Source organism: Denticeps clupeoides, chromosome 5 (assembly GCF_900700375.1).
Source record: "Denticeps clupeoides chromosome 5, fDenClu1.1, whole genome shotgun sequence".
NCBI lineage: Eukaryota > Metazoa > Chordata > Actinopteri > Clupeiformes > Denticipitidae > Denticeps > Denticeps clupeoides.
The window spans coordinates 18,316,627-18,388,715 of record NC_041711.1 but is presented as its reverse complement, the minus strand read 5'-3'; the positions used below and the strand labels follow the sequence as shown (position 1 = coordinate 18,388,715).

Below are 72,089 nucleotides of genomic sequence, written 5' to 3'. Positions count from 1 at the left end.
ATTGTTCATAAGGACCGTGCGAATAGCTTTATCAAGGATTAGGTAATGTTCACATTCTGCCGGCTGCATAGGCTCTAAATACTACACAAAATGTCTACCAACATTGTGCATTACTACTGTGTCACCACCCTGCCTGTAATGCAGTAATATCACCATATTACCAGTGTATTACTGTGTAACTCTATAATCTCCATGATTTAAAGTTTCTAATCTACTGAATTCAGTAAGAAAATGTTCCGAATATATAATTTAAAAAAGCATGTGTTTATAGCATGTGTCCTTGTGAGCGTGTTTACTAAGTAATTCTAAGTAATTAGGGTCCCTATCTGTTTATTATTATTTTTTTGTGTAGATCTGTGATGTCTAATCAGCTTTTCTGTCTGAGTGGCACTTCTATTACATTAGTGCTTCTGTCAGGCCGCTTGCAGCAGCTCTCCATAATTACAACATGCTTTTTATCTGTTGCTCTCCACTGCTTAATTACCTATCGGTATGTAGTTAGCAGCTCCACATAATTCTGCTTATTTTGAGCTGCTGCATAATTAGTTGCGTTTGATTAGTCGATTTTGATTGGTTGCACATCCTGTTTGGGTTCTCAAGCGTTTGTTTTTTTTTTTTTTGTTTTTTTCTTCTAGCTGCTTTTTAGTTGTGGCTTCATGTCTGGTTCACTGCTCGCTCTGACCGGCTGCTCTACTAGCCACTCGCAACTCCTGATTGGTTATCTCAGACCAGCCAGACCTTCCTGGGCGTGCTCACCATGCAAGGACTGATGGGTCTCCATGGCAATCGATACTGGTGCACACACACACACACACACACACACACACACACGGGGTAAGGCAGAAAAGCACAAACACACACTGTCCCTGGAGCTCTGTAGGAAATTGCAGTGATGAGCAGTGTCTCACTCACACATTACTCAGCTCCATCGATTAGCCATTACTTTCCCCAAACTGACAAAGAGGCATCGTTGGTATCATCATCCACTCGCCTGCTGAGAGTAGCAGAGGAGGGGGACAGACTTCACAATTAGGCATTTGCCTGTTAAATGAATTCCACAATCAGAATGTAAAAAAAAAAGTGTAAACAGCAATAAATGACATTATGCAGCCGTGATTATGGAACATTGTGCCTTTTTGTCAATGAACAGACAGCGGTGAGCAGATTATGATGCCAAAAAAGCGGCCACGGCTCATGTGTTTCATCCTGTGGGATTTTTAAACCGAATGAAAACACAAATCAGAACAGAGGAAACAGTGCAATCAAATTGACACCATGTCACCGGTGAAGAATGGAATAAAAATGAACAGAATTTAAAAAATGACACAAAGACGTACATGTTGGCAGCAGAAAAGACTTCAAACATTTTATTTTCCCCCTTCTTCCAAAAAAAAAAAATAAATAAAAAGCCTTGACTGGAGTCTGGAAGTGTTCTGAACGCGGGGACAACTAAATGACAGAGCTCAGAATGAGAGGCACCACAAAGACTGCATTTTTCTTTTTGAAGCGAGAGTCTGGAGGAAGGTATATTTCACACACTGTTCGCTCATGGCCCTTTGAAAATAATGGGAACAAGGTTAGTTGCATATCTCCTTGAGTCAAAGCCCCACTGCTCATTTAACATCTCTTACCATATCTGTCCTTCACCCCCACCCACCGTTCGGCCTTTAATAACCTTTTCATCTTCTTTACTGTCTGGACCATAGACCTTGTGGTGCCAGTTTAGCACTCAAGACAATTACAGTTTTTTAGGATCGCTTAAGGACGATTTTCAATTAGCAAAACTCTATATAAAAAAATTCTACTCTTATGTTTAAAAACCACACTTTTTTACCGTAAGAAACACACGTTTCACATTTACCATACTCTGTTTGCACGGGTTACACTCTGCTGTGATAAATCTAAAACACTTTTAGCGCTTCTACTTCCCTATGATTACAGTAGGCTACCATCAACAAAGTACCAAACACTACACAAGACCAATGTTGCACACTCAATGTTGAAACTCATTTAAAAAAAACACTAGACATTGTCTCTTCGCCGAGCTGGATCTGGCCAGAGAATTTCATCAACATCACAGGCAATGTTGTCATTAGCAAGACACCTTGGAAAGAAACGTTTTGAATGACAAATCCATCCTTGTATTGCTGCTACCTCCATCTGGTCACTGGCCACCTCCATGGCTTGGATGAGGGGTACCTCAGCCTGGAGACGGAGATCATATGCCTTCCACCGCCATGCCGAGAAAAACTCTTCTATAGGATGGAGGAATGGAGAGTATGGTGGAGTATAGGACAGAGAAATGTGGATGTTGCTGAAACCAGTTCTGAACCAGAGCAGAGTGTTGGAAAGACACATTATCCCAGACAACAATGTATTGCATATGAAGGATTTGATTTGCTGCTGTTATGTTGTGCAATTGGTCCAAGAATGTAAGTATGAGTGCTGTGTTGTAAGGGCCCATATGGGCACGGCGGTGGAGGACCCCATTCTGTGTAATGGCTGCAAAGAGTGTTGTATTTCCCCCACATTGCCCTGGGACATTGACTATAGCCCTGTGGCCAATGATGTTTTTTTCCCCTCCTTCGTGTTCTGGTCAGGTTGAACCCTGCCTCATCGACGTCACTGAACTCATGCTGGATCTCCTCTCCATCCATTCGTAAACCTTCCTGAAGGATAGTTTCAGGCAAAATTGTGTAGTTCAGTGTAGATGTAGTATATATATTACAGTACAGTAAAAGATTATGAGACAGTATACAAGATCACACTGCTAAAGTCAATACATACCTCTGCATAATCATGCTGCAGTCCTTTCACCCTTTTGGAATTGCGCTCGAAAGGCACTCGATAAATTTGCTTCATTTGAAAATCGTTTTTTTTAAGGATGCGTACCAGTGTTGATATTGAGACGTGATGGATATTGTTGAAACTGGCATGGTTATTGACAGTGTTAGCTTGGAGCTGTTTGAGTGTTATAACATTGTTGGCCAAAGCCATGTTTACCATCTCCCTCTCTTGCTGTTCTGTGAACATAGGAGGCCTTCCCCCTTGTCGTTCCTGACCCTAATTCCTATGTAGAAAAAAAAAAAGCCAACAGCACAGTCATTTCAGAAGAGCTGATACTGCAGTACTATAAGCATTTACTGAAGCAGTGCAGATGTTGTTGATATGGAGATATTTTTGCAATATTTTCCAGCTGAAATGTTTTTATCACACGTGACACTGTGTATCATCTTAGATTTGGCTGTACTCGCAGTCCAGCCTCCCTCAGCATCAGGCCAAGGTTGACAACATGGTCAACCAGCGTTGCGCGGATCTCATTTGTCAGATTCGAGCTCCTTCTTGTCTTCGTCTTCCTCTTCTTCTAACACCAGCATGGCCTCCATCTCTTCCTCTGTTGATTCCTCTTCCTCCATTTCCTAATCCTCCTCCTTCTCGTCCTCCTCCTCGTCGTCTGACTCTTTCTCTGACTCTTTCCATTCTGCTTGAAGACCAATGAACTCACTAGCCGCTTTTTACGGTGCTTAAACACCCGACTGGTGTGTCTACAATTAAGCAAGCACGGTGCGGTAATTTGACAGTCAGTGCTTTGATATTGCAAGGAAGTGACTTCATGATAGATTTTTGTGTGTAATGTATGTTAAGTGTGTTTAGTGTTTTCATTTTAGTGTGTAAACAATCCAAAAAAACTGTAACTTATTATTCACTGGTGCTGAGAGCTCCATGCACATCATACACGTTGGTGGGGCAGTGGTGGGCTAGCGGGTATGGAAGCAGACCCAAATTCAGAAGGTTGCTAGTTTGTATCCCGATCCACCAAGGTGCCACTGAGGTGCCACTGAACAAAGCTGTCATGGCTGCCCACTGCTCACCAAGGGTGATGGTTAAAACCAGAGGACACATTTTGTTTTGTGCACCGTGTGCTGTGCTGTGCTTCACAATGACAATCACTTCACTTTCACTTTTTCGCTTCACTTTTTGTCTATGTCTTGTCTAAAAAGGTTCCATTTTTAAATAAACTCAAATGAATCATATGGATTCAACTTAATATTTGAGGGTTTCTGTCAGGGTTGACGGCACCTGGTCTTATTACCTGTGCCCAATCCGGACAGCCTATAAAGGACTGGAGCTCCGCCCCTTCTGGAGCGCCGCCATTTTCGTGGACTCGGTCATGAACTTGACTTCCGTTTTGAGTTCTGGCAATCGCCACACGCCTGCGGGCTCGTTTGTGTTTTTGTGTTCTGTTAGGGTCAACTGTTTTCGGCCACAGAGCCGCGTTTAATTTGTATTTATTTTTTATTTATAATAAAACCCCGTTCCCAGCATGTCCCGCCTCTGCGCTTCCTTCCCCCGTCAGCTCGCCAGCACGACAGTTTCCAACATAGCGCATCACAGTTAAAAGAAAATGATTTGATCATGTAAGAATAACATGTTTTAAAAAACAAGCTGAATTAACTTAATATGATTGACTTGAAATAATACAAAATAATTAAGACAACCTGAATCAATTAATCATGTGGAATCAATTTTTTTCTTCTTCTTCAGTGTAGCACATGCTTAACCCCCTGCTATTTATTGTGCAAACAAGTTCCTGGTGTTCCACCACTGTGCTGTGGCTTACCTACACAGCAGCAAGCAGATATTGTTTTTCATGTCTCCGTTTCTGAGGTGTCTCGCGTTCAAGGCTAGTCCACTGCTGGACACAAGAAAGTGGGTTTAAAGCCCCCACATTCCTATCTCTGCCCTTGCAGATAGAGAGGCGACTGCATCAGGACCTCGTTTGTGTACGAGGTACACCAGCAGTGTGCACACTGCCAGCAGTGGTCATTAGCACGCAGATCAGCTTCTTGTCATAGTCAGAAACACATTTCTGGCTGGTTCTTGCAGAGAAAGCGCATCATCCCAAACACAAGCCAACTGGACAACAGGGAAAGAAATGCCATGTAATTTCTACCTGTGCGCATGTAATCGACACTGTGGTTGGAATGTATGGCTTTGGGAGACCTTGGATCATTGAGCTGCGAAGCCACGAAGATATGAAGAGATGATGTCCTTCTGGCTACTTTTTCTATTGTTCTTTCTCAAGCAGAATTATGCTTTTGAGATCCTAAATAACGAGAAAGGTCATTTTTAGATGGTATATCAATACGATTAAAAGAAAGAAATGTGCAGCTGAAAGGTGCTGCTGATGGGCCTTAGTGCCAAACCACTGGAGAGCCTGGCCACGCCCTGTTGGACTGTCACGCTTCACCCTGGGAACTTTTTTTACCCTGACTGGGATCACCTGCTCCTTGCTGCCTGTTTCCCCCGTGTGAGAGCGCCCCACCCGTTTCCCCTTCACAGGGACCAGGTTTGACAAATCACCTCATTGGAATAAAAAGAAGCACCACTCCCCAAACCCCACATTACAATTGTTTGTTTTCTTACACAAGATTTTCCGGTTCTAATATCCTGCAAGAAGCAAGAAGAGGGGACAATGCATGGAGAAGCTTCAGAATATTATTTCATGAAGAACTTCTCCATGCATCGTCCCCTCTTCTTGCTCTGGCACCACGTGAGCCTGGCGTGTGTAACAATGTCGATTGGTCAGGTTCTGAAGTGAAGCAGAATGACTGTGTAAGACGGGTTCCGCAGTCCAACTGCATCAGAAGAGACAGAACGTTTGTTCCAACTCCTGCCTATAAGCGTTTACATTTACATTAAGGCACTTATCCAGAGTGACATGCAGCTCAGGGTTAAGTGTCTTCCTCAGGGACACAATGGTAGTCTATGGAGTTTGAACCTGTGACTTTGGTGGTCATCTGGTTCATAGGTGAGCCAGTAAGCGAGCTTTAGATGTTTCCTAGCCAGTGTTCTTTTATGATTATGAGCTAAATTAGAAGCAGTAGCACAGTCATGTTTGTGTTCTGTTTATTTATGCTTTTTGATTTGATTCACATAGCACCGTTAAAGTCTGTAGCAGCTCTTTACAGTAATGACTTCTATAAATAAAAAAACATGCCAGATCATCTGTTTCCGCAGTTCCCATTTCTGTCTGTTGTTGCTCCCCAAATCCACCTCTTAGCTTTGTCACTCCCACAGGAGTGCCCAAAATATCCTATTAATTTGGGTCCTCATCTAAAATTGCCAGTAAAGTGCATCACTTTTGTAAGAACAGTAAATCTCACTGCATCTGCTGCATCAGCTCCCATGTATGTATGTGTGTGTGTGTGTGTGTGTGTGTGTGTGTGTATATATATATATATTTTTTTTGCTGGTGTTAACAAATTAGCACATATTAAAATATTAGTTGGTCCTTAGCAAATCAATGCTGTGTCATTAATAAGAGCAACACCACAAAGATGCTGTGACTTGGCTTAAGTTTACAGTGACTCTCTAAATTAGTGTTTTGGTTTGTTCTTTCTATGCATTTCTCTCCACAGCCACCTATTCAGCACAAATTCAAGTCTATTTTTCGCCAGTAACGTGTCATGGTTTGCAGGGTCAGACCAGTTGCAATGCTGCTTGCAGTTATCTATAGGAACACGGTGTTTGTTGTTGACAGAGTTTTTTACCATTCCAGCCTTGAACATCTAGCCCCCCCTCGTAAGTCTGTTCAATGTCTCCTTTCATTCGACTGCAACAAACCTTCAAACATGCCACCTTCATTGTGAGCCTGAATCTACCTTTTCATCAGAACTCACACACACTTGAGCCCAGGGAGAGAGTGCAGAAAGCTTTTAACATCAAATTTCATTGCCTGATATTCATTCAGGGCCACAAACACAATGAAATAATAAAAATTAATGAAATTTTCAGAATGACTCAAAGTGAGAGTTCCCTCCTCACAAATGTTGAAGATGCTCAGGACAGTGAGCTTCTTCATGTGGTTATTCTTCACTAGTGTTAGTGCTGTACCAAATGTTGCTTTGCTTTACTTTCTCAATTCCCTTTACCACAGATTTTTTTTAATTCTTAAAAACAGTTTTAAAGAATTCTATGCTTTTCCCCTCAATTAAGTCTATCTGTCTGTCTGTCTATCTATCGTAATATGGGAGTGAAAAGGGTGAGCTTAATGTGTAATGATGGTAGGTTTTATTTGATATGATGGATATGATGCCATGTCCCCCTCATTAATTCCACCGATGTGAAGCTTGGACCTGCCTGCCTCAAGCAATTGTCAGTTTCCTGGAAAACTCAAAACCTTACAACATTGAAATTCTTTGCATTTCCACTTCATCTATAACTTATGCATTTCTCTAAGGAGCAGACGAAAGAATCTGCATGGAATGCTTAAAGATCTTGCCAGATAATGAACATTTAAATCCAGAGGTTTAAAAAATGTAATCACTTTAGGCTGAAAAGATTCTTACACTTTTGAAAGCTTAGCCATGAATCAGTTATTCTATTGCTGCAGTGAATTTAGATTTAAATGAATAAAACACTGCAATAATAGCAGAAATGCGTGCATTGCAATGAAAACTGGTCTTTGCTTTAGGCCTGTGAAATTGCAACTGATCTGCCCTGCTTACCTGCCAGATGCCATTTGTCTTATGAAAAACGTATCTGTTTGTTTTGAGTTGGAAGCCTGTGATTTTTAAAAAATGAAATAATTCCAGAAGGAATCCCAGAACACATACCCATTACTGACAGTGAGCTAAACAGCAATTGTTTACAGACTAGTATTTCACAATCTTCACAGTAAAGAGAGACTAAGCCATCATCTTCCTGGGCTATGATAAATAAGACTGGAAATAGATTGTCTGCCTCCAGGGCTGAAATCTGAAACCTGGCGCCTTGCCCCCCAGAATAAAAACTGTCCTTGGCTTACTTTAGACAAAGTGCTTCCTTTTAAACCATTTGTAGGCTAACTGTAAATTACTACCTTTACCGGATCATTCATCCTTACATTTCTGTTTTTGTCTAAAGGGAGGAACTGAACGTCTCTGGTAGCCTTGATTTAAAACCTGGCATAAAGTCTGTCATATTGAAAAGTTCAAATTTAATATATGCTCATGTATTTACACATTCATCTGATTTACATACATTACAAAGATAGCCATATAAAGGTAGCCATCTCAAAATCCCCAATAAATCCCTTCAAAACTATACACACCACTATGAGGGGTACATATTATTCAATTTTACTTTATTTGCAGTGTGCAATGTGTGTGTGTAACTGTGTGTGTTATTGTGTGTGTTTCTGTGCATCTGCACATTTCAACAGGTGTCAAGTTAACAGAAGGAAAGTTAAAATGTTCTTTCATCTGTGGGTCAGTTTGACATGGGATTTAGATATTTATCCATTGTTATGTCTAAACTTGATTTTTATATGGATATATATTGTTGAAATGCAAATAATCATACCACAGTAGAAAAAAAAATTAAATAGAGAAGAACCAAAGGAACCACAGGGGAGAACCATGGATCTGGCAAAACTGGCAAACAGATATATTTTCAGCAGCTCTACATTTCTCACAAATCTTGTGGAAAGTGCAGCTGAAATGACAACACACCCGCCAGTGGGGCGTCACATGAAATAACAGCTACTGACAGCTCTTAGGCATTTTATTTTAAGAATTTTCTTTTCAAATTGCCTGCCATTTGGGATTTAATTTGTCCTAAAAGACGACTAGAATTGTCACAAGAATAAAGTTTAACGTTGTCCTTGCTTATTCACACCAATAAAAGTGTTTCTTGGGTCTGTCACTGTATTTCAATCTCTAAGATAAGTAGGTATATCTGAAGAACACTGTGCTCCACATTATTGTTTTCCCACCCACTGGCCCATCTAAGAGATGTGCGGGAATAAACATGAAGCTCCTTTGTAGCATTTCCGTCTTTGATCTTAACCCCCCATGGTTTTATTTACAGTTAGGGTTACTTCTTGAGTTTGATTAACTTGAAATACCTGGAATCTGTCAGAGACAGGACTGCTTTATTTGTAGGTATCAGGCTGTCTGCTGAGAGGGATGCAGGTCAGGATGGACTTTGTTGACCCATGTTGCCAGATCTGCTTATTATAAACAACATTTTGTGGTTTGTTTTATATACTTTAGCTTTTGAGGTTTGTGAAATGACATCTTTGTGACAAGTAGATTTTATCAATTGATGCTCCTGAGATCTCTCCATTTCCTCCAAAATGGATACACACTACACTACACTACACACAATAAGTAGTTTAAAGCCTGAAATACAGTACAGGCCAAAAGTTTGGACACACCTTCTCATTCAATGTGTTTTCTTTATTTTCATGAACTTTTATGTTGGTAGATTCTCACTGAAGGCATCAAAACTATGAATGAACACATGTGGAGTTATGTACTTAACAAAAAGAGGTGAAATAACTGAAAACACTTTTTATATTCTAGTTTCTTCAAAATAGCCAACCTTTGCTCTGATTACTGCTTTGCACACTCTTGGCATTCTCTCAATGAGCTTCAAGAGGTCGTCACCTGAAATGGTTTTCCAACAGTCTAGAAGGAGTTCCCAGAGGTGTTTAGCACTTGTTGGCCCCTTTGCCTTCACTCTGCGGTCCAGCTCACCCCAAACCATCTCGATTGGGTTCAGGTCCGGTGACTGTGGAGGCCAGGTCTTTTTGTTAAGTACATAACTCCACATGTGTTCATTCATAGTTTGGCATCAGACACGTATATTGAAGGATTAAGCATAATATCCTTCATTTTCGGGTGAATCTTATATTTACAAAATGGCAGTTTATAAGCTGAATGGATTGGTTAGAATACACTAGTTACTTAAAATAACCAGGAATTCTAGATAAGGGATAACAATATTACGTACACTTAAAAGAAGATGCTTATTCTCCAACATGTTCGTAAAGGTAGGTCACTTACACGTTCCCTCCTTCGCTTAGCTGCTCGCGCACTTCTCTAGCGAGATCTGGCAACTAGTGTTGTGTCGTTCATGAACGAGCCTTATAAGGGAACGTACTGAACCGAATCACTTCCTCAAGTTATTTGTTCGTTTCTTGGTTCAGTGGTGCTGTCAGCAGCGTCGGGCAAACTGAATGAACAGATCACTCGGAGGCCTACACTCTCCTGAATCATTTTGCTCTGATGGTGACCTATGTTCTCTGTTGTTTTAACCAATTTAGTTTCCAGATAAACAAACATAAGATGTTGGACTTGCAGTAATGAGAAGAGAGCGAGACACAACAGCTGTAGCAAGAAATAGGCAGGAGCAAAGGAGGGAGATAAAGGGTTCGAGATTTTTATGTCACGTGCAGAGTTATTGCAGTACAACACACAGTGAAATACGTCCTGAACCGCTCTGTTTTGACTGTGCATTGTTCATACTGTGCATACAGTATTATTTATACAAATAAGTAAAATAAAATAAACCAGAAAATAAAATAGAAATATAGCCAACACCGGGTTACAAACAATAGCTTAATTCACTGTGGCACAGTCCACCAAATCAGACCAGAGCTGAGCACTTTGGCTCACAGGCCAATTCAAGCCAAGAAAGCCCAACATTTGGTCATTCTGTCTCACAGTTCAACCAAAAAAGTTACAACCAAAAAAGGCATGTTCAAGCTTGCATGCCTGCAAAATATAACCAACAAACCAACAGATGATGAACCATAAGCTCTAACCACAAATGTTAAGTGAAAGTGAAGTGATTGTCACTATGATACACTGCAGCACAGCACTCGGTGACACAACGAAATGTGTCCTCTGCTTTTAACCATCACCCTTGGTGAACAGTGGGCAGCCATGACAGGTGCCCGGTGACAGTGCTTTACTCAGTGGCACCTTGCCAGATCGGGATTCAAACCGGCAACCTTCTGATTACGGGGCAGCTTCCTTAACTGCTAGGCCACCACTGCCCACTAATGGTCAGTTTGATGAGGATCCATTTTTCAGCATTTTGCCATTTTTTATGCTTTCTTTGCACATATTGGCCATGTTTTGTGCAATAGAGTTTGATTATGGCAATGATATTTTAGTGTCTGCTTGAGGTTGTTAATGCACATTTTTTTAGCTGATTAGCTCAAAAATGCACATTGACGAACGAGCGGCAATGATGTGAAGTCTTGCTTTGAAGATGTGCTTTTTTATGTGCTATTATGTGGCCAATGGGGCTTCAATATGGCTAGCTTACTTAGAATTGCATTTCACATGTCAGTTCCAAGTTTGGTGGCCACAGTCCACATGGTTCATGAGTAATTACTGATTTTGTTAAAGTATGCAAATTTCACAACTTTAATTTGCTTTTAGCAACAATTGCATGTATAACATTACAGCTGTTTTGATAATTGAGCTGTCTTGCTCCTCAAATGACAGCAAATTTGTACACGTGTCAAAAAATCGACCAAATTAGCAACAAATCCAATATGGCGGACATTGGTGGGTGTGGTCTCATGAGTTGCAGCTTAAGCTAATGATCATTGCACCACAAAGTTTTCGAAAATCAAACCCACGGTTCAAAAGTTATTATGCAAAACTCAAAAGTGCTTGCAGGTACAGTGGGTGGGATACTGGACCTGTTTAAAAAATTATTAGAATTTCTCATTTACAATATTTATCAGACACACTTATCCAGAGCGACTGATAATGACCAGTAGTTACAGGGACAGTGTCTTGCTCAGGGACACAATGGTATTAAGTTGGGTTTGAACCCGTTTCTTTTGGTTCATAGGTGAGTGTCATAACGACTAGGCTACTACCACTGTCAATAATCATCATAATCATAATAAAAATCTGACCAAAAACAATAGGGTTTCTGCAGCTTCACTGCTTGGACCCCTAATAAAAGAAGAACAAGGCTAGTGAAAAAGTAAGCAAGCTATAATGACACATTTCGTTGTATGGGTGCATGGGTGGTAGTAGCCTAGTGGGTAACACACTCGCCTATGAACCAGAAGACCCGGGTTCGAATCCCACTTACTTCCATTGTGTCCCTGAGCAAGACACTTAACCCTGAGTTGCTCCAGGGGGACTGTCCCTGTAACTACTGATTGTAAGTCGCTCTGGATAAGGGCGTCTGATAAATGCTGTAAATGTGCTGTGTTTCACAATGACAAGACCTTCACTTTTAAATTTTTTTATCTCCCGCCAAGCACTGAATGATCCAGTGAATCTTTCGAATGAATCTTTTTCTGAACTGATTCTGAAGATTCAGTGCCCATCGCTACCGGCAAGGTGATTGACAGGCACGCGCATTAAGTGGCGCTTGTGCGGTGTCGCCTCTTTAACCCCGCTCATTAGTATTCCGCCGCTCAGAGCGTCCGGCCCGCTGCCGCTTCCCCCCCAGACACGGCGCTCGGCAGACGGACCCCGGAGAGCGCGGCGCGCGGCCTTGAATACAGATCCGCCACTGCGCCCCAATTAATAATCCGAGATAAGTTCATTTCCCCACGTCAGTCTGATGCTGCAGCGCAAGGCAGTTGTGGCGCGGAGAGGATCTCCTCGGTTCGTGTGACCCGGTGTCTTCTAGCAATATTTTGATCATGGGCCGCTTTGAAAGAGTCTCAGCACTCCGGAGCTCGGAGCCACGCGTGTTTACAGAAACAGGCCTAATGGGTAAATAAGACAGGGACAGACAGGCAGACAGACGGGGCATAAACACCGGCAGCAGGCCAGATGTTAGTGGGACAGTCGGTGCTGCTACTTCCCGCTTTGGATGGAGCATTGACTGATCAAAATGGCTTTGTGTCCCCTCCACAGAACTTGCATTTGTCTAAAAACGTGACCCCGTGTAAGGCCTATATTCCTGTTTCCTTCTGTCACACTACATTATGACTGTGTGGAAGCCTTAGCAGAGCTGGTGGGCCAAGTCCAGGGTCGGAATTAAATATTTGTGCTTGTCGTGATGAAAGCCGCTACATTGTTCTCCGTTTGATATCGTATTGCTTTTGTTATTTATTTTTTTCGCCGTTGTATTGTTCTCGCGTGCCGTTAATTGGACAAGTGCTGCAGTCAGAAATGAAGACCAAGCCGCTCTTGACGTGTTCATTTAAAGTTGCTAATCACATGTAAATATGCAAAGCAGGTCCCTGCGGACTTCCTTTTGAGATGCAAATGCGGAAGCGCTAATCAAGGTAGAAAGAGACGCAGACAAAGCCTTCTCCGGGCAATCTCTGAAGAATATTACACAGCCCACACTTCTCAGTCCCGCCTCAGTCCACGTCACGGTGTGTTTGGGGTTTAGTTTATTCTGTATTAATCTAATACTGGACAAGTTTATATGATTAGTATTACCATCTATATAGAGGGGGTAGACACACAAACCAGACCCATCATTTGACTAGAAAGCATTTGGTTGTGTAATATGAGACGCCTAGTGACACATTGCAGTCCTTGCTTAAGGCACAAGGCAACGTGCAAAGCTATTTTCATTGGTAATCGCAAGGTGTGCCAGTATTCTCCCCGCCATACAGAGCAAATCGTGGTGGGAGGCGTGGGTGGGGGGTGGAGATTTAAAAGTCAGCTCAAGGTGCCGCTCTGTATTTTTGTATCAGCAGGACATGCCGATGCAGCTTTTCAGAAGCATGCGCAAATATTTTTAATGAACATCATGCATCGATGTTAATACATATTGCTAAATAATTAAGCCTACGTTATTAAGCCTACACACCATTACTCAGACTCCCACAGCAAGTGCCATTAAAACAAAAAGTGTGGAAACCAGGACAATTGGGCACCCCTGGACACCTACTGTGTGGCGCTGACGCGTCCGTAGCGTGTTTCCTCCTAAATGTGTGCAGGTCTTTGACACTAGAAGAACCGAATGGGTGTCTTGTCGTGTCTGGGGACATTTCCCTGCACTTTTCACACATTTCAGCTTCAAGTCCGTGCCGTAAAATGCTGCAGGAACTGAAAACACACTGTTGTTGTCGCTTTACTTTTAAAAATGTGTCTCCTTAAGCTGCAAGGCTCCACGTGACGTCACCTGCACAGGTCGCCGTCCTCGCAGTGGCTTCACGCATGCGGCGACGAGCAGGCGCACGAAGAAATCTGACACCCGAGGGCCTCGCAGCAACGCGGCTCCCCGCGTATCGGAGGCAGGAGCGATACCGATCTCCTGTCAGGTTTCGGCCGGTGCCACTGCATGTAAACAAGCACTCCTTAATCCGTGGCGGCTCGCCACTTATCGCTTGATGGACTGGACTGCGAAGGTCGCTGCTTGTGTAATTTGTATTTTCGGTGAATGTAATCGCGGTGCCCGCAGCCATCCCGCCTTCCTTGTTCTCGGCTCAGATGGGCAGCGTTCTCCGCTTGGCCGGTAGTAAAACCCTACGCTTTTCGGCTTCGGCTTCTCTTGAGGTCAGCGTTTGTAATGAGGTGGATAGTTTGTTTCTTCTCCCTCGGGGCATCTTATAGAAATGACGAACACGGGAATCAGATGACAGCGCGGAATCTCGTACCAAAGCTCAAGTCCATTGCCTAAGAGACAAAAGAACAAAGTAGAGAATCCTGTACATGCGGCTACGAAGTGAAGTTAATGGCACTCATCTTGAGAAACGTGTGTGTGTGTGTGTGTGTCTACTGTCTGCTCTGTCCGTGGTCTGGGAGAGGTAACAGGCTTTATTGACATCAGGCCATCAGAATGAGAACCGTGGGAACAGCAATTTCCAATTTCGCTGTTCAGATTGCCGTTCCTCACTGCGCTCATGAGTGGCTCAGACACCATTTTCGGAATCTATGGGCCGGAAAACATCATTCAGTTCCCATTCAGTGGTCTGACTGTACAGCGGCCTCTGCAGAATAACTCTCGCGCGCACACACACCCTCTTTCCCTCATATTTTGTGCTTCATTGATCATCGTCTACAGTTGAGGAACGTGCGGGGAAACGACTGAACGTGGGCAATTAACCGCTGACTGCTGCGTGTGTAACGTGTGTATTCATTCACTGCCAAACGTTCACTGATTACATACATTTATTGGATTGGTTTCCATTATGGACTGTGTGTGTGTGTGTGTGTGTTCAGTTTTAAAATTCATTTTTCTAAATTCCCTGGTTTGTAAGAAGCATGCCATTTCTCAGTGAGAATGACATATACACACACAAAAAAAGAACTTCCTAAACTGTAGCATAGAGACAAAAGAAGAAGAAAAAAGGTTGATCAATGAAGGAATCATTAAGGTTCTTTATTGGGGTAATCGGAACTATTCCGGAACAGGCTCTGACGCTAGAACTGCGTTCCGCTGAGGTTCCCTCCACAAAAGAGCGCTGGCTGCTGTGCTGTGGTCATCTTCCATCTCCAGCGAATGGACTGTCGGCAGAGCATCATAATGTCGTTGAATTCATGTGTTACTATAGAAACCAACTGATGATTTAATTGGAGAAAAAGAGTGAGAGGGAGGGCGAGCAAGAGAAAGAAATAAAAAATGGTGAAAATTCGAAACGATGTGAAACCTCTCCTCAAGTTTGACGCTGGTGTCGTGCCACACACAAGATTTAGGAAATTATGGATAATTGGTAGCTGTAAACTGGGATGAAAATCACATGTTGTTCACAGGCAGTTCTGTTTATTGTTCTATTGGAAATGATATTTTTATATTGCGGAGTTCTCTGCACTTCTTTTTGTTTTCTGTCTCTTGAATTTCTCTAATTAATTTTGTGACTGTTTTTTGGCAACTGAAGGTATGTCTGACCTTTCTGACAGTCCTGAAAGGTCGTTCGAGGTTTGAGGCGCCACTGCTTCACTTGTATTTAACACGTGCCTTCACAGGCTGTGACATTTCTTCTGATGTGGCCACCGCATGTCCCCAGAATGCTTTGTGGCAGCATACAGACCCCTTACCGAATCTCTGAGTGATGAGTGGCCAGGCCTCTGAGAAGCATTGGAGGATATGATATGGAATAGTGAAAGATATGGAGGAAGAGGAGGGACCACTGAGAGGAGAGGAGAGTAGCAGCGAGAGAGCGAGAGAGAGAGAGATCGAGAGGAGAATGCTGACGAGGGGCCGGCAGAATTTGAAGGCTCTCTCCGGCTTGGGGTCAGAGCTGTTTATCTGTGATACAGAGCCACCCTCCCGAGGGCCGTCTGTGTGTGAGAAACGGCCCCCTGAAGAACCAGGAGAGGGATAGCATGCATCTGAGCTGGTGATTAACCAGGAGATCAAATAAAACAGTGCGCTAAAGAGCAGCACACGCAGGAATTCTTTTAGTGCGAATGCGTGTGTGTGTGTGTGTGTGTGTGTGTGTGTTTGAGAGAGAAGGAGTCCGCATGTCTGTTCGTGTGCACATAGGTCCACGTCCACGTCAGCGCTCGCCGTGATGAATTATGTATCTGTTTATTTAATTAGACGGCTAGATAAAGACCGCTGCTTTCGATCGTGTCCTGCGCTGATACCTGCCGGAGCCGCAGCGCTGGAGACAATGCCCCTGGGAGCAGGTGGTTGGGCACGGTGCCCAAATAATGCCAGCTGGAACTGCCAGAGTGTGCATGCTGTCACACCTTCGTGTTCTCATGTCTTCATTCATCCAGATTTCCCGTTTGCATTGTGGAAACGACCGGCAACAGATGAACTGAAGCTTTGCTAATTACCTATTAGTAATAAAACAATACATTTTCTGACAGGTTATTACTTTTTAATGACAAATGCCTTGATAGAAAAGCTTTTAATAGGTGTAATTAACATTGTCCATTATATTTCCTCCTTTACATTAGTTTTCATTTGTTACCAACACAATTCTATTGTGTAGATTAGATTATTTAGGAAATACACATTGCATGCTTTGGAACAGTTAATTAGCAAGCTAACAATTAAAAAAGCGTAAAGGACTAAATGTCGTTTTTTCCTTTCTTTCTGTGCAAAGAAAAGAAAGAGGGATAGAGAGAGAGCTTGTGCAATTTGAAATTGTTAAAAATGAGTCTACCATCAATGTCATTTTCCTTTTTTTTCACCAGCAAAGGACCATTTGCGGTCAATACGGAGAGGAGAGATATAATTAATTAATATCAAATAATTCTAAATGTCAAGAACAGATAACGGTTTAGCATTTTAATACCTCTCTCCCACTCGCCCCACCCTCGTCGGCTTTCTCCTCTTCTTCATTCCAATTGCCACATGACTCCAAGGTTACCCCCGTGTCACATTTTTTATGCCGAAAAAATCCAGGAATATTCATAATATATGCAAAACTTGAGTCTCCCATGCAAAGTGTTCATTAGAATTCAAGAGCATCTCTCAAACCTGGGACAAGTGGTGGCACAATTAGTGTGTAAAAACATGGAGAGTCTTCCAGAGGAATTATGGGAGCTTTTTTCACGCAGGCCACTGATCTAATGGGGCGGGATGAGAGGATGCACGCTCCTCACAGCACAGGCTGATGTGCGTTGATCAGATTACGGGCCCTGCTTTTGCCAGTCAAAATTTCACGAGTTAAACGGCCGTTTCCGACACACTCTGTTGTGTGTGTGTTTTTTTTTTTATTCGTATTTCATTGTTTCCGCTGATCTCATGATTAATAATTTAGGGGTGAGCGAGGCGAGTGTGTTGTGGTGCGTGTAGTGCAGCGGCTGGAGTGTGTTGTACATCGGCGAGGGTTATTGTTCGGCTGTCGGCGCGCGGGCTGTTGAATGCCGTTTTTCGGAGTCCGCTCGTGTGTGACAGCGCTGGCACAAACAGCTAATGAGAGGCAGTGGGCTGGAGACATGCCAAGGGCAGCGCGCAGCCTGCGCCGGTGCCAAGCGTATTAGCAAACACACACACACACACACACACAATATCTCTATTTCTCGCTCACCCTCTCTCACACACACACACACACACACACACACACGTTTACGGACACACGCAAGTGGCAGGCTTGCCAAACGTATTATCTCGCTTATTAGCGTGGTGAAGCTGTTATATGTTTACTAGGCCTGATTCATTTGTAATTAAAGACACACTGAAGTAATTACAATCCAAAGGACAAAAGGAGTGAGAGAACGGAGCACAAAAGGACAAGCAGAGGAAGAGAGGGGTGGCATGGTGTCGGAAAAAGAGAGAGACAAGTCTTTTCACGACCCAAGACCAGATCTGTACAAAGCCTTAATTACTACTTACGACAGGGCGTAATCAGAGTACGTGATTGATAATAATATCAGTGTGGAGGGAAATGTTCAAAACAGTCACAACTTTGCAGCGTTATGGATCTGTGATTAATTGCATAATAAATAAATCATTTAAACATTTATGTAAGGAATAGAAACAATCAATGTATATGAGATCTATTTTAAAATTATATGCGCATAAATGAAAAGAAGAAGATGTGTGTGAGCTTGGCATGAAGCGAACAGTCTATTGTTCTGTTCTTTGTCACATTTTATTTGCTATAATAAGCAAAAAAAAAAAAAAAAGCAAAAAGATTAAAGAGGAGAACTCTGAAACCAGTTTCTGTCCTTTTCTTAAATGCTTGAGACGGAACCCTCCTGTCATAGTTTACGAGCTCGAGTGTCCTCGTCCTTGCAACTGGAAGGACGCCTCTGACCCTTCTCCTCTCCTCATTATCTGTCTTTCATTTGTGCGCGTCCCGTTAACGTCGAAACAGAGGCGGGGAAAGAGGTTGGGGGGTCCATCCCAAAAATTCCTCTGCATTTTGTGAATGTGTCGATTCTTTCTTTCTGTCTCCTTTCTTAGGTTCCGTAGCAAACATGGTTCCATATTCCATGTCTAACACACACACACACACACACACACACACATTCTACACAGTCTGTTTGATTATTTTTTGAAGGAGTGACAGTTCAAGGGAATGCAGACCATTAACGTATTCAGAATGGACCACTGCAAGGTCAGTCTACCAAAGTCACATGCACACACACACACACACACACAAACATTGTTGTTGACCACAAAAACAAACCAAAAACACTGCTTTATTGTATCCTGAACACACAAAATTTCTGCATTTCATTTAAAGAGTCTGTTTCCAAAACTAATTAGAGACTCACCGGACACTCACACATCATGATTCACTGTCAGTGCCAGTTGCTATAGAGACAGATTGATAAGCTGGATGGTTCAAATCATCATGGTGTCCGGGGCTGACCACATGCAAGCACACACACACACACACACACACACACACATGGCATGAGATGAGAGGCTCTTAAACATATGCTCGCTTGTGCCTGCATCTGTGTGTGTCCTCCAGCCGATTTTTGACAGGGTCAAACCTGCGAAGGAGGAATATTTTCTCGTGCCTACATGACGGAGACCTCCACTGTATTGATTGCTCAGGTCTTGTGCTGTCCAGGATTTGCCAATCGATTGCTAAGGTCTACAGCACCTTTTTTTCCTCCTTTTGTACCGTTCTGATCAGCGGCCATCAGGCCAAAAACCCTGTAGGTAGAGCACTTTCTCTCCACTAAAGCCCAGAACAAACGGCACCCTGGGACCAGCCTTGCCTCAGCATCCTTGGAGATGCTCACCGGGATGATGTGGGCCCTGTGGGTCAGATGGAGCCACACACTCTTCTGCCTCATTACAGATGAGCTGGACTCCACGGCCTTTCAGACGTCAGTCTTTATTTATAAAATACTGAGAGCAAAAGTGTCTGCGGAGCAAAATAAAATTTTTGGAGTAACTGAGGCAAAAATTATATTTAAAGGGTTCATTTCACTGTTTGTGTGTGTGTGTGTGTGTGTGTGTGAGCACTCTGAAGCTTAAACCTTCTTCGATCTATGTCAGTCAAAAAGGTTTAATCTCATTTTGAAAATGTCGTGAAGAAGCACCCATGTTCTTCTAATCCACTTTAGTGCTTAATGTTCCCTGTGAATCACTCTCGGGAGTGTTCGTCCGAGCTGCGCCGGCCGCGGTGAAGACGTTGGGAAAGTGTCGGCCATTAGGATCCATCACTCCCGCGGGCAGGGAGCCCTCCTCTGCGATCACTGCCAATTTATCATTCCATTATAATGGAGACGTTACTTCATGTTTTCACTGATGTAAGTATTATTACAATTCATGTGATTTTAGCACTTCCAATGGGCTATTAGTTCAGCTCTGGGCATTGATTTAGTGCGCTGGGACCAAGGGGAGCATGAGTGTGTGTGTGTGTGTGTGTGTGTGTGTAAGAGAGCTGCTGGAGGCTGCTGTGGCCGTTCTGTTGTGTTGTTATCTTTCTCTGAAACACAGATCTCTGAATTTTACATGAGACAGACCCTCAGAGCTTACAGAGCTGTTTACTGACCCCTCTGCTGGAGGCAGAATGCACACACACACACACACACACACACACACACTCACATACACACACACACATACTGTACAGTATAGATGTCTGTGTGTGATGTTACTGATTTTGCTTTAATTACGATCTCATTACTCGCTGATTTGCTTAATACCTGAATTCCCTTGGGCGTGGAGAACATCTGTTCTGTCAATCACTCTTAACACGAAGACAGAAAAAAAAAAAAAAAACACCTGTCAATATGTCTGTCTGTCTGTCAGTAGATATTCAGAATGTATGGTGGGGGCTTTTCTGACAGTCCTTTTTGTTTTTTGTCTCTCTGCAGGACAATCCTGACAGATTCGCCTTCTGATTGTTGTTCTCTCCACGCCGAGAGCCAGAACCATTAAACTGCTGTGTGCGGGGCCTGTGGAACTTCTCTGCAGCCTGTGGTCAGCGTCTGACCAGCTCCCGTGGCTGGAGATGCACCGTCTCATTATATTCCTCTTCAGGAGTCTGTAGCCGCTGCGCCGCTTCCTGCTGTCTGTTGGCGGCCTGCCGCTAATGCGCCCGTGTGCTGCTCTGCTTCATGTTTATATTTATGTTCACATATATTCAAATATACGCCCACGCACACACACACACACACACACACTAAGCGCAGTCTTGTTAGCACCACTGATCAGCGGCATCATTAAAGTTTTCAGGCACTTGCCATAAACAACAAACATCAGCACACACTCACACTGTGTGTGTGTGTGTGTGTGTGCTGAGGCTTGTTGTATATGGCAAGTGACTGTGACTGGGTGTTATCCTATAGCTCACTGACTCTCGTTTACAGAAACACTGCAGGGAGAGAGGAGTGTGTGTGTGAGTGTGTGTGTGTGTGTGTGTGTAGCCCTGTTGAACTCATACCTCACTGCACTCAGCGGATTTGATTGAGTTCATCCAACTGAAGCACTATTGAATCCAGAGAGTAAACCTCAGGGATTTCATCTGGCCAAGTAATATCTAACCCTCCAACTGAGCGCTCTCTCACACACACACACACGCTTCCCCTGGCACACACTTTCACACCATCACTCTATAATTCCCTCACAGGGCAAGGTAGGATTCTGCAGTAGTGCTGAAAACAGTTTGTGTGTGTGTGTGTGTGTGTGTGTTTGCTTTTGTTTTCTTTGGATCTCTGTAGAGCCGACATGTATAGACTCAGTTACACTTCAGACTTAACATTCACCACTGTACAGTGCTTATGTATTTGTGTGTGTGTGTGTGTGTGTGTGTGTGTGTGTGTGTGTTTGTGTGTGAATGTGTGTAGTTGAATAAGGCTGGTTCATCATTATCATTCTCTGTACTAATGATGATCATTATGCACCAGCACTGATTGAATTCCATTTGTTTCCTCTGTAATTACATTTAAATCATTTAAGTGTCCCCTGAAAAACTCAACACACACAAACACACACATACACACACACTCTTCTGTATCGCAACTATTTTGTAATTTAAGAGTTAATAATAAAGGATTATTATTGTTATTCAACAAAATATCAATCTATAACACAGAACATTTCCATGCTTCATGTAAAATTCCACTCCAACTTTAGCTGTAATGGAGAATGCATTATTAATTAATTGCTGTTTAGCGTTTAAATCTAATTTCAACCTTTTGCTGTGATAGGATCTGCATTTGCTGAAGGTCTGCCGTGCATTAATTGCAGTGATGCATTATTTATAACCGGGATGTTGTCCTTGGACATTCCTGCCACTTTCCTTTACATGTAAACAGCACCGGCGCTAATGTTAGAATATGAAACGCAGAGCGGATCCGCCGTGCCAACAAAAGACTTGTTTTGTTCAGCTGCCTACGGCTTCGAGAACCAGTCAGAAGGGAAGCCTGCCGAGGAAACTGCCCGAGACCCCTAGACTGCAATCACTGAATTTGGCGAGAGAGACTGACGTGCGGGCGGCTGATGCAATGGCGCTCATGCTGAGCGGCGCGGGCTGTTTTACCGGCTAAACCCGCCGTTGTTCTCGTTGACTGACAGTTGTAGAAGATGTGAAAGACACTTCAGTCTGACTGGTTCTGTGTGCATGTGTCCCTGAGGTAGTGTTCCCGGAGTTCTCCATAGAAAAGCTCTCGCCATCCCTGCCTGGCTCCCAGAGGCACTTTTTCTGCTCACACTCTTGGCCAGAAGGCGAGGGTGGGTGTGTAAGGAGGTAGGCCTAATCAATCACTGCCAGATTACCTCTAAAGCCACTTCCATGGGCGTTAATGACGAAACGCACAACCAGCAGCGCTGCTTCCTGCATATTTGTTCAAGTCTTGGTGGGTGCACATGTAATTTTGCATATGCCTTAAATTGAAAAAAGACAACCTATGGAAATTGTTAACATCTCTAACATACTTTAACAAGCAAATATTTCAGTCTTAACTGGCATCATTTATGTGGCAAGACTATTCATAGGTCTTACCACACATTTGGAGCCTAGAGCCACACCTTAGTCCACCTATAGATCAAAGTCTATGTTTTGCATTGCTGTCCATCAGTGTCTGGAGCACTTTTTCCAATTAAGGATTTGTCTATAGGCCTTTCCATCATGCTCCATTCTTTGGTAGATTTGATGGCGCGCTTAGAATCATTATCCTACTGAAAGGTTCACCAACAGTTCATGCTGATGGTGTCATATTAACACAAAGCACCATTCAGAATTCTTATTTGAATCAATGAGGGCAAGCAGTGAAACTTCCCCAGCCCATACCATTTCCACCACCAACGTTTACTGAGGTTCTTCTCCTGAACAGTTGCATTTATTTAGCACACTTTAGATTTTGGCACGACACAACACCTCAGTACTGAAGACCTTTATCAGACCTAAAACATCATACAACAAGTTCCACCTGCAGGGTGTTCCACTCAAGGGCTCCACACGTGGTTCTACTTTTAGCCATATGACTTTAATTACTTTTTCTGTGTAACTGTGAAACTTGCTTATTTACCCATGTGCCATTTGTCACCATTTTACAGTATGAACTGTAGTCCTGAAAAAGGACAAGAAAATTACATTTTACTGAAAATGCAGAAAAATTCATCCCAAGAGGGGATTTTAACACATGACCAAGATTAGTATTAATTGTAATAAATGAATTACTATTTATTCTAAAATGTATCCTAAAGTACACAATATGATATATTTTTGCTTCTTAATTTTAAATTTATAATGGAATTTCTGCATGGATATCTTCATTGACCAGTCTGCATAAGTAATGCATAAATATAATTTTGTTCTCCATTATATTGACTTCATAGCTATGGCCTTGATACATAACTGTTTAAGATATATGTGCTCTATGTTTACTACCATGGTGAAACAAACAGATGTGTCTGTGTGAGTTAGACACTGTCAATAAAGCTTTCCGCTGAGGTGCTCAGCGTCTTCTGTGCGTTTGATGTGCAGTTCTTGCCCACTGCGCTGTTCAGAAGTAATTAATATATGACAGGATAACCTCTTCAATTCCTGTCATCATTAGCCTTATGTTATTGCACAAAGCTCCCACACACAATCCGCACAAATTAATATTCTTTCTTCTCCCAATGGATCTATCTTCCCCTATTGTGGATCATTCTTATCAAACTTTTTTGTCTTTCCTGTGATCGGTTATGCTTCTCTGAAAGGCTATTTTAATGAATAAACATGAGACAGTTTATATATAAAAAAAGAGAAAAATCAGCTTAACACCTACACACTGTATTTTAATTTCCTCTGAACTCTCTCTTATTTACATGATATCTTGCTAGGATTTTTACAACACAAATAGCATCTAAAAAAGACAAAAGTTGAAAACCGACATGATGTTCTACAAGGAAGAATATTGCACCAAAATAACTGGCGAACCCGATTCAGTCACTTGGGCTCAATCAATCAATTAATCAATACAATTCTCAATTCTTATAGAAAAGTCTTTTAGGAGTTAATACTGGGAAAATCTTTTCTGATCATTGGAGCAGATAAACGACAGATAATTGGCTGCTGCTAATGATTAGGCCGTGAAGACTGCTGCACGTCATAAATTCACCTTACACAATGAAATCAATAGCTGAAAAAGCATATCTTAAACATTTACTTTTCTCTTACTCTTAAGGTCAAGCGAATTAATTAAGCAGGTACCGTATTCACCAGTGGTACATGCTTGAGTAAAAGAGTTTAAAACTACAACTAAATTAGATTTTCACACTGTAATGAGATGCATAAATTATGTAATAAAACTAAGTGATGTGTGATTTGGGTATTTAAAGACTGCTTTTATTTAAAACAGCGAACTTGACAGCCATTCCAACTTTGATGTCTTCTTCAAATGGATTCTCCCTACTGTTCCTTTGATAATGTGTGTGCGTGTGTGTGTCTCTCTGTGTGTGTGTACCACTGTGTCCTTTGATAGTGTGTTAACTAGGACATCACTCCACTAATTAGCACCAAAATTATTAATTCCAGTCCAGTGATATAATTATCATTGTGGAGGACATCTCAGCAGAGCTTCAGAAGGGATCGCGAGCGTGTCTGTTTTAAATGGTGTCACACATTTTTTTTGTCACATCTTAATGTCTCTTTTCTATCTGACAGCTGCACAAGTAACGTTATATGCAGTTAATTGCTACGTAGTATGCACGTATTGTGTATTGTGTATTATCTACATATATTTTTTGTGTTGATCATTTTAATATTGTGACATATTGTGACACCCTGGGCTCTCTGGAGAATATAACAAAGTGCACACACACACCAAGTTTGCAGATTTATGCAACCGAGAGCGCGCGCCTCTGCCCGCTTTAAAGCAGGCTCCGCCGCTGGCGGGCGCGCATGCGCAGTCGGCGGCCAGGCTGGAGTCTGCACGGCAGCTGTTTTGAGGTCCGAGATTCCAACATGGCAGAAGCTGTGGTCAGTCCTGCCCGCACTAACTTGGAATGGTTTCAGGTCGCCATCGCCATCGCCTAACCCGCCCCGGTGGATCGATGGTCCCTTAACCCCCCGCGCCGCCCCGTCCGACCCTCAGGTGAGCCGTTTACTTCATTCTCACGCCGCCGTCCGGGCGAGCAGCGGCCGCGTCGGGCAGAAAACGCGCTTCGCCCCCCCGCGGGTCCACGGAATAACGCGCTGTCAGACCGCGGACGGGTTTTTTTTTTGAGGGGGGGGGGCGTGCTGGTTAAACTTGCGTGTTTTTTTCCCGCGGGGTAAAGTCGGGTTTTTTTTGCGCGGTGCCGGAATCCGTGCGCGGATAGAGTTGGAGCGGGGTGGGGTTCGAAACTTTCGTCCGCGATGCAAAACTCCGCGCACGTATCGTCGGAATCGGCGTGCGTGCGTGCGTGCGTGCGTGCGTGCGTGCGTGGATCTTCGGTTATCCGAGCGTGCATGCGCCCCGCATCTCTCCGTCTCCCACGCAGCAGAGCGGAATATTTCGGGGACCGCCACCCCCCGAAAACGTGCGTTTTTATGTAAAGGTATTTTAACGTACACATGTTTTCATCGGTTCTCTCTCCGGTAGCTGACTTCTCTCAGGTCCGCTCTCGCGCTAATTGCACGCACGCACGCACGCACGCACGCACGCACGCTGAAATGAGTACCTGAGACAAGGCAGGTAAAAAAAAGTCTCCTCTCTCCTCTTTCTCTCCCCAACACTGCAGCCCGAAATGCTCAGCAGCGGCAGCAGTGTGTATGGTACGTTACCGTTCTTTTTACCATCTATAAAGTGTCCAGTCCCTGCACCCCCCCTCTCTCTCTCTCTCTCTCTCTCTCTTTGTGTGTGTGTGTTTTGGATTTGCATCCATGCATGATCATGAAGTTAAATGTTAAATTTCAATCGCATGGGCTTCTGTTCTCGCGTCCTGCCGTTTAATACGGTCGTCAAAGTTGCATCTGCATGACTTGTCTGCAGGCACGCTGGTCCCCCGTCCTCTGTCCTCCTCTCGCGGTCGCAGGGACAGGAGACCCCTGTCCTGGCTTTCGCTGCAGCCCTGGCGCTTTATGACAGGGAAGGGAACGCAATCATGCAGTAATACCTTCACCTCCACTCTGCCGGTCACTCCTGTCCAAACTCCTAATAAAACCCCCCGTTTTGATGGGATTTTTCTGTCCCTCTCCTCTGAGTCCGGTGAAAGCTGAAGGCTGTTTGCTTCAGATGCGCATAATTTGGAAGCAGATGTGGCGTGGGAATGAGAGCGCAGCCCGCTCTGTCTTGTCTGCCGGGCCGAGGGATGTGATTACCCCTCTCCCTCCCTCTCGCCGTCCCCCTCCGTCCCCGTGTTAACACTCTAATATATATTCAGAGCAGATTGGCTCGATCGCAATTCTACATTGTAAACCGGGGAGAGGAGGCGGCGCGAAGTTGGAGGCGTGTTGTGGGAAATTGCCATCCTGCGTCCGGTGTTCATTACGAGCCGACAGCCGAAAACAGAGACGATGGGGCTTGATGGACGATTGGAATTCACGAGGAGATGGACAGTAAGGTCTCTCTCTCTCTCTTTCTCTCTCACCATCTCACCGTCTCCATCTCTCCTCCCCTCGCTCCGTCTCTCTGTCGCCGTTAGTCAGAAGTTTGGGATTAAATTGAATTTGAATTCCGATCAGCAGGAGCAAAAATGAAGGATTTGAAAGAAATGATTGTGTCATTTATCATATTTATTCCTATTGAATCCTTTTTAATGTATTGATCCGCATGCTGGACTAGACTTGCAATAAAGAGATATAAATTGTCTTTTAATGTAGGCTTTACTACCATTTTCAAAACCTGCCACAAAATAATGTCAAACATACAAAAGTTGTGGATTTATGAAATTGGAGCCACACGTGTAAAAGCTGCATGATTTGCTGCATGACGATTATATGAGAAACTGGAGATTGGTTTAGAATTTTGGATTTCGAATTGAACACCATTATCACGCGGTCTCCCCTGAAGCTGTGCGTGGATTTATTGTGGCATGAGTGAAAAACTCGTCCGTCCTCCGTTGCCGTGGCTCACTGGTGGCTTTTCTCCAGGGCCCGTACGTGACGGACCCTCCTGATGTCTTGGTGACAGTGCATACTCCCGCCCGGTTTATCCCCCCGCTTAGCCTTCTTCAGGACGCGCCGGGAGGACGCTGCACACACGTCCAACAGGCGGCGAACGGGTCGGCCCGTGGCCGACATCTATAAACAACGTGTCGGCGCTGCCCTCCGCGTCCTGTTCTTTCACGATCACGGGGACGATGGCGGGGACGCCGTGCTGATGGCGGTGTGTTTGTGTCCGCCCGAGGCCTCGTGATTGTAATTGTGTACTAAAGATCGCTATCGTCAGATCCCCTCTCTCTTTCTCTCTGACGCACCCGGTGACCCACACACACACACACACACACACACACACACACGGCCTGTCCTTTGTCAAGGCGTGTGGCCACTGCCTGTGTAATATGTGGTTTTATGTGTTAATCTGGTCGCCCGTAATGGCCGGGATAATGAAGGCAGTGATTAGCGGGGCAGACAGAGGGTGTTTTATGATCGGGCTGTGACATGAGCGTTAACAAACACTCTCTCTCTCTCTCTCTCTCTCTCTCTCTCTCTCCCCCTCTCCAGCGCAGGGCCTATTTATCTTCCCCACTGCACTTAAATAAGCGTATGGAGCGCTGCCTCTCCCTCTCTCTCCATCCCAGCGGGATCCTATAAGTAAATTAGCCTGACAGCTTCTATTATTGACTAATGTTTAGCATGAAAGCTCCGCGCTCCTGAACGCGCGGGCCGCCTTTAACCCCCGGGACGGGCGTGGTGACGATCCGGGCAGACGGCGCGTCCGATAGCATCTCCGCATCTGAGCGGTTTAGACGAGGCTGTCATCTTTAAACAAATATGTTAAGTGTCGCCTTTTGTACTGCGTGTTTCCAAAGAGGGAGCGGAACCCATGGGAGTCGCCGCCTCATGCAAATTCGATAAACTCCTGTCTCTCTCTCTCTCTCTCTCTCTCTCGCCCTGCGTGTGTGTCTCTCTCTCTCTCTCTCTCGGCGCGGTGCTTCTCGCCACGCTGACAGTCGCGCGCGTGTGATCTGCTTCGCAGCTCCGCCAGGCAGCTGTCTGTTTCTGCACACGCCGACGCCTCGCCTCGCCTCGCCTCGTAGGATCCTTCAATCCTTGACACCCCCCCCTCCCCTGCCACTCTTCGCAAATCGCACCGCGTTTAAAAGCAGGGATTGTCCTTCTTTCCCTTTCCTCGCCAGGCGCTGGGAACCGGGGGCCCATAAATGCTCGTACGAAAGGTGTCTCGCATGTGGAGACCGTCAGTCCCTTCATGACTTCACGCATCCCATAATTCTCCCAACAGGACTGTTTTGTGTGCAAAGCCTACAGGCCCTAGGACCCAATAAAACAACCGTGCATTTAAATGACTGCGATGTAGGGCGAAGGATCGAGAAAAGCGGCGGTTCTCTCCTTTCTTCTCCCAAAGAAGATGTAGGTATGCTGTAGTTTCGCATAAACGATTGACATGAACGTTTTTTCTTTTAATCATTCAATCAATTAATCAAATGGTTTTTCAAGAGATGAAGGAGAATGAACTACTGCTGGGTTTAAAGAGTGCGCCACTGCCATTAGACTTCCACGCACCAAAAATGATGACAACTCTTCTTGTGGCGCGACAATAAAACAATAGAAGAACAGGACACTGCTGCGGTAGACAATAAAACAGCAGGGCCGCTAATAAAGGTACAGCGCAGGTAATGCGCCGCACGTTCACTTCTTATGCAGAATGTGGAAATGATGCTCCCTTTTCCCTTTTTTCTGGCCATGGGTGCCGGAACCAATCCTGCAAACCAGTCATCAGCATGAACCCAATTATAGAACTTAAATGAAAGTTTCATCATTTGCGAAGTCAAATAAGGGGTCTGCCCATATGTGAGATACATGTGGAGGTCAAGTTATTCTCTTTCAATTTGGTGTTGAAATGGTTATAATTCTTATTATAGTTTGGTTATGATGGTTACAACAATTTTATTGTAATGGAGTATTTGGTGCCAGCTCAGTTGAATGGTCAGCTGTTTGATGGGGTGGTAGTAGCCTAGTGGGTAAGACACTCGCCTGTGAACCAGAAGACCCGGGTTCAAATCCCACTTACTACCACTTGTGTCCCTGAGCAAGACACTTAACCCTGAGTTGCTCCAGGGGGACTGTCCCTGTAACTACTGATTGTAAGTCGCTCTGGATAAGGGCGTCTGATAAAATGATGTAAATGTAAATTTTGGTCCACGGTGGTGAACCGTAAAGGGAGCAGCCAAAGGAGGAAGATGAAGTGTGGTTATGATTTTCACAATAGTATGGTATATTTTGGTTATGATTGTTTTAGTGTGAAGGTGGTGGCTGTAATAAAATGGATAGAATGGTACTGGGGTTATGATGGTTATAATAATTTTGTTATAATGGTATATTTTAGATATAAGGATCATCATGAGGTCATGGTTATGATGTTAAGCTGTGCTGCTTGAGAGCCACAGTACATGTATACATATCAATAAACATGATTCTGATTCTGGTGGCTAATTAAGGTTATGATGGTTATAATGACATTATTATAGGGGATTGAGGATTTGATGGCTCTAATAAATATTGTTATAATGCTATAAGATGGTTATCATAGTGCGATAATAGATGGTAAATAGATGGAGAAACCAGGACAGTGGGCCATTTGAAATATTTAATCTCTTTGGCTGTGAAAGCTTGGCTATAATTAACCTTTCAAAGCAACACAAGCTGTGGCCCAAACGTGGCTTGTGAAATACGAATGTTAATTGTGGATTCATTTGTTCGCTCATTTTCCTGTTTACACAGAGTGTGACGCAGGTTAACAGTCTTGCTGACTCAGGGTGGCGACCGTTCGCAAAAACGCATCAAACCTGAAGTGGCGGAGGTCCCCGCTCTGTAAACTGTTCCGTCACCCTCCCATATTGATGTGTTTCCTTTTGTGTTCCGTGAGCTGCCGGTCTCGTCGTTGTTACCCCGATTGTCTCATTATCTGCCGCTCCGTTACGCTCCAGGCACCGCGGCGATTTTAACAGCCAACGAGGGGCCGTTCTTTGACTAAACTGTTCCCTGTCTCCACCACCGCCGGCGTCAGTAATGAAGTGCTGCCTCCTCCCCGTCGCAGGGGGCCGGCCGCCTGGCAGGCTGGGCTGCAACGTGCTGAACTGATCTAGGATCAGCGCTGATGATTTTAATCGGAGTCAGTGGGAGCGTCCCGAGCGCTCGGAGATTCACTTCAGTGCCCAACATTCCCCAAGAGGGACTGGCGGGAGATTGAGGGAAAGGCAGATTGGAAGGGGGGGGGGGGGGGGGGGGGGTGCCGCATTGTCTGGAGCTCTGATGTCTTCATCACACTGTTTAGATTTTAATGGGACGCACTGATAGCTAACGGCTTTTATGAGAGACAACTTTTTGTCTCCTTTTCCCCGGGCTCGTCGGCGGAGGACGAATGTATTTGATTTTCTCGGTCCCACGGCAGCACCAGCACCAAGCGATGGCAAGTGTTTGTAGTGAAATGTTAATTTTCATGTAATATTTGAAAAGGATTCAGATAATTACTTGGCCCTCCCCTCTGGGGTGACCTTTCCTGGGAGATCGCGGCTGCTTTGGGAAGGATTCTCACACTTGAAGGGATGAACTAAATATACGGTATTCATGTAAGGCAGTGTACAGTACTGCTTCATGGGGGCACGCTTTTTAGAATTCGGGTGGAATCCTGCTTTGGTGTGTGCCTGTGCCTGTGTCTATGTCTAGATATCCTTCCTAACCTTCTGAGAGGGAAACAGAGAGTGTCTGTTTCCCAGCAGATAATGTGCAGTTTACCCATAAGGCATTGTATGAGCCCCGTGGAAATAGAAGTCCCCTGATCAGTACGTCCTCTCCACTTCCTCTAGACATACACACACTGTCACACACACACACACACCAGATCACACAGATATGTTTTCTGCACTGTCCATTTTGATCACCCCCCCCCCCCACCTTGCTGTCACTTTCCCTCCTTCTCTCTTAAGTCCGGACTCATTGTCGATTTTGAAGATGCTGTCACCCCCCCCCCCCCCCCCCCCCCTCGCCGCCTCTGCTGATTTCCTCTGTGTGTGATGCTTGTGCGTGCCTTCTGATGAGATTGGGGGAACGTGTTAAATATGCTAATGGTCTATTAAAGAGAGCGGTTGCTAAGGCCATGCATCGCCTCATGACACCACAATGGATGCAGTCCCAGCATGAACGCCATATTGTATTTGCAAATTAGGCTGCATGCTTCTAATTAAGACATCCAAGTGGCCGTCGGACTTGAATTGGGTATTGATATGCAAGACAGCTTTTCTTCATTTAGACAATTTTTTGCTAATATCCAGAGTGCAAAAATGTGCAAAAAGATTTTTTCCACGGTGTTGATCCTATTTAAATTATTTACATTTTGTATCACATATTGCGGTAATGTGTAGGGGTGTGTGGTGTGTGTGTGTGTGTGTGTGTGTGTTTCTCTAGCTGTTAATATGAGATATGAGTCCACAGCAGTCTCAGTGCCCTCTGGTCCTACAGCACGCTGTTCAGACGGCCCCTCTGCTCAGTGCCAGAGAAGGACACCAAGGACCTTGGCTTGCTGGCTTTATCCTGGACAGAACATGCTGAACTGCTGCTCTGAGATCAGTTTGGGGTTGTGTTGAGCTGGATTGTAGCGAAGACTTGGACTTTCATTGGCCATTGACAGTTCTGCCAGTTGTGAGGTTTTGTGACTAGTTGTCCATTTTGTTCATTTCACATTAGTCCAGTTTAAATTATGTAGTGTGTATATTACAAAAACATTGCATTATTGTGCCAATATTTACTGTTCTAATATATGTTGTGATAAACATAATATTGAGCATTTGGATACATTTTATATGATGTAATTCTGGGACGATGGATATCTACATGTGCTGAATAGTTAATGAAAAAATACATTGTGAAATATGTCCTCTGCATTTCACCCATCACCCTTTTGTGAGCAGTGGGCAGCCATGACAGGCGCCCAGGGAGCAGTGTGTGGGGACGGTGCTTTGCTCAGTGGCACCTCAGTGGCACCATGGCACATCGGGATTCGAACTGGCAACCTTCTGATTACGGGGCCACTTCCTTTACCGCTAGGCCACCACTGCGTGTGGTAATGATTTTGATAGCATGTGGTGCACAGTATTAGTACAAAGCTACTAGGTTAGCAGTGTTAGTACTCGGTGTAAGTGGAATCGTTATATAACAGCATTAGTGCTAGGCCCGGAGCGAGATGGTCTAAAATTTTTACTGTGATATTTTTAAGCTCATGACACACAGTATATCTCTTGATTCATTGAAATTTCTAAATCACCATAGAAATGTTAAATTTGGCTCTTTATTGCATAAAATGACTCCAATATATATAATTTAAGTTTAATTAAGCCAAACTTTTATGTTAAGTTTAAAATTTTTCTTTGGAACCAAGTTGTCTGCTTTCTTCTGCAATGAATGTCTCTGAAATCACATGGGCTTTCACTTCACCGATTAGCTCCTCTCTGCTGTTAAGCCGGTTACAGACTGAACGTTGCATTCTGAAACTGATTGTTTTCTGTGGATGCCTCTATGGACATCGTGGTCAAAGCTGAACTTTGACATCTGTGCGTTGTTACGCAGTGACTCGTGACCACTAGGAACAATGCAGTGGAGCTGGCCCTCAAGATTGTGAAAATGTTGATTATAGCAGTAATTATAAGTACGTATGCCTATACTTTTGGACCAATTCTAATTTTTGCCGATACTAATTATATTTTGGAGAACAGCAAATACAAATAAAAATGGATTTTCTTTAATGCAAAGTCTTATTTTCATAAAATATTGTTGAATGCTACAAATTAAAAAGAAAAAATGAATCAATAAATACACAAATAACACTACTAACAATTATTTTAATAATCAATTAATCTGTTGATTGTTTTTCTTTTATTAATCGGAGAATCAGATAAAAAAAAAGCATTAATTTCCAACCCTTTATTCAAAAACAGAACCAAAACAGAGCTGTCATAAAATAAAATAAAAATTGACAAACACAAAAAACACACATGTATGCTTTACATCTGCCAAATATATAGACTTTTAAAATAAAGTGCCATCTGACTTGCCGGAACAATAAGTTAAAAATTGTATAAAAAGAATACAATACAAATCAGAAAATTTTATTGGATTTGTTTGAATGTAAGAACTTGTTGCAGAAGAACACACTCACAAACTCTCACACTGACACACACACACATGCACACACACTTACTTTCTCTCACTCCTTTTGTTCAGGCACTTTTCACTGCAATGCAAAAATGGGAGTATGTTCACGTGCTCCTGGCTCAGGCTCGATCTTTGAGGCTATGTTGTCTGCTGCAGAAAACAGCCGCTCAGATGGTGTTGATGTGGCAGGGATGCAGATTGTCATGGTTGTGGTGTTATTGCATTTACGTGACGATGGGGAATGACGTCACAGGGAGAGGGGCCGGAAGTAGAGGTTATGTTCAGAGTGTTGAAATAAAAGTAAAGCGGTGTGTCCTCTGTATTTAACCATCACCCTTCGTGAGCAGTGGGCGGCCAGACAGGCACCCGGGGAGCAGTGTGTATCGCTATGAAAGGTTGAATCGCGGTTTGGGAGGTGTTGAGTTAGCATGCAAGAGGTTTAATACAACAGGTACACAAGAAACACTGAGAGACTGTAACATTGTACAGTAGTTGTGAAGGGTGGACGTGGGCTCAGGTCTAAAAAGATCATCTTTAAGCTGGACCACTCACATGCGGAGGCATAATCTTTCTAGCAATTTAATGGGACTCACCGTTTTTAAAGTCAATTAACTTGAATTGTTTTCCTACCTTTTCAGAAAAACAGGGTCTTTTTTCCAAATAAAATGCCTTTATATCGTGTCTCAAGACATTGCTTTTACATTTAAACCTTTATTGTACTTATTTTCCACAATTAATCCTCACACCAAATAATCTAAAGTTACCGTCTAACAGAAACCAACAGTCAGGAACGATAAAATGTTACAAGTGTCCTAGTTGGCTCCCAGTTTGGTACTGTCCACTGGGAATGGGTGTTAATCTTCTGCATGATCTAATGAGTCAAAACAGTTATATAATCAGTTATATTTTAATTGATTTACTTGGTTAGAATGTAAAAAAATAAAGATGCTGTGGGATTTTAAGCAACGTTTACGCGCTTTCGCCGGATGCAGACTGTACCCGTTGTTTCTATGGTTTTAGCGCCTGCAGAGTGATGTTTCGCTGCGGCCGGCAAAGCGGGTGCTCGGTGAGCCCCTTCGAACACCATGGCCAAAGATGAATTTTGTTGAGCTTTGACCTCTGCGCGCCACGACACATTGATGCGCGACCATCAATGTGTCCAGAGCACTGAAGCAGGCTCTGAAATTTGAAATGGAGGAGAGGTTTGACTATAGCCACTTAATTCAGCTGTATCATCTCACAGCGACAGGAAGGCGGAATGATGGAGGAACATGTCGGATGCTGTAGGTCTGTCAGGTGGGTTCTGACAGTGAACGTTGCTTATTGTTAGCACTGTAGAAATAGCTCATAATACCTACAGACCCACGTTTGTGATGGTTAAGTGAAACAACGAGATAAAGTTAGAATATGGTGGGATCGTGAGGGTGGTACACAGTGACGGTTAACCTTGCCTACTTGCCCGGTTTCTGACCTAAAGGGCGCCTCATAATTCTGTGATGTGTATCTGTGATGTGAGTCTGCATGCGGCTCTGCGCAGGATAAGTTTGGAATCGGAAATGCGGCAGACTGACTTGATCTGATCACTGATCTGTCTGATCAGACTGAAAATTGGCCAATTTTGATCCCATTGCCAATTGATGAATCTCTAATTATACGTTGATTGTACTAATTTAACCATATGTTTCTGTTTGCTTTTATGGGGCAGAGAAGTGAACCTCGAAAGCGAAGTACATGCTGTCTGTTTAACAATAATGCTAGAATGTACTGAAACGTTACGATAATTTGATGGTCACAATATAGTCGCTTACAACATCGCACATGAAACAAGACTGGAAACATTGAGAATTTTAGATATTGACCATAGATATTGGGATCGTTAGTACTCACAACGACCATGCAAATATTTTCTCTATCACAGTGCGGAGGATTTTTAACCTCATTCCTGGTTATCTTGCACCTGCTTTAATTTCACTCCTCCTTTAATTAGATGAACTTAATTAGTCTGAATGTTAATAGCCTAACAGCGTAAATGCAGATGGCTGGACTGGACTGAAAACCACTGATGCACAGGCAGTGATCCGAGTGTATTTTGAATATGACTTAAAATTAAGTGAACCGCTTGCCACCTTGAGGCTCACAGTGTCTGACTGCTTAGCCTTATATGTTAAGAGATATTTATGTCTTTTCTGCCCAGCATGTGTTTGCAGAGTCTCCAGCGGACTGCTGTGACGGCTCGGGCTCCGGCTCATTTACTTTCTCCTTTCGCTCCTCACCTGCCAGCTTTGAAAACCTGGTAGCATGTTTTGTGTCACAAAGCTGGCAAACGTTGCACTCTGTCAAGACAGGTACTGATCCTCACTGCTTTGTCCCCTGCCGCTGTAAAAATATCAAAATTTTCATGCCGCTTGCTGCCGACTGTCCTCCATTAAACTGTATTATTCTGCAATAAAAGGCATGAATGGCATTTAATTGTGTATGATACCCGTACAGTAAATCCATTAGTAATTATGCAAAATATAAAATATTATAATAATAATAATTAATGGCAGTATGATTCAAACAGATTTTAATGATACAACGTTTTATAACTTTTCTGAGTGTGGCTCAGTTAATATGATTTTTTTGTTATTACTGTAATTAACACACACACACACACACACACACAATCAGCCCTGTAATGTTTATTGAAAGACCAACATGCTCAACTGCTCAGTAAAAGTTAAAATATGGTGGCAATAATTGGATTTTAATGCATTGTTGTTAAATGTGCTAAACCCCGCAACCATTTGGCTCATTTACATTGCACTATTACTGTAAAATGATTTCCCTTACAAATGGAGCGAGACCATCTGATTGAATGGTCCTCTGCAAAACAAAGCAGACTAAAACCAAGAAAATTACTTTCATGCTATGCTAGTAGGTCCCAAAAGACCAAAGGAGCCAATGAAGTAAGTCAAAGAATCAGTTAGATATAATAGTGTATTAATAGTATAATAATAACCTTTTATTAGGATTGTCATTTTGTTGTTGTTGTCCATTTACTTAATGATAATACTATCAGCTCCAAATTGCTTATGCAGTGCTTAAGCACAAAAGTTATATGTGTAACATCTCCTACTCAACAGATAAGCATGATACCTTTAATTTTACTACAAGTTTGCCAAGTAAACACTGCAAATTTTACAGGAATATTGCACAGTAACTAATAAGAAGTTCATATGTAATCTGGTTGTTATCAGCGGGTACATGGTCTTAACATGGTCTTTTTCCCGAAAATACACTTTTGGGAGAGTCTTTGAAGAAGTTATTTTGCTTGAATTTATGTTTAAGACTTGTGTAGAGCTTTTAAACAGTCCCAAGCCTCTAAATCAGCGATGCCCTCTAAATCAACAGCAGCCTTGAGTTTTACGAAGCAGCTGCACTGGAGTGTGGAGAACAGCCTGCAAGAAAGGGTTCACTTTGGGAGTCACAAAGGTCGTGCCATACCTGCTGAGATGGAATTCTTACATGCTTACATGATTGTTACTGTTACTGTTGTTACTGAAGAGCATCATGCTGGTTTGTTTGCTTGAGTTCTCCATCAAAAAATTCCTCAAAACACGTCTTTAGGGTTTCTTTGATTTTCCATTTCTTTTTTCTTTAATTATGTTGATTGCATTAAATGTGTTGATTGTGGTTAAGTGTGTTGATTAGCGATACAAGGACCTAGGAGTAGCATTCATGATATCTACATTTGTAGCTATTGAGAGTCCCATCCATCCTGGGTCTTCTGTATGGGTGAGATGGTTCTCATAATAATTTCATATAGATTTCAGTTTTCTTTTTCCATCTGTCATTAGTTATATATTTGCTATTTTATTTATGAATTCTGTGAGGAGCCAGTGTTGAAGCTGTGAGGGAGAAGAGTGTGAGAAGGAAGCCTGTTGTTGGCTTTCTTTGCACCTCTTTCTGGCATGTTTCGATTCAGATGACTGTTTTGGTCACCACTTGCAACCTGTGTTGTCTGCCCTCTGTGTAGAGAGTGGCGTACAGTTGTATGACACTGCATTAAATAAAACAAATCTCCATTTTTTTTCGCCGTGTTTTTGTTTAACAAGATATGACTTTATTAGTAAAAAGTTTATTTTCATAATATAAGATTTTATTACAATATATCAATATTAAATTCTCAAAATATGTAATTATTTACCATTTTGAAATGGATGTGAAATGAGCAGCCTTTTGTTTTATTTTTTGCCAATCCAGTTTGGAAATGTGGGACTATTTCCTTGCTTTTGCCATGTTAAAAAATATTCCTGTACTGCAGGACGTCTATTGCCGTCTCTCCTCAGCGCTATATTTTAACTCTCGATTCTGTCTGAAAAGGGCCCAATTCCCCCTCGTTCATCCAATCCTCTTTATTTCTTTGAAAAGACAAACCAGACAAAATATATTCAATAAAATTGAGTAGCCGAAGAGCGAAAAGGGATCAAATATTGCAAGTGTTCATTGTGTGGACAGACATTGCGGTCTCATCTGTGTCATTTAATTGCCGCTGCTGTAATCTCAGAAAATGTACAGAATTTTCCAGTCACCCAGTCGCTTCTTCAATAAAGGTATTCATTGCTGTGTTGCTGATGAATTGATTTGTATTGTTTCGTAACTTTGGACTATGCGGTAAAAGCCGGATGCGCGCCATATTGAAGACAACTAACTTCGCTCAGGGCTATAATGGATAATCTGTAGCCACATAAGTCTTTCCATTCTGCCCAGCTGTTTGCTTTTTCTCTTTTTTCCCCTGTTGAAGGAAAGAGCAAGCGCTGCACTTTTCCAAAAACCTCCTGCCTTTGAAGCGCTGGGTGAGTGACGGCACTCGTTCGTTGTTTTTTTTTTTTTTTTCCCTCTCTCGCTCTTTCTGAGCCTCCCCACCCCCTTCTCTACCCGGGCTGGATATTGTTGTGTGACGGGAGAGGGGACTGAGAGGACGGGGTCCTTTCTGAGACGCTGAATGGCCCATTCATATTAAAGAGGAATTACAGAGATGCCACAATGTGCTCTTGACAAAGCTAAAGGCCATTGGACAAGGCTGCAATTGTGAGCAGTCGTATTTTGGTCAGACGTGCAAAATGTGACTTTTCGGTATCTCAGTTCAGACTTTGAGTCAGTAAGCATTTTGTCCAAATAATGTATCAAACTGAGGGAGGTAGACGGCAGTTTATTTATTGATTTTCAGTTTAAGGCCAGAAACGTCTGTGGAGAATATGAACCGTGCACCACTGGTTGCACTTTACATTTAGCCCTAACCTAAACCTAAAGCATTTTATCACTCAGAAAATTAAATAGAATAAAATTAAATAGAATAAAATACATTCGTTAAAGAATTACTGTTTTTTTTATGTTATGGAGGGTCTCTTTTTTTTGCAGGGAGAATGACAAAACAATTGTCCATTTGTGAAAGGCAATTATGTTTGAATCCCCCCTGATGAATACACACTGGGTTTTAATTCTGCTGCTCAGCAGTTTATACCCTTTAATGCACGTCTCTAGGGGCTGCTGTTTGGATGGTCCAAAACACACTCCACAGGTTTGCACCATTTTTAAAGGCATATATCTATAATTTTGTCATTTGTACCACATTACCTTTAAAATATTTAAATATTTAAGGGGTGTGTTTTAACGTCACATTAAGTACATCTGCTGTGTTTTCAGTAATAATAAGAAGAAACAACAGTTGCTGGGACAGGAAGAAATAATAGCTAGTTCGTGTTGGTGCTCACTTGCATTTATATTTGTTAATAAGGAATATATGCTATGGTGACATATTTGGTGAGACGTTGGTCAGTGTATCTTACACTGAATATCTAATATCATTATCACCATGTAAATAGCCCCAAGTGTAATTACAGCTTTTGAATTTTCAGCTTTCTAGTGCTACTACAGCTGTCTACTAAAACACTATCCCATTGCAGTATAGCGTGACTATTGCTTTACAGTTTAACTAGTGTTTCCTGAATGCTCCTGGATGCTCCTTGAAACCCACACAGTTTTGCCTGCACCTAGATCTGTGTATATGTGTTTGGTATCACGCTTATATGTGTGTGTGTGTGTGTGTGTGTGTGTGTGTGTGTGTGTGTGTGTGTGTGAGAGAGACACACTTATCCCTTCTGGCTCTCCCTGTAAAAGGCTTATCAAATTTATTGTTGTGCTGGCTGGGATGGTAATGGGTGTTTAATTACTCAATAAAAGCGTTTTATAGATTCCCGTCCGTCTGTGCATCGGTGAGATGGTATTGATTTTGCACCCAGTGCAACATGAGCTCCATGCAGGAGGACTGTCTCTGCCTGCCGGCGCGAAGTGGCTTTCATAGCACAAAAAATACATGCCTACTGTATTTACCGCTTGCACATACATGCATAATAGGGACTGACTAACACAGATGTATGTAAGGTTATTAAAATGTATTCAGGGAGAGAATAAAACCATGTGCATTGCATTAGTGCTACTGTTGCACATACCAGTGCTCATATATTAACTGTAGCTTCATTGCTCTTTTTTTATTTTTTTTACCCCGTGCTTCATTTGCATTTTAAGGGAGATCTCATTAAACGCGTCTTAAAGTTCAAGCAGCGTCCTTTGGATATCAGCATAAATGCAGTCATGTTTAACGGAGCTCTTTAACAATGCACACTTCTAGAAATTAATGAAAGGTGTTTGTTCCCCATGCAAAGTGATACTGGACTCGGTTTCAGGATATTGGGGGAAGGGTGAGTGGGTGTGTGGGCAGGACTGGGTCTAAAAAGAGGCATTGTTTCACCAACACTACAGTCTCTTTTGGGGGGAATAATGGGATTGTCATGGCAATCTTGTGGTACAGAAGGGGGAGAGAAACTGGCTCTAAGTGTGGATAATGCCGAATCATCCTGTCCATCGTCACGGCGATCTCTGTCTCTCTCCCTCGCTTCCTCGCAGCGCCGCAGAAAGGTGGAGAGATTAGATTACGCTGTCTGTACTGTACTGTGTGGTCATGTCAATCAAAACTGGCTGAGGTGGAGAGAGATGACTTCAGAGTTACTGGAGGGGGTTCAGGTTTAATAAACCCACACCCACTCACACACACACACGCACACACACAAATACAGATACAAACACAAATAGAGATAAATACCACACATATGGACTCACACACATTCTCATGTTGAGGAAACTGTAGTTTCTGTTTGATATGGGATAAAAAAAATTACATGTTGCCATAGACAATGCACAATGCAAATTTTCTATTCGCATTGCAATCCAAACAATTTTTTCTTGTTATCTCAGCAAATCCAATTGTTTTATCTGGTGATCATGACTTCATTTCATTGGTGATAGGATTTCACAACATTGCAGAGTGCACCACTGGAGAAGGAGAGGATGTAACACCTTAGTCTTCTTCTCAAATAATATGAAAATTATCTATCACCAACAGACATACTGTTGTTTCTACTTGTGTCATTCTCTGATTCAAAATGAAACAACCTCAAAACAGCTTTGGTTATGTTGAGATAACGAGAAAGTCGTAATCTCGGCCCTATGGTCATTAAAAGCCTGGAAACATCATGAAATTTGAAAAGAAAATTTTCCAGGCCTTGAAAAAAATTGGAATACAAAATAAACATAATTAAATCAGGTTGAAACATGAATGTATAACATGAAGTACATAGGTTCTGTAAGACTGCGTGAGAAAAGTTACAACTACAACGTTTAAACCTAGAGCAAGTCAAGAGTAGCTTTGCTAGCTTTACGTAGTGAGCCATGTCATGTGGTACTACGTGTGTTGCTTCCATATTCCGTGCCTTCACAACCGCATGTCTCCTATTAAAAGCCATGTAAATTACAGCTGGTGATTTAAGCCGGAACGTAATGGGCCCATTTTACTCGGGCTTGGACTTGCACAAACTTGGAGGATTTAACACTGTCATTTTTCAGGGTTGTCAAAAGTTTAGTTTTGGAATTTTCTGGTAAATTAGATTTTTTTTCACACTTGCGCAGAAATTTCAGAGATATGTTCATGAAAATTTGCCTTAGAGTAATTGTAAAAATGTGTAAGGACCTTGTATATTCTGCTGGGGCTGTGGTTTGTGGAAATGCACACTGCATGTTGGGTGGACTGATACCTTCTTCCTTTTCTTGTTCAGGCTCATTAGTGAAGTTAAACGTTTGACAGGATGGCAGCTCTGTGCTGCCAGGTTTCAATTGACTTCAAAAAAAAAAATCTCTTTCAAATGTGCATTGCTTAGTTCTGCTGTGGTTGAGTATTAATGAGGAGCAGTTTAGCGCTTAAAAAGGTTCCTTGTAATTGCTTTGAGTTTAAACTGCTATAACACTGTTTTATGCTGTTTTTTAAATTATTTTCAGAATCAGATTTCAGAATTGGCGAATAAACGTTAGACAAATGCACATGAATCTGTATTTGGTTTTCCGACTTGCTGCTTGCAACACACTTTAGATGACAGCCACTTTCATCAGGTCTGCTCACTCGAAGCGAACATCAAAGAGTGGTGTGTTCTCACCTTTTTTACTGTGGCGCACGATCAGAAATGTGGCTGGTGTGACTGGGCTCTTAAATTTTCATCCATTTGGCCCATCAGATGTAAACTCCCTGTCTGCTGAGTGTGCCTCATCTGTGAGGCGGCATTATCAGGAGGGCCTCATATCATTATCATTCTTATCATGTGTGTTTTTATTCATATCTTAGCAGGGAGCATATAACCTTGCACAGTTCAGAAAATGTAGAATTTTGTGAGTCTTTATTTAAAGTGAAGTGATTGGCATTGTGACACACAGCACAGCACACAGTGAGACAATGAAATGTGTACTCTGCTTTTAACCCATCACCCTTGGTGAGCAGAGGTAATCCATGAAAGGGGGGGAATGATGTGTGGGGATGGTACCTTGCTCAAATGGACCTCAGTGGCGCCTTGGCAGTTTGGGATTTGAACCTGTGTAGGTTTGTGGTGAGGTTTTTATAATGAAGCGCAGGTATATTTTTAGTCCATCTCTCTGCTTGTCCTACCATTTTACCCTTCACCCCATCTGTTTGTGTATTCCTGTCCTTCGACTGCTTATATAGGAAAGTTGTGGAGCGCACGCGACAGAGGGTGGGAGGCAGGGAGAAAGGAGAGAACAGAGGGCTTGGTAATCTCTGAAAAGATCCTGCCTCTTAGATCTCTTTCAGCACTCCTTTCTATCGGTCTCTGTCTTTCATCTCTGATCCCTCTTCACTTCTCACTCTCTCCTTTTCATTGTGTTTTTGTGTGTTACATTAAACTTAAAAGAAATTTTGTGAATGCACTTCTGGTGTATTTCAGCCCTGGCTGACATGCAGGTTTAAAAGAGAGCTGAACTGGAGCTGCTGGCTGTCAAGTCTATGACACTTTATTAAGCCCTCCTTAAAATTTAATGGTGCACAGTTACAGGCTATAGCAGGCATGTCCTACTGCCTTATTCATCTGTTGACAGGCACTGATCAAACCACCACCGTCCACCATTGTTATCATCATAGCTGTTGTAGGATTGTTACACGTGTCAGTGTCACTGCTGGGTAGAGAAATGTCCGCCACACACAAACACACAGTCGTCTGTCCTGTGGTTCACAACTGTCCATTAACAAACATGCAAACTGTACATGGCATCAGCTGTGATGTACCATGTAACACAAGCACGGTTAATGAAAATGGGCACATGCATGAAGCGCTGTAATCGCTACTGTCACCATGTCATATCCAGTCCTTGTCACATAGCTACTAGGTTAACTCAATGTACATTAAGTCAATATTAAAGGGTAGCTGTCTGCGGTGCTGCTGGTTGCTGCAGTGCTGCGTAAGTAAAGTTGACGAAGTGAAGCAATTGTCCGGAGCGTACTTAACTTCCCATGCTGCACCACTGATTCCTATTGAGCCGATTGACCCTAGACTTTTCTCATGTGTCTGAAATGACCTTTCTGGACCATCAGTCAATAGCCACCCACTACACCTTTCATGGCCCTAAAGGAGGAGCACTCTCAGCTTCATACAAAAATCTCAGCTTTCTTTACTAATGCCTCACAATTAGACTTTTTAACTGAATTAATCACCTTTGGAAGCCTAACATCAACGTAAATTACCATTTAATACAAGATAATTGCAATCAATAGTTGGGGTCTCTACATGCAGTAGGAGGTTGTGTGGGGCTTTCAGGAGTGTGTGAGTTAAAGACTAAGTCCACCCAGGTCAACGAATAAATGGATGTGCTGAAAGTGTCAATTGTGTGTGTCAAATATGTGCAAGCTGGCTTATATGTGTGCGGTGCTCCAAGGTCAAAAGCCCAGTGGTTTATAAAATGCAGTTTGCCGTTGCACTTTAGCATGACAACCTTGGGGCAGTTGGCTGTAATTTTGCTAATGAGTGAAAATTATGTAGCTTTAATGACTGCAGTTTTGTAGTGATTGACTGATCTTTACTTGCGAAATAGTGTAGCTTTATAATACATGGTCCTAAAATTTTTTCCTCCTCAAATTGCATGTTTTTTTTTAACATTAACATTAAAAAGACAGTTATTCTTTTGTTTAAACAACTGATTTTTTTATGTCAATTGTGTTTTCACTCTGTGTTCTTATTTAAATAGTTTTTACAACATTTATATTCTGTGCTTGTTCAGCTTAGTAGACATGCTAATTCTTTTATTTTTTTATCAATATCAATTAAGATAAGATTTCATGACACTGGGACTTTCATGCCATGAGTATTGCTTGTTCATTGTTAGCTTAAAGGTCCCCATTATGAAATTTGTGGTCCATTAATACTGTATATGAAGTCTCTTTCCGAAATTCAGCCTTGGTGCAGGATTACAGCCACTTTTAGCCAGTCCCACAATGAGATTTCAACAGGATGTGTTTCGGTGTCTGAAGCTTTAAATGCTAATGAATAGGAGAGAGGTGGGACGAGGAGGAGAGCGGCCTGTAGAAGTTTGAGGTGGCATTCACGGAAATAACCTCATCAATACCATTCACCAATCGCAATGTTTAGCAGAAACAGGAAGTCATGTCTGAAAAAAATTAAATTAACCCACTGGTTCTTCAGAGGCTTGGGTGATGGAACTGAAAAATACCTTTTTGCTCATTTTTACATTCAGTCACTGAGCAACTGCAATGCTTCACACGTTTTTAAGCCATAGCGGTTGGTGCAGTTCCTTTTTTAGGGAAGCGGTGGGAAATTCTCTGGGCAGAAAAAGCATGAGAAACGGGAGGTAACCTTTCCCATTATGATGACATAAGGGCAGAAATTCCAGTTCCTGCTGCTCAGAATGGCCAAAGCACTCTTTATACCTATCGCCATTTCTAGCCACTACAGGACCATAGACAGGCTTGGGGAACTCATATTAATGTTAAATAATCTCACAACGTAGCCTAGCGGTTAACATACTCGCCTATGAACCAGAAGACACAGGTTCAAATCCCACTTACTACCATTGTGTCCCTGAGCAAGACACTTAAACCTGAGTGTCCCCAGGGGGACTGTCCCTGTAACTACTGATTGTAAGGGCGTCTGATAAATGCTCTAAATGTAAATGTAAACAACGTGAAAATTTCAGGACTGTTAGTCACAGTTTTGCTTGTTTTCATTCAGTGGAAGATTCTTATTCTGAGCTTCTAATGGTATTCTTCATGAATAAGGTAGTTTTATCAAGGCATAGCAATGCCTCATTGACATGGATGGGAGAGGATAGTTCACTACATATGTGTATGTATCCGATACCATGATAGGAAATCTATACTGCCCATATCCATCCCTCCCTACAACCGATTAAATAGGATACAGAGAGTAAGAGCAGCATATTGTTTTCGGAGGAGCACTGCTCTTTTGAAAAATACATATACCGTACCTCTGATATGAATAACCAAAGTCATTATTAATTACACATGGATTATTTGCTTAACCTCAAGAACTCAACTTGAACGTAGCCACAGCCTTGGACTGGATCAATTTCTGCATTATCTATACAAATTTTCCAACACTTGAACCCTATTTTTGCGGTGCTGTTCATGCTACAGAGTGCATAATATAGGTTCTGGAACCCCAGCAACCCTGCTTGTGTTTATTTGCATTAGCACTGTGTGGCCCACTGAAAGTGCTATTCATTTAAAATCTCTATTCATAAAAATATTAATTTGAAATGGACAAAAGTGATCATCTACCAAATTGTGACCACTCGCAGTGTTTTTCTTTCTATCGATTCCACTTTCCATTCTAATGCTGTAGCAATTTTCGAATAAAATTTGACCTATGATCCCGTCAAAAGTAAAAGTATTCATATAGCAGCAATGAATTTCATTAAACTGCAGGATCAATGGATGTGCGTGGGTGTGCACTCTGCAATTTCGGAGTGTAACTGCGGTAACCAGAGAGACTTGCCTCCCGAGGAGAAAGCTAAGATGCTACAGCTGGTGTCGCTAATGCTGTTAGCCATGTTGCTAAATCTGTTAGCTGGGATATTGATTGGTTCATTAGAGTACTGTACAAAGAGTGTGTGTGTGTGTGTGTGTGTGTGTGTGTGTGTGCACTCTGTGGGTGGCTGTCGTGGTTTTGGGGGTAATATGAGGTTCCCTTATGATTACATTAATGTGTTCTTATTAAATTCACTGGAGATTCATTCCGCTGTTTACTAGATACAATTACAATGACATCAGCGCAGACATTAACCGTCTGCCTGTTTTCTTCAGAATAATTTCTTATCATACACATGGTAAGAAATCATTTTTATGTTATAATCCACTTACTTTATTTAATGCTGCACTTGCAAAGATCTATGAATATTGCTAGTAGGATATTTAGCACTTTAATGATGAACCATTTACTATATTTTACTATATTTTTTAAATATAGGCATGGCCCCTTTCACGCTTTAAAGTCTAGTGCTCAGATAATTGTTTGAGATAATTGTTGTCTGAAGTCTTGATGTTTTCATTCTCACCTTAGATTTGCAGATTTGACTCTGATCTGTCGTAGTGATGGGACACGGCCATAGGTGCGTCTTCTTCCTTAAACGTAGCCAGGACAAACACTGATTAGTTTGCATTGCACTTCATATTCATAATTTCTGTACATTCATTTTTGATCGCCACACAAATAAGCACTTACAACTGAGTTGATAAATGTTGTAGAGCAGTTGTAAGTCAAGGTAAATATGAAGCATTCTGTCCCAGAATAACAAGACGACACACTTTCATCTGCATGCGGATTCTTCACGGTGTCACAATTTATGTATTTATAATTTATACAGTTTATAATAGTAACATAATAGCATGTTGGATTCTGTGATGAATGTATGTGTGTGTGTAAGGAATGAGGAAATAAAATTGTACTGAGATAAGTCTTCCTTCAGGTTGAAGCCGTCTGCCTGTGTGTGTGTGTGTGTGTGTGTGTGTGTGAGAGAGAGAGATTGTGTGTGTGTGCGTGTGTGTGTGTGATTGTGTGTGTTTGTGTGCATGTGCGTGTGTGTGGGGGTGTGTGTGTGTGCATGTGATTGTGTGTGTGTGTGTGTGTGGGGGGGGGGGGGGTGCATTTGATTGTGTGTGTGTGAGTGTGCAACTGCATGTGTCTATGCCTAAGAGCCTCTTATACAACACTTTCGTTGATGAAGCTCTTAAAAATTATTATCACAAAGCAGCAATACAATGAAGAGGCATCATCATCCTTGCACACACACACACACACACACACACACTCAAAGAGAGACACTATTCACTGCAGTAGAATGCTGCATTTAAAACCACTGTACAGCTGTATGGTATGACATGTTGCCATAAAAGACTGAGATATACGGGTCTTGAATGAATGATTAATGATACGTGCAGATTTGCTCTAACAAACAAAGTGGCTATATGTTTTTAAGGATGTGAAAATAATAGACAGAGCAGTGACTGAGTATCGGTAGGCTTTGTGTGTGTGTGTGTGTGTGTGTGTGTGTGATAGAGGAAGAGAGAGGCAGAGCCAGCTACATGTTTTATTGACAGTTTCAGTAAATATAAATGAATCCAGCTCAGAGTGCCTTGAGGGCACAGGTGTGGATACCTTTCACACACACACACACACACACACACACATAAAACATGTTCATATACGGGATGCCACAAACACAAAAATTTTGTTACCGCTGGATGTGGTCTAGAGCGCCTTTGCTTCTGTCGGCAGATGGAAGTCTTCTCTCCGGTTTTAATATCAGAACGGTGTATTCTGGCACAGCGTGTACGGGCCTGCAAGCCATCATTTTGTCTGCCAGCGCTGTGCAGTGTCAAGTGTCACAGACAAAAATATTCCACTTTTTCCCCAGTTTAATTTCTGTTTTCATATATGCCTTTTTTCTGCGTGTGTGCATGGGTGTACATGCTCCTTTTTACTTGTGTGAGGAGGACGGCTTCCCAAATCATTCACTTCAAAGGGCCTTGTGACCGTTTTTTATCCCCCAGCCGCAGACGAAAACGGAAAGGAAAAATGCTGCAGACACAGCAGACAGACAGGAGAATTATGGATTATTAGTCAGGATTACTCTGACAGGATTAGGACGAGAGATTTTATCAAACTACTAGGCAGCATTATCTCATTATAACGCATGTTTTACTGGGAAAATATTCTCGTTTTTTCATGGAATACGCTTTCACACACCTTACAAATGAAAAAAAAAGTCAAATAAGTGTATTCGGACATTATTTCGTTTTTAGGGTGTCCCTGTTCGGTCCACACTCTGGACGTGTCACTAATCGGTCTTCGTTGTGTGTGCAGATACGGGCTCTAGTTCAGTTTCTGAGTGGAAGACCAGTGCTGGTCAGACCTTATTTGTCCTGCGGGACCATTCTCAGCACAGCAGCCACACAGCCCTGTTGGTGGGGTCTTGGTGTTGACTCGATGGGTTTTTTTTTCTCCGTTCGTGCCACCGCTGGATTAGAAGGGCTCCACCGCTCACAGCAGTCTTCTGATCTGCCAGGAGCTGCATCAGTTCAGTAAAATGCTGGAGTTTTTCCTTTTTTTTAAAAGGGAGAATGCAAGCGGTGGTCATCATCGCCCGTCTGACTCTCTGTTTGTGTGCGAGCGCCACATATATAATTAGAGTGATAGGTGTTGACGTGTGTGTGTGTGTGTGTGTGTGTGTGTGTATGTGTGTGTTGTTGGGGGGGGGTTATGTTCAGAGCTCATTACTGCTCTGATTCCATAAAGCTGTTTATGAAACACACTTCGATAATAAGCTGCTTCTCCGCTGCTGCAAATGACTGAAACCATAATGAGTATGATTAGGGTATCTCAGCATCACTCACACACACACACATACACACACACACACGCACACACACACAAATTACAGCCGCTCTACACAATAATGTACCTACAAAAAATATGATTGAAATTGGAGACTTAAAATGTGTGTGTGTCTGAAGCTGGGGGAGGGGGCTTACGGGACTGAAGAAGAAGAAATAAAGAGAGACAGAATCTTACAGACAGACAAAATACGTTGTTCTGTCAAAAAACTGCTTCACAGCTCACTGCGCGCTCCTTCTCAGCCCCCCCCTCTTTCTCTGTGACTTTTCACTGCGTCTCTTTACTGCGTGACGTGAGCCACACACATCTTTAAATGGTCCCATTTCACTACAACAGCACAGACAGTTGATGGGAACAATCTAGATATATATGGGGCCGTGATAAAAATGAATATTGATAATGATCATGTGGCTGGATTACAGTCATATTTATTTCTTTTTCTCGTATATTTTTAAGGAACGCAGTACTATAGGTGAGGCCGCTACGAGAGACTCCTCTAAGCCACTCAGAACAGACACACAGCGTGTGAGTCCTGCCTTCTTTGTTGAAGATTGTCGAGGCGTTGAAACAGAACACGATTGTATTTATTTCATCAGTTGGTGGCTTCCAGTCTGCATTTGGAATGTCACCTAAAGTACGTTCCTTTAGTCATCAAATATGTGAGATTTCAGTCATGTTTCAAACAAAGAATACTGTTTTTATTGTATAAATATTTTTATTTAAGCAATGTCCAATTTCTGAAAGAAAATACCAATACGTTAATAGTTCAATTACAATTGATACCAAAATTAATCTTAATCTTACCTCTCATCTAATTCAACCTAATTGAAATAGTGATTTTATATATGCATGCATTAAAATGAATCAGATGATGCAGTCGGGGTCACTGTGTCGACTGGCCCCGTCTTCCAGCGGCTTACACAAATGAACACAGTTAATTAGCCACGGGACTCGGGCTGGATGTCTGCGAAGCTGTTCTCGTGCTTCCCTGTTAGCAATCAAACACGTTCGGTAAAGAAATCTTTTAACACGGTACGAGCGCTCTCCACAACTCTCTTGCGGTATTGTGTGGGCTGTGTGTTTGATTGATGACAGCAAGCTGCGTTAGTGTTTGCAGATGGACTTACGGATTAAAGGAAATGGAGCCTCGAAAGCCTCAAAGGGGTGGCAGAGCGCACGAGGGACAGAGGGGGGGGGAAACACTGGCTTTGGCTTGCTGTATGATGAAAGCATTTGTGTACTATAGGTGAGGCCGCTACGAGAGACTCCTCTAAGCCACTCAGAACAGACACACAGCGTGTGAGTCCTGCCTTCTGTGTTGAAGATTGTCGAGGCACTGAAAGTATAAGCCATTAGGCCGCGGCGTGCATGTCTGTCTGCCTGGGTCTGTGTGGGAATGTATTTATCTCACAGCTTAGTCTTACTAGACAAAATGTCTATTTACAAAATGCATTGTAGGCTGAATGAGTTTGTCCTGCATGGGACTTTCCTAGTTGCTGTTGCACAGCTGTTTAGCCTTGGCATTTAAAAATGTGTTTAATATGTATTTTAATAGTATTCTGAAAGCATTACTTTTTTACTCTTTTATGTACTACTGAATTCATTTTATTCAGCATTCAGAATCACCACCTCTTTTAGCCCATGCCCATATTATGTGAAATATATATGGGCATAGCATTTTTTTCAGCATTGTAAATGAACAATTGTCAATTTATTTTATACACTTGGCAATGCATGGACATAGATCATGGATATAAATTCAGCGAATGTGATTTTTCAGATGTCCTCGTGCTGCATGGTAATTCATTTATATGCATGTCATTTGTTCATAGAAATGAAGATATTCCTAAAATGTATTGATTGATTCTGGGATATTTCAGGTGTGAAAATGCAGTGGACCCCTGAGCATGCACAGTGGGCGGAGCAACACTTTGACATCACTTCAACCACTCGCTCACCATCCCACAAAGCTGAGGCCTTCCGCATGCAGAGGGCAGGGTCAACGTCCATGGCTACCGCGGCGGTCGCCGGATACCACTACAGCTGGGCCAATGATGATATCTCGGCACTGACCGCCTCCAACCTTCTTAAGAAGTACGCTGAGAAGTACTCGGGCATCCTGGAGGTGCCAGGGGAACGGGTGCTGATCAGCACCTATGCAGACATGCCAACAGGCACTAGCATTCCTGCAGGGCCGCAGAGTGGAAGGAAATCAGAAGGAGATCCCTGGGTGGAAGGTGGAGTGTTCCCAGTGGGCTGCGAGGTGGCCGTACCGGGGAAAGTGGGCATGGCCGTGTCAGATGTTTCGGTCAGTCTGTGTAGTTCACCAGGTGTGGGCAGCAGCGCAAGCATGGCTGAGCAAAGTTTCTCCAGCAGCAGCTGTGCCAGCCAGGCTCTGGCATCTCAGGAATACCCAGCCTCCTCTGCTGTCGCTTATAATGGCTCCTACCTTCACGCAGGGTACAGTGGGCATCCTTCGCCACTGCTCCAGCCGCCACCCCCTTCTCACCCTGCAACATGTGCCACCCTGGTACCATCAGCCTACAGCACCACAAACTCTCCATCAAGTCTGCCTGGGTACAGCTATCCCCCTGTTTCCTATTCTGCCCACCACCAGAATGCCGCTCCTGGTTACAGTCCACCTCCTCCACCACCCTCATCCTACCTCCCAGCAGGCATTGCAGCACCTACCCCTTTGCCCCCTTCCTCCGCTATGCCAGGGTACACCTCTTACCCTCCGGCCCACAGTCTAACACCCATAGCACCCACCCCTCTCAACGGATGTGGCACCAGCTCCCTGAAGCGAAAGGCCTTCTACATGATGGGTCAGGCAGACGTGGTGGAGGCCTATGGAGACTTCACCTACAGCCAGCCACCCTCCTCCAGCCACAGCCCCTTGTACAGACTGGCAGAAAGTGGCAGTGCCAATGGAAACAGTGGCTTTGAGCGCACCGCTGAGGCGGCATCTCTTCCTTACAAGCCAGCTACGCAGCCGCCGGGCAACAATGATCCTCAGAGTGATTTTGGGGGCGCGGCTACCCCCCCAGCCTACAGCAGTGCATCCAAAACCAGTCGCTCAGTGGGAGACTCCTATGGCAACTTTGAGTCTCCCATCACAACAGCAGCTGTTAATGGGTCGCCAGTGACGACAGCTTCCTCATCAGCAGAGGAGCGTCTGAAGGGCCTGGACCCCCGTGTGCTGGACCTGGTGTCCTCTCAGGTCCTGCAACAGCTCCCTCTGCTGGACTGGGGGGACATTGCAGGACTGGATATGACCAAAGCTGCCCTGAAGGAAGACGTGCTCTGGCCAATGATGAGGCCAGACATGTTCGGCTCTCTTACAGACCAGCCGCAGCTCCTAAGGACCCTCTTGCTGTTTGGGCCCCGTGGATCAGGGCGGACCCTCCTAGCACGCTGCATGGCCAGCCAAATGGGGGCAACCTTCTTGCACCTCCGCTTTTCCACACTGGTCACCAAGTGGCTTTCAGAGGGAGAGAAAATCCTTCAAGCAACGTTCCTGCTGGCTCGTGCCCGCCAACCGTGCGTTCTCCTCTTGAGTGAGTTGGAGGTGGTCCTTGGTGTTCAGGACCTCCATGAAGAGGCTCTCATCATCCAGGCCAGAAGGGAGCTGATTGCACAACTGGATGGGCTACTGGCCTCGTCTGAGGACGGACAGGTGCTGGTGTTGGGCTCATCAAGCAGGCCACAGGAAATGGATGAGCAAGTCATCAGGAGATACTTCAGCCGTAGGGTCTTGGTACCTCCGCCAGATGGACCGGCGCGGCACCAAATCATCAGCCAGAACCTGTTGCAACACAACTACTGCCTCAGTGAGGAGGAAGTTGGCCTTCTGGTGCAGCGGACTGAGGGCTTCTCTGGAATGGAACTCAGCCGTCTTTGCCAGGAAGCCCTCAGGGCAGCAGTAGAAGCTGGAAGCCTGGAGCTATCGCTCTCCTCCATCCTGCCCTCTCAGATCCCTCCAGTCACCTATCAAGACCTGGACAGCATCCTCCGCAGAAAGCAGCCTAGCGTCTTGCACAAGGACATGGACGCCTACACAGACTGGAGCAAAATGCTTGGCTGAGGACATTTCTGTGCTGGACAGGCCTGGCTAGTGGTGAGGGAAGCGCGCGAAAGAGGGAATTTCACCCACCTGGTCACACTGACAGAGACTCTGAACTTGCTTTGGGCTCCAACTGTGACCAGGCACTGCTAACCTTGATGCAAAGAGACAGAGAGTTGCGTGTGATTGTGTTTGTGTGTGAGTGTCTGTGCGCTTTAAATCACTGCTGTTGTTGAGATTTCATTTGCGCTGAAGTGCCTGAATTGGTGCTTCCCCTACCCCCCTGAATCCCGTTTTTTCCAAAAATACGCCATTATTGGTTTTGCATCTAAATCTTCATTGGTGGCATGTGCTAATATCCAGAGCTTTAAAAGGCCCAGAATCACTGTTACCAAGGGAGATGCTCTCGTTTTAGCCATTTACTTAAAAAAACAAGTTTTACTCAAAGGGTTTTGTTGAAATCATCTGCACATGGATCATAGAAATCTCTCTTTTGATGTCCTGTCCTAAAAAAAAAAAATGGAAGAAGAAAAAAGTAAAAAAGAACTCAGGAATGTGTTTGTGAATTTGTATAGTACCTCAGAAGAATGTGTTGAAATGAAAGCACTCAATACAGTTGAGCCTGTGGTCTGTTAAAGTAAGTTCTGCTTGGTTTGAAATCCTCCTTTACCTCAAGTCAAGTGGTTTGAGGATTTGTAAGCACGGTTCCCCTGCTGACTGCGTCCTGAAGGTGTGGGGATTAGATCAAGAGCAAAGTGAGGTTCACGTCTGTATAGCAGTGTGTTTTACATTCAATCTTATCTGAAAAGGCATTAAATATAAAATATTGGGTCATCCCAACTTCTTATTAGAAACAATACCGTTACAATGTGATGCAAAGGACTATGATCAAGTAAAAGGAATGTTTGAAGAGTGGACTGGAGTTGCACATTTGAACATTTAAGAACGGAAATCTTGACTGTGATCATGAATGGGATGAGAAATTGTACATCCAGTCTACTGATGAGAAATCCTACATCCAGTCTACGGAATCAGAACCACAGAGCAAATCTTTTAATGAATCAGTTATAACGTTTGCTTAATGCAGTAACCATGTGGAATAACTGCGTGGGTCCAGAAAGGCTAAAGGGCTGTTTTGCCCTTCTAACAATAATTTGGTTTGCATCACTAACATTTGCTACAATTTATATGTTTATAAATTGAAGAGTTGTACCATTTTTTGATTGTGCAGGTGAGTTCTGGTGAGAATACAATACATATAATCAAGATTAAAACTGGTCTATCCAGGCGGCCGGTATGACGATGTACTGTGTTAACTGTGGGGAAAAGAGGTTTAATCAGGCTGATAATATGAATTACAGCCTCTCATGAAGTGTCTACCCAGCAAGGTGACGATAGGGTGACAGCTGTCCCTACAGTGGAACTTGTCACTTAGTGAAGCGAAACATATTCAGGCAGTAGAAGTATCACTTCTTGTTACACTAGACAACTGGTTGTGATTAATCGACTCACTTCTCTCTCTTGAATGTTTCACGGATTCTTGTTAAAATACCCACTGATCAAACATATACACATACACTTTAAACCGCACATGCACAAATCTAATGGATTGCTTTTACCCACAAAGCACATTACGGGGCATTTGAATGACAGTGAATAGGTCCACTATTACAGTTTACACACAGCACTCTGAAATACACCCTCTCTCAGATGTTCAGACTTTTATGTATTTCATCGGTTGTTCTTAACCCACCTGAAATGATTGAATGTATTTTGATATTTTTTTATTTGTTATTTTACTGTTGTCTTTTGCTAAGCACTAATATTTGGGGTTCTGCTGTACAGTATTACAATGGTGCATTCTGGGCCATGGTGTTTTTATTGTTGTCATTTTTTTTTTTTTGCTGACAGTATTGTTACTGACCATATAATGATTGCATTACTAATGTGAATGCAGGTGTTATTATGTTGTCTGTCATCATCTTGTCTTGAATTTATTCTTTCCAGCTTTACCACACTTAATGCAACTGATGCAATTTACTTTCTTTTCTCCACTGACCATAACTCCAACTGTGAGACCAACAACCAACACACCAGAGTTTCGTCCAAGCAGCACTACTGTCAGCTATTGATAATAGCATTTTTCTCCAGAGCTGTGGTCATACAGCTTTACCCAATGCTAAATAAAGGGCACTTTTAAAAGATCCATACACACATTTGATGACGGAACAAATCTTAACAAAAAATTAATTTTTGACATGTGTTACGCCTGACACGTGTTATCTGAAAATATGATTGCTTGTTATATAAGAACTCCTCTCATTGTAAAATGTCTTTGATGCTTTTTGAGTACATGAGGGGATGACATGCAAGATCTTCATTTGCTAGAGGTATTTTCTACATTTAAAATATTGGTCAGAATATAGTGTGATAATTAAATTTTCAACTATTTACAGTCTTATTTACAACTATTTGTCAGTCTTCTTACTAACAAGTGTGGTGCACAGACAAAACACACACACTCACAACAAAGCACAGCTGGTCATCACTGTATTGACATTTGTGTTGTTAAAGATGTGCAGAGGCGTCTGCATCCAGTGATTTGTGTCTGTTCTGTTTCTTTTTTTAAAGTTAAAAGAAATGTGTTTAATACCCTCTCTACCTCATTGCTACATCTTTTAAATGTAGTGTTTAATTTATGTCTCACCGAATGTCATGCAAAATACACACCAACCAGTGAATTGAATCATTTACTATGTGAACAGACATTTATTTTGATTTGGAACAGTCTACCTCAAACAGACTGTCAATACACTGAACGGTGTTAGTGTCATTACTATAGACATAGCGCAAGTGTGTGTGAGCGTGTGTATGTGTGTAAATGTATGTGTGTCATTTTATATCTAATCTGTAAATAAAAAGACTTGCACAAGCTGATTCTGGGTCTACAATTGTAATTATTGTATATATTTCTATACATTGCCCTGTTACACATGTGCCACTCATAGGTTTGTATGTGTGTGTGTATGTCTGTCTGTCTGTGTGTAATCTCCATTGTTATGGTCAGCCAAAATGTATTTTCCTGTATTCTGAAGAACAAAAAGCAGTTCATTAAAGATGGCATTCTGGATTACCAGTGTTGTGGTGTTTTATATAGAATATATTAATTAATGCTTTTATTTTACATGTTAACTGGCATAGGTGTTAAGGAGCACCAGCTGCTTTTTTCTTTCATTTTAACCTCCTTTGATCCATCCACGCCCATCATAATTTCTCTTTTTGCTCTCCTGCATAATGTTTGCGCCTATTTCTCTCACATTTCTCCCTGTTATAAAGTTTAAATGAAGCTTTGCTGCAACAATTTATGCAATTTATTAATGGAAAGTGGACTTTCCTTCTTGTTTTTCCCAGTCTTTTTTATTTTCTTTTTGATGGTGTAATTACATGGTTGATGGTGTGTGCGTGGGAAGGCCCTTCAAAATTAGCACAGAGCTACACAATATACAACATGCCGCCTGCTTCTCCCTCTTAATCTTCATTGCTATCATCTCATCTTCATATTTCTCTATCATTTCCATAAAAGTACATTGTTTAGGATAGTAGACAGCAGAATCCAAGACGTCGGGTGTAAATGTGTCGTTCTTCTGTGGTGTCTGTCTGAATATTGTCTCTGGTCGTCTTTATTGCATCTGGGGCCATTTAAAGGTGGTTTTAAAGCGGCACAGCAGTTTTGTTACTGAACATCAGTTCGTTTCTAGTTGAATGTCTTGATATTTCAAGAATCATGAATCATCCATCTGTCCGCAAGTCTGGTTCTGCCTCTTACCGTCTGTTTCTGTGTCTCCTATACCAGACCCTCCCAACACCCCCCTTCTCTCTCTCTCCCTCTCTCTCCCACACACACATATTCACACAGAGAGATCACCAAATGGCCAGATCAGGCCGTGAACAGATGCCGGACTGCAGTGTGAATGATGATGTTATTGATGCCGGGCTGCTGAAAGAACCGTGGAACCTAACCCTGATGTGACATTTCCCCCTGTGTCTCCTGTACCCTACGGACATGGCTTTCACAGCGAGAAAGCCTTCACTGTGTGTGAGTGTGTATGTGTGTGCGTCTGTGTGAATGTTCATGCACATGTGAGTGTGTGTGTATGAGAGACATGGGCTGAAACGACAAATGCTGTCCTTCAATGGTGCAGCCTTTCACATAGTTTGGTTTTGTTCACTCCTGTCTCCTGTATGATAGTTGAAGTTATTCTGTATTTTATGGCCTTGTATTTTCAATGGTCAGCTCCTGTGGCACACACACACACACACACAAACACACTCAATAAAAGGAACTCCAGTTTGCTTTTTGCTCATTTTTCACATTTGTCTTGTAAAATGCCTGGCTATTCACACACATATAGTGCATTCACTGTATCTCAATCTCCAACACTGGATCCTGTGTGATGCAAAGATGAGTCTCTCTCTCCCTCTTTCTCTACTGTGCCCTGTCTCTATGTGTCCTCTGCACTACCATTAAAATATGCAAAGTGATAATATCCCATAAGTAGCCTTAAATGTGCAGTCTATGTAAATGAAATGGCCCCGAGCTCGCGACAAGAGAAAGGAATGAGAATAAATTATGCAAATCGCAGAAAAGGACCTGACCACTTGAAAGCATAATTTTCCTATAATAAGCATACTGTTTAATTTAATATTTTTTCTGTCTCTTATTAAAATTGACAGTTCCCCTTGCTGTGCGTCCGATGGCTCTCTCTGACACTGGGTTTACCGATGGAGCGCCATGCTAAATGCTAAAGCATTTTTCAGGCCGGCTTTTTGGACGTCGGTTTACGTCCATGCAGAGTAATTATGAGTCTCGGGGAGCAGAAATAAGCTTTAATTACCACGTAATTGGCCCTGATGGACGCCAGCAAGCGTGAGGTGCACCATCCATCACTGCCAAGCCCCTCCACCATCTTTAATACTCTTTCATTTGCAGCCTAACCTCTGCGCAAAGCCATGCAAATGCCGCTAAAAGTTAATAGGACCTGTCTCTCCGACGCTGCAGCAAAAGCCGAAGCCATCTTGCTCTTTCCTGTCTTGTCTCTCCTTCTCCTCACCTCACGGTCCTCGTCCCTCCCCCTTCCCTCTACCATGTAGCAGTCAGTGGTAGTCAGTAAGCTCGCTGCATGGCCACTCTGCTGTTAATTGGGAGCAACACTTATAAAGTTTTATCTGTGCTGCACTAACAGTGCTTCATGCTGACAGATCTTAAAGTAGTACACAAAGTGTATGTGTGTGTGTGAGTGTGTGTGCACGTGTGTGTGTGAAGGGAGGCCAGGGGCCCTTCAGACGTACTTAATCCATATCCTGGGGGGGTGCTGGGTGAAACTATATCTTTATTAATAGAAAAGTTTCTCCCTCTCTCAGTGTTGTGTGTGTGTGTGTGTGTGTGAGTGTGTGTTTGTGTTCCTATTTACCATTTTAACACACCGTTTGCTGAGAAGCTGCTACTCTGAAAATCATTTGGTGTAAATAAAGCTTCAAAATGGCATCAGTGGCCTCTTGTTCACACATTCTCTTGAACATGAACACTCAAACTCACATCAGTAGCGGATTTTTCTTGCATTTTGCCTGATTGGAACCAGCATGGATGGTTTTAACTCCCGTTTCATTTTCTGTCAGCTTGGTTAAACGCTTGGTGAGTTTTTTATTATCATTATTTATGCAAATGACTTCAGCAGCCTTGTTTTAACTGAATGAAGCTTCTCCTTATAAATCACAAGAACACCACTGGTCCCAGTTCACTCCTGTGTGTGTGTGTGTGTGTGTGTGTGTGTGTGTGTGTAATCTGCATTTTAATAAGCCGTAGGTATCTGATCACTTTGCTGGCATTGCGATAAGGGCCTGTGATTTAATGAAAGCTGTCTTTTAATCTTTCCCAATTATCTACATGCTATTGTAGTTATGTTAAAATTAGTCACCATTCATTTCCACAATCTGAAATTTTCAGTTTAATTGTCGCACTTACAGTCATCATGATTTTACAAAAATTCCACAGTGCGCAAGATTTGCAAATATTCTTGCTCGTCTTTTATGCATAATGTGATGCCAGTGCAGTCTTGGACAAGCCAGGTGCTGCACATCACACACGCAAGGGTTCTAATTACACTCTTTTATTTGTATTTTGGCCATTGCACCTCTTTAAAATCCACATTTATACATATCGGGGGCTTGCGCCTCATTCACACCCCCTATCCACACCCCTTGGAGCCCCAAGGAGGCAGGAAGAGACCTAGAGAGAGCTGGAGGTGTCCAGCGAGGATGAGGAGACCAGCGGCAACGAGGTAGATTGGTGGGGACTGAAAGCAAAGATGTCCTGCCTGCCAGTCCCTGCATTTATAAGGGCAGGCTGGAGCAATGCCTTGCTGTTTGGGAAGGCAGGGCAGCCGCTGCAACTGCTCTCAACACGCCTCCATCCCTGTCTTAACAAGGGGCGCTGCCTGAGATTCCCGCCCCGCCGTTGTTCCTGAGCCAGCAAGGGGCAATTCCGGAGTGCCCACATCACACATGCCAGGGTTCTAATCACCCAGCTGATTCTCACTCAGTATCGGTGAAATGCAGACTTTGTCATTTGATTGATTTGAAGTATTAGCTATTTATTTAGCACATATTGTAATAATGATCAGGAAACATATGATTTACACTTCATTACATTACTTGTTCTCATACTTTTTTATGTCTGTCTGTGAAACAATTCATTGTTAATATATCCATTAATGTGTATTTAAGCAAGTCATATTTTAATGCAAAATGAAAATAACACCCACAATACAGGTATTACATGTAATTAATTCCAGTTAGATTGTGTTTCTATAGCCCAATATTTATTTCAAAATGTTATTAAAGAAAGCTTTATACATTCTTGAAGCCATTTGTGACTGATTTTGTTTCATTTTATGACACTGCACTGTAAGTATGGGAAACTGTGTTTCATTGCTTTTATCACAACACAGATTCTTGTGTCCAAACCCTCCCTGCACAGTTGCAAGAAAGCAATATGAAGGTCAAACTCACTAAACAAACACCTGATATGTATAGTTCAGCAACTGATAGTTTGAGCCTTAATGGCTAAATTCTGTGTTACTACAGACTTTATTAACACAGAAGAAAAAGAATTTCGGTGTTTACTGAGGAACATTTAAGGGAACAATAATTAAGGTTATTAACAATTTAAACAGTTTTAATTCCATTTCCAGGTATTCATCAAACACCCACATATTTATTAGTATTTAAATCTGGCGGTATCTAACGATAAATTGTTTTGCTTCTGGACATGAAAAAAAAGTTGTTATTAGTATTCTAACCTTTTTTTTTTTGCAAACTTTTTTCCCATCTATGTTATTCATTCAAAATTCAGATGAGTACTCACTGGCTTTAAATAAAATGTAAGGTGCTGCTAATGTTAAGCGACAGTGGGCATTTCAAAAAGTGTGAAGTCTCATATTTTTGCATGCAAATTATGAATCACATTATGATAATGTATTATGATAATGAAGTACATCTTTAATACATGACATTGTGGTATTAATAACCCATTAAAGTCACCCCCTCACCCCCTCTAATACTGTGTGAGGCCAGGCATTTGTAATGAACTAATTAGATTGAGTTTTCATTCAAAGGGTTGCTGTAGAAAACCCATTTCAACCTTTTCTAAGAGCAGTCGGAGTTTGTTCTGTTAAACTCAAGGATTAATTGTGACAAAGCATTGAGCGCTTCGTTGCTTGCCTGTAAATAAATCTGCAGCTGTCTGTCAAATCACAGAGGGACAGCAGATGACAACATACGGGCATGTGCGAATGTATGAAAGTGCGTGCGCGCACACATGTACACAAACACGTGTATGACCTTCTACGTCTCAGTGTCGGCGTTTTGATGGCAGACAGCTCTGACTGCCTCTGTCAACACTCTGCTCCCCAGAACGGCGAGGACGGCGACGCGAGCCTTGTCGTCTGCCGCCGTCTTCTGCGTTGCCGGCGAATCTGAAGTGTTTGATCCTGTCGTCCTCAGGAGCCTCCACGTGAAGTCTCTTTAGTTAAAGTTGCTTGAAGAAGCAACCTCCAACACAAAGTGTGGCTCCACCGCAATCATTTCACTCCCACTTCATCACACAGCAGACACTAACAGACACACACACACAGAGAGACACATGTAAAGACTTTTTTTTTTTTTTAAATGCTTTATGTTGCCAAGTTTTTGCTTTTGAAAGCTCAGTAAGATGTCCTCAGTTGATGATTAAAAGGTGGGCACTGATACACACACACACACACACACACACACACACACGCACACTGCTGCTGTCTTGCTGATATTTTCTGTGACAGAAAGCAGCCATTTATGTGGCATACACGATCATGCATCTGCTCTCTTTCACACACAAACCACGGGGCAGATATGAGTAATAAAATTTTCATGCCTGTGAAGACAACAAAATCAATAAACAAAGGATGAAATTAACATATTGTCTGTGTTATTAATGAATCAATCAATCAATGAGCAAAAAAAGGGAATCAATCAGCAAACCCCTTTCTCTGTATGCATGCAGAAAGAGGGGACTGTGGAACTGTGTATTTCACATTGTTCAATTATCCAGGCAAGCTGTGACTAATTAGCTGCGGTCCTACTTAATGGGCATTAAAAATAAAACACTTTCATACCTCGATTCGTCTCCTGACCTGCTTCTCTGAGCTGTATTAATCATTCCCAGTGACTAATGTTGCTTTTTGTATAACAATGGTACCTAAAGGCAATTGCTTTTTAAAATATCTCAATTAGAGACGTATTTATGGTGCTTTTATGAGCCATGGACCATTTTCATGCTGGAACAAGAAATGCCACTGAGAGCAAAACAGTCTATTATATGTGGTTTTAGCACATAATTTTAATTTGCTTTTTAAAAACTGTAATATGTTGCATATTTATTAAGGTATTATGGATTTTAAAGGCTTGGCTGTTCTAATACTAGATCAATTGATATATATTTTTTTCTTTGCTGAAGTTATAGGTGGTGGACAAATTGGTATGTAATGCATGAATTTGTGTGTGTGTTAGTGCACGATGAATCACTGAGACCAGGTCATCCCCTCATCCCTGGACCCTGTAGGTTTATATAGTGAAAGACTCCTGGGGATGCTGCAGTATAACTTAACAGCCCCGCCCAACCCAGAAACACAGAACTCGTACATACGTAGATGCCTTTGGAGGGGGAAAAAAATGGAATAATTATTCTTAGAATTATGTTATAATAAAATGTCCTCATTTCTGTCATTCCTGACATTTATCTTATTTTAAACATAACATTGCTTTGTAACCTTTCCTTCCTTCTTTTAATTAGCACAACTTTGTTCGTACCACACCGGTGTGCGTTCAGATGTCTGGCGGGCATCCTTGTTAATATCCTAATTGCCACTTAACGTCTTTAATTGACTCTAATTTTGAGGGTCGCTATTAATTAGGGGTCGAAGTGAAAACACAAATCTGCATAGAGCGGACAGGAAGGCCGTCCCTTTTTCTTTCCTCAAATTGTGCGACTCAAACCTCCCTTGCCCTGTCACTGGCCTAAAGCCCTAATTCTAATCTGGGAGAGTTAATAAGGGGACGTATGTGGAGGGGAGGAGGAGTACATGTCAATCACTGCAGGCCAATTGTGGCTTCAATTAATAAAGACACAGTGGCCGGCCATTTCAATAACTATTATCTCAGAGAGAATGCTTCCGTTGCACTATCGGGGTTAAGTGTCAGTGACACGAGCAAAGCACACACACACACACACACACACACACACACATACACTAAATTGTAGATTGTTTGGGAAACACATCAGGCAAGCATGATCAATTAAATGTTATGAAATGATTTGATCATATTTCCCATCTGCCAACTCGTGGCACATCCAGCACTGGGCACTGAATGACATGTTCACCAGAGTAGAAGTTCAGAGTAGGAAAGTGTGTCCAAAAAGCAGCCTTCACTCAACCTGTAACTCGGTTCCGGAGGTCCCCCTGCCAGAACCTTCTGAATTACGCTCAGGTTGCACACCGAACACTGAACCGTAGAGGGTGTGGTCTACAGGAGATGGAGAGACACTGGAGGACAGAAAGAAAGAACGAGACAGTGTTATATGAGTCTGAGGTACAGAACGCTGCTACTGCCATTGCCGACGTCTCCTGTCCCCTCCCTCTCATCCACCCGCACGACAGCCAGATGTAAGTGGAAGGATATCTGTATTTAATGTCATTAAACGGTGCTTTTCATGCTCCGTCTTAACTCCAGCATGATTGATACAGTGCAGCCGCCACTTTATCTGCCGCAAATGGAACCGTCTGTCACAGATTGTATTGAATCATCAATATCCGCCAGATGATTTTACTATCGGTCACGCTGGCTAATCATCTGTCTGCTTGCGGGATGTCTTGGGAGGGGTAGGGGGGGTTGATCGTGGAGAGGATCCTGCCGGTGTGGCTTGTCTCTCGGGAGATTGAAAAGGCCCCGCTGTGTCTGTCGTCTGTGGTAACGCAACAACGTTCTTTTCCTTCCTTCCTCGCTTGCACACACACACACACACACACACACACACACACACACACATAGACACACACAGGAACCAGTCCAGCCCCCGAGCCAGCATTTCATCAATCGATCCACCCGCTTCCACACAGTCTCACGCCAAACCTTCTGCAGAATGGGAGCGATTGTATATATTTAGTACCATCCAAACATTTGAGGTGCTGAAACAGTAAGGCGTTTACTTACTTGCGTATCCATGCATGTGCAGTGGGGTTCACTTTTGAAAGTGCTATTGTTTTGTATCCACAAAAAAAATATATATCTTTTTTCTAAAAACCCCCTCTGGTTTAATGACAGCATGTTCTCAACCTGTAAGGACTTCAAAGCTAAGTCTGGTATGATTTAACTCAACCTTTTGTACATGGTCATTGTGAAGGGAGGGGTCTAGTCTACCCGCCTTTGGGCAGCAGGAGGAAACCTGAGAACCGGAGGAAAACTGCACCAGTATGGGGAGAGCACACGTGCAGCCACGGCAGAAAAATACAGCTATTACACTCTCTTAATTCTCAGTTTATAGTATAGATGAAGACTTGACTCCAACTGAAAGTCAGGGTTAAGAACCTCCTTCACCCAATCTGCCGCTTTGCCACTGTGGAAATGCACCAGACCAGGTAAGAACATCCCACTGCTCACCAATCTAATCTGGTCACGGGACGAAACAGTACCTCTCCATCCAGTCCAGTCCTCTCTGATTCCTCCCCCCAAACACCCAATCAGCTAACACAAAAAAACACGTCCATCTTTTTCCAGCTTCTCCTCTTCTCTTACATACTCTCCATTCTCTCTCTCTCTCTCTCTCTCTCTCTCTCTGGCCCCAGTTTAAGCTCCTGATCCAGTTGGTGACTCATTGTGCTGCACTGGGCATTGGTGCTGATCTCACAGCAAGCTCTCCTCTCTTTTTATCCTTTTTCTCTCCACTCTGTCTCTCCGACCGTCGTGATGAAAGAGCGCTGGCCTGCTTTCAAACATGGGAACAGAAAGAGAAGATCAGAAGGGAAGCCTTCACTATGACATTTGGGATGTTATATTTCAGTAGATTCTCTCTCTCTCTCTCCCTCTCTATCTCTCTATCTAGTTGGGGTGGTATTCAGGGGTTAAAATTGATGCCCTTTTCATTCATGCCTCTTCTTCTTTTAGATGTTCACCTTTGAACCGCGTGACGGTTGCTTGTCTTGATTACACAAATATAGCGGCACCGGTATGCGGCTCTGCGCAGATATTTTATTCTTTCACCTAAACAATTTGAAGATTAGAACGAAGGGGGAAGTGTGTCAAAGCGCAGATCATTCCACCAACCAGCACATCACCTGCACAATCGGAAACTGGCTATGTTACCCATCTGATGGTGCGTAGATTTATCGCCTAAGGAAACACGCTCATGCTGTTGACTTGTTGATCTGCCCCGACATGTACGCTGTTCAGGTTTTTTTTGGCAGGTGCTGCACATTGTGCTGAGCGAGGTGAAGAGAAAATGACAGTGAGAGAGAGGGGGAGGCGGGGGCGAGAGAGCAGGGTGTCTCTGTTTCTGTCTTGTTTTCTGGATGGCTGCCACAATCCCTCCCAGCGAAGGGAACGAGAGCTGCTCTGCCTTCTGGACAGGGTTCAGAGGTGAAGGAGACAGCCCTTTCTCTCTCTCTCTCTCTTTCCCTTTCTGTATTCCTCTCCCTTACTCTCCCTGTCAGCTCCAAGGGTAATTACTCCTGGCTGAAATTACCCAGCATGTGTTAATGTTTTCCCCAGAGCACGGTGAACTTTTTCCCTTTTTTTTGTTTGCACGTTCGCGGTGATGGCACCGAGTTACGCTACGTATCCTGACTTTGCGAAACCTGTCAACATGCACATGCTTCGCTGTTTCATATTTCCGTTCACTGTCCGTCGTTCAATTGTTGTTTAGTTCACCTACTTATACCCATGATAGAGATAATCATGGCTGGGTGTGACATCATTCAAAACCAGCACATCAATAAATTCTGAAACTATTATATGCACACACACGCACACACACATATACATATATAGATGTGTGTGTGTGTGTGTGTGTGTGTGTGTGTGTGTGTATATGGTTATACTTTATGGTTTTAGTATCTATGAAAGGCACAATAAATGGAATGATCTTTAAATAATTATTGTATCTTGGTGCTTGTAATTCATGATGTGTTGTGCTCGGGTTTGGTCTTACACTAATTCTCAAAATTAAACGATCAATGTAGAGAACACTGGAGCAAGATTAGTGAGCAACTTGCCATGAAGACATTAAATAAAAGTTCAAATTGATATGTCATTTGTAGAGGCTACACAATTCATAATGAAAACTTCTTATACATACAGTTATTGTATTATTGCTGCAAGCAACTTTTCATGGCATTTGTTTTTATGAAACTACCATTATATTTTTCAGAGATGTAACACTTGTATAAATTTAAGGCCTGAAATTAATTAATAACTGTTTATTTTTATAATAACTGTTTATTTTTATAACATCATCCAAGATTGTTTGCACCCAGTCTCAGCACCTCTCTGTTCGTGTTCATTTGTTGTACAGTTGGCACAAGGTTGGAAAGAATTAATTCCATATTGATTTTTGCCTAAAGATATTTGACTCTTTGTGGGCTTAAGTTGCATGCAGCTGTAAATGCGTGTGAGTTTTGGGAGCACACTCTATATTGCTCTCTCTCTCTCTCACACACACACACACACACACAAAGAGAGAGAGAGGTTTGCCATGAATTTTTTAGGCATTCAGGATTTTTAAATGATAATAGAAGGAGAAGCCAAGTTCTGTCCCTGTACTTGGTGTGTGAGATTGTTCCTGTCAAAGATGACATTCTGAAACACTTGACCCACAAAAATGAATTCAGCTGTGCCCGGTGACAGCAGAGCACTATTCAGTCGCATGAAATGAAGAGGGTAGAGGAAAAACTGGGAGAGGTAATGTCTGTGTCTGTGTGTGTGAAGGAGACAGAGAACAAAAGATATGTCAGAAAGACATCTCTTGGAAGAGGATGTGTATGTGAGTCATGAAAAATGTTAATCCGTATTAAACTGAGGCCTGGACGGGAACACGTCACTGTGCTGCCTTTGATGGTGATCTGAAAAATGATCCCACAAACATGGAGCATCGCGGCTCCGCTGGATAAATGATTATCCCACATTAGTGAGAGCCCATAAAAACTCAACTGGTGTGTTAATATCAGGTAGAGCTAAATAAATATCTTTCTTGCACAACCTGTGAGTATCTGTGTGTGTGTGTGTGGTCATTTATCACACCCCTCTGGAGCAACATTACCCGTAGCTAATGGCCACTCTCCACTTCATTATGACATTAATCCTACACGTTACCACGGTGATCTCATTATGGCATCACTCTGACATGTAACCACAGTGATCTAATTTGGAATCAGACTCACTTGGGGTGACAAACTGTTTGCAGTGCCCACAGTCTGTAGGGCCCTCCTCTCCTCTCCCTTCATCCCTCCATCCGCTCCCTCCACCCTTCTGACATGTGTGATCCTCTTTCTGAATTGCAACTTTATATAAATACTGTTAAAACTAAACAAAGCTACTAAATATTGCAAATCAAATAAATTTAAGACTTGTGTGATTATGAGTTTTTATTTTTGCCACAAATATCGGTGAGTGCCTCAGAGTGTCTGGTGTGCCCGTATGATTTCATGACATCACACCTTCAGCACAGTGCTGATTGGCTGGGCTGTATCTGGGCTGACCACTGGTAGTGTGACTGGCCAGATGGTCTTGAGTGGACGCTTGGCCATGCTAAAGCTAACACTAACCTCTGCTGTCACTGTGTGTTTTAAAACCGGCAGGATGTCAGAGTAGGCTGGACTGCTGACCATGTCCCTCCCTCCTTCCCTCCCCCTTCACTCTCTCTCTGCTTCTCTTGTTCCCTCGCAAATTTTATAAAAAAAAACACTGAATCTAAATCAATAAGTCAACATGTCAGATTTCAGCTTCATACTTGTAAACACCACTAATCTGTCTGGACAGTCAATCAGGTTTGTCTAGCATGCGGGTTTAGAGTGACAGGAAAAACAAATGTAACCAGGTCTGTCAAATATTTACCGAATGAGGGAAAATCCTAACATCAAATAATGTCAAAATGTGAATAACGTGGGATCTTAAATCTTGAGTGCTGTTACAAATCCATTCCAACAAATAATATGTAGAACAAACAAAAATTAACAATTAACAATTTCTAATAAGAGATCTGTGTCTGTCTTTGTGCCTTTTAAAAAAAATCATTATTGGCATGAACACAGAAGTGGAGGGGTGGGGAAGAGTTGGAATGGGGATGTGGAGGTTGAGGAGGAGAAAGGAGAATAAGGGAATAAATGTAGCGGATAGGGGTGAGCGTCAGGTCGTCTAGGCAACATCTCCTCCTGGTAACCGCGGAGATCTATTCCCGCGCACGGCTCGTAGGATGTGCATCCCTCCAAGAAATTACAAATTCATAACTATCATGCCTGGATAAGTGAGGCACGCATGGCGGGCAAGCTGAAATGCTGTTTTATTTGTCTGGGTCAGTGCAGGGATTACTGGCCAATGTTTTTAGTTGAATATATATATATATACACACACACACGCACACACACACACACGTGCGTGTGTTTGTGTGTGTTTAGGGTTTTAACAATAATAATACGCTCATCATTATTGTTGAGTTATGCTGCATGTGTTGCATGTACAGTTATAAATATTTGCATTCTGTGGACCTTAGTTGCATCATTTTGTCCTATTAACTATGACTGAAGGAAAGAGAGTGTTAACCTTTTTTTAAAAGAACCAAATAAAAGGTACTACTTAAGTAAATACAGTGTGAACCACAATATTAAGACCACCCATCTTTATTGAGTAGGTGCCTCCATAGATCAGACTTCCTTTTCCTGTGTATCCCAAATGTGTTCAATTGAAATACGATCTGGAGAACTGGAGGCTAAGACAACACTATGTGTGTGTGTGTGTGTTCCTGTTCTGTTACTCTCTTCTGACATATGTTTAAGCGATCATTATGTTTTATAAAGAGGCATATTCAACAAAAGCTTGTATCTCTGGAGCAGTTTAAATCAGAGTAGCTTTAGAAGGAAACTCTGGGTAAGGTGGTGGTAGACCACCCGAAATAATGGCGGCCGCGCCATTAGCTCTCCGCCGGTGTTAATGTAAATACGCCATTAGAGCGCCATTAGGCCGAGCGGGCCGCGGGTCACGCCGGACGCTGCGCAGTTCACAGGCAGCCGCGTCTTCCCCTCCTCAAATGTTAATAACTTTCTATTAGTTAATGTGGCGTGACTAAAATTCGGATTAGAAATAATTTTCTGCGATGCGCGTGACGGGCCGGGTACACGAGTCTAAATTGGACTCATTAGGAAACCTCGGCCGCTCGCGTGATTTAGCCATCATAAAATCAATTTCTTAATTCCTCTCTGCTCTTTGCGGTGTGGCTGCCCGGAATTGAATAATCCCAGCCATCACATTTCATTACGCGTCTCTGAGGTGGTGGGCTCATAACGTTCACAATCATAAAAGCACACACACACCCACACACACACGAATGAACCTGGTCCAAGAGGCGCAATAACAATATTCATTTTGTTTAATCAAACTATAAATAAATATTTCTGGTCAGACGGGTTTGAAGATGCTGGGGCTGATTCTGAACCCAGTCTTCCTCCAAATCAGTCTCTGGTGTCACTTTTTGGAGCATCTTCCTGTGTGAACAAAAGCAGACTGCATAATGTTCTCGCTCCACAAACACCTCCATTCACTATGTTTCAGCCGAGGGCCTTCTTCGTGATGCTCATACAGGGGTTTACAGAGCTTCATTAACGGCGTGAAGAGCTCTGTAGGCCCTGTGTCATGTACAGTATCATCCATAATCATCCCACCCATTAATATTGGCTCCCGTAGGTACACTTCCTTTTCCTCTGTATTCCAAATGTGTTGACATCTGGAGAACTGGCGGCTAATCCAACACCTAAAAAACACTGGTGTGTTCCTCAGAAACATTTCTGAACCATTTTTGCAGTGTGGCAGGTTTCATTGTCCTGCTAAAAGAAAAGTGAAAGTGAAGTGATTGTCATTGTGATACGCTGCAGCACAGCACATGGTGACACAACGAAATGTGTCCTTTGCTTTTAACCCATCACCCTTGGTGAGCAGTGGGCAGCCATGACAGGTGCCTGGGGAGCAGTGTGTGGGGACGGTGCTTCGCTCAGTGTCATCTTGGGATTCGAACCGGCAACCTTGTGATTACAGGGCCGCTTCCTTAACCGCCAGGCCTCCTCTGCCCCAGAGGGCGCTGCCATCATGTAGTACCACTTCAAATGCAAGGGTCAACAACAGTGCTTGGGTAGGTGATGCAAAGTAACATCCAGGACCCCGTTGATACAACACAATCATTGTTATGTCTTTTTGTGAGCTCCTGTCAGTGGTCATAATGTTATGGTTGATCAGTGTATGTCTCTGCCTGTCTTTCTGTGTGAATAATTGATACAGAAACTGCATAAACAAAGAAGATTTTTTTTCTGTGCAGTCTGTGTGTTGTGGATTTTGTGTCCCTTTCAAAACCTTCACCTGGAGCATTTAACTAGATAATATTAACAACTGTCAGTTATACTAGCCCATCTAATGTATAACAGTGTTTAGTATGAATCTGGTTTTAGTCATTGAGGTCTTGTTTATATATATATATATGAAGTGTGTTGTTGTTTATATATATATGTGTGTGTGTTTGTGTGTTAGTCATGTGTGTGAACATGCTCTGATAGAACTGTTGCACTTAAAGTCAAGTGGTGCTGAACGGCTAGTAAACCTCCCATTCTGTCTGCTTTGTAATACAGAGTGGAAATAGAGTTTTTTCCCCTTCATTCTGCCGTTGAGCCTCAGAAAGGCAATCCCTCAGGTTAAATTCCCTGCATTATCTGCTTCCCCTCTTTCCTTTTATGGAGGACGAAGGCGCTCGACGAGGAAGAATAGAATCTAGCCTCAGGCAGCCCGGACTGGTGATAACACAGAGAGCGCTGATAATGCAGGTCTATTTAATGCAATTAAAAAAGAAAGGTGGCACAAATTATTGGTATCTTAAAATGTCTAATATAATTTGAAATGCAAAGATGTTGTCTGCACTTCATTAAGAAATGTGCCTAATGATCAGACCCCCCCTCTTTAACGATGGGCTTGCTAATTTCTGTTTGTGATTTGACATTATAAACTTAATTGGTTTTCATTAATAAAGCCACAGTTGAGTGAGCACAGTTGTGTGCGTGTGTGTGTGAGACATTTTCGTCCATCCATCCAAATAAACTGTAACTAAGGTTATGGTTACTTCAGAATTTCATAGTAGAATCTGTGATTGAACTGGCTTGTGGGTAATGATTACGGTTTCCAGGTGAGGTTTGGAGCGAGTCCCAGTGAAGGCACAATAATTAGCCTATCAGAGTGAAGACAAGTGTCACGGGCCACTTGTCCTTTTCACACCAGCTCCTGCTATGCGTAGTGGAGGCTCGTATATAAAAGCTCCCATAACCGTTAAAGCAGCATTACTGCACGCCAAGCAGGGCCTCACCGCAGTAATTTGTGTCAGCTCCTCTGAAAGAGGTCACATGGGAATTTCCAGTGGGGAAACAGCTTAAAGATGGCCTTTTTCACACATCCTAATCGTCTCAGGAACACACACACACACTGGCGCTCTCGGGAGCACTCTTGAATACTACCAATACCCAGTGGGTTGATTATTATCCTTCAGGCATACCTGTTCCTGAACTGGGCCTAGTCCTTTTATTAATTCACGTGTTTCTCTTTTGAACCTAATCAAGGTTGGAGGATGAGAGAGGAATGAATGAAAGATATTCATGTGTAGATTGGTCAGAGAAAAAGAAAAGGGACACTTTTGTGTTTCATATGTGTCCTTTTCAATGCAGACAATTTTATACATGCAACATACAAATAACATATTTGACTAACTTCAGAGAATCTTCTGTTTTGGTTTGTACTTGATTTGACTTGGGTTATTTGACCCAAAAATGATTAATATTCAATTTCACAACAAGCAAGTCTTTGATTTTTTTTTTGCCTTCCCTCAAATTGCACTGCAAATGTGCTGCATGTTTTAAATTCCTTGTAATAGACAGGACAAAAAATATCACATTTCATGAAATATTGTTTTTTAAACCAAATATCTTCCAATTCCTAGATTTAAAATGATTCCAAGGTGAGACAAATGACAGGTAAGGAAAACACTAGAATTGGCAAAAAGATTACTGAATATGCAGTTAATGAAGCAAGGCTCTAAATGTCCCTAATTCTGATTCCTCCCCATGAAAAATATGCAAAGTATCACTGATGATATTTAATGTGTATATGCTTGGCGTGATTTCATAGTAGCACTACTTAATAAGTGTGGGTTTAATGAATTTGTGTTAAGAATGGAAAATATTTTGATATTTAATACCATTACTGAGCAAATTAACCTTGTATTGGACTTAATTACATTTAGTTCTGCTTGGTTGGTCAGCAGATTCATATAGCTGCGTCTGTTACAGCTCAACAACCTTTAAATACTTTCTGTGGAAAATATGATACAGCCAGCAAAGGCATTTTTATGTATTTAAAGCAATTTTATGGGAGGGAAAATTCTTCTAATATCCCAAATATAAGTCTGACAAGCTCTCCCTGTTTTGATTAAAAGCTTGCCACATTTTGTCCATCCTGTCAC

General features: G+C 42.7%; 1 protein-coding gene across 2 annotated transcripts; it reads left to right on the top strand.

Annotated features, from left to right (window-relative positions):
• The first annotated feature begins 24,950 nt into the window (after positions 1-24,950).
• LOC114790460 (fidgetin-like) lies at positions 24,951-55,740 on the top strand. Of its 2 annotated transcripts, XM_028980547.1 has the most exons (3): positions 24,951-25,160; positions 25,789-25,822; positions 50,562-55,740. In XM_028980547.1, the coding sequence occupies exons 2-3, from the start codon at positions 25,795-25,797 to the stop codon at positions 52,763-52,765; spliced, it is 2,232 nt and encodes a 743-aa protein (XP_028836380.1). In that variant the 5' UTR covers positions 24,951-25,160; positions 25,789-25,794; the 3' UTR covers positions 52,766-55,740. The 2 variants fall into 2 exon arrangements, with proteins under 2 accessions (XP_028836380.1, XP_028836381.1); XM_028980548.1 differs by lacking the exons at positions 24,951-25,160; positions 25,789-25,822 and adding an exon at positions 38,908-38,939.
• Positions 55,741-72,089: the final 16,349 nt, after the last annotated feature.

Excerpts from the sequence above, each read along its gene's own strand:
- LOC114790460 (XM_028980547.1), top strand. The coding sequence starts at position 25,795 with ATGCTCAGCAGCGGCAGCAGTGTGTATG. Across the intron at positions 25,823-50,561 it reads CAGCGGCAGCAGTGTGTATG|GTGTGAAAATGCAGTGGACC; the intron begins GTACGTTACCGT and ends GGGATATTTCAG.